Source organism: Scardinius erythrophthalmus (assembly GCF_964197995.2).
Source record: "Scardinius erythrophthalmus genome assembly, chromosome: 3".
Taxonomy (NCBI): Eukaryota; Metazoa; Chordata; class Actinopteri; order Cypriniformes; family Leuciscidae; genus Scardinius; species Scardinius erythrophthalmus.
Window position 1 is genome coordinate 57,932,919 of NC_138223.1, and position 72,089 is coordinate 58,005,007.

Consider the following 72,089-nt stretch of genomic DNA (forward strand, 5'->3'; position numbering starts at 1 on the left):
AAGCTGTTTACGTTTGTACAATTTCTTTAGTTCCATTATAATATACTAAAATGTTATTTTTCTAATACTTTTATATACTGTTCGATTTCTTATTTGTGCTTTGTTATGTGCATTTATTAAATTAATATTTTCGCTTGGCATACCAGCGTGATTACATCACCGCACACTAAGTGGGTGGTGCGCGCCCGTGATGCACTTCATTCTGAGTAAATATAACAACAAAGAAGCACTGCTGCGCTCTCTTTTATTTCATTTTTCTTTAATCCTTACTCCTTTTCAGGAGTGCTGCACTTACTTATACAGGGGAAGACGGCAGTTCAATTGAACTTTACAGAGACTTTCAAGCAGTAAAGCTATCTGAACTCTGGATATAAATAATTAAATTGATCTTTTTTGAGATGCATGAGAATTTTAATATGCACACTGGTAATTGGTGTTAAACAATATTACTTGGCTCATGATGTCAATGCTAAGGCTGCTGTAAGTAAAACATCCTGCAGTTATGAAACGCTACAATTCGTTGCAAAAACTAAGTTAAAAACGGCCATTGTCTGAAGACTTTAGGACTTTGACCTGTCACCGCTACGCATTGCCTACCTTTTTTTATTAACCTCGCCAAATTTGACAAGATTATTAAAAATGATTGTGTTACAGAGAAGATGAAACCAGTTGAATTTAATACAGTGATTTATTACAAACTTATTGTGTTTACTTACATAGCTACATAATTGCATATTACTTTAGGATTAATGTTTTAAGTATAGCTTAAAATTTGAATACAGCAATATCTCCATCAGCGATAGGTAACGTTTCTAGAGTGCCGCTGTCCTGCAGAGTTTAGCGTCAACTCCGATTAAAAACCTCACCTGTCTTAAATATCCTAAAGACGATGATTAGCTGGTTCAGGTGTGTTTGATTAGGGTTGGAGGAGCTAAACTCTGCACCCAGGACCGACATTACCCACCCTTGTTATTGATTAAATATGAAAGTAAAACGGCCAGTAGGTGGTGGCAAGTTACTGTTTGGAGAAGATCGACGCTCGCGGTGCCAGGTCCAGTGCATTGAAGGTGAATGATGGATCATCAGACAGGCATAACTGTAACAGGTCGTCGTTAGGATGACGAATTTAACAATACCATATTGCCAGGTATACGTATATACCGGCAACAGGTTGAGTTGCAGGCACACATGCAGTTTAAAGGTGTCCTGCCACGGAAAAAAAATTGCCAACTGAGTGATGGTCGTCTTCCCCTGTATAAGCATCAGTAGCCACAAGTCGCATTGGTGTGACGTCAACTCCCCTCTTCGATTGATTGGCTAGAGGAGTAGCTGTCAATCTAGAACTAGTGGACCAATGGTGAAGCTTAAGCCTGCCCTAATTTACATGAAACTCGAACTGCAACATTTGGGAAAGCAAGCGCAGAACATAGAAAGAAGAGCGAAGAGAAAAACAGCACAAGAGTACAAAAGAGTAAAATATGAGCAGAAAATGCAAGAAAGCACAAAGTACACAGTAATAAAACCAAGGAAAACATACTTTTTAAGAAAGCATGACCATAAGTTTAAGTTTTGTGCAAAATCACTTTTAATGTGTTTAAAGTTTTTATTCATGCTTGTTATTTCTTGATTCACGCTTATTATATTGTGATCCGTGACCACGTTGTTTGCTATTCTGATCATTTTGCATTATTTTTTTCAGTTTGTGCAATATATTTTTACATGTGTTTTTAAATTTTTGATTCACGCTTATTATTTTTTGATACGTGACCGCTATATATTTGGCGGGAATTTGATCCCATAAAAATCTCTTGTTTTCACAAGGAACACACTGTAGTGTTAAGGGGTTTTATATGACACATGATGTGACATTGCCCCCGTGTGGTTAGGCAGGGGAGTGTGAAAAACAGGAACTGTAACAAAGTCATGCTTTTAGAGCACTCGTTGGAAATCTCTCTCCGTGTTTATTTGTTAAGTTAGAACCACTTAACTCAACATGGTGTCAGAAGACTTCAGTTACCAAGTCGGGTAAACATGAGATGCTATTTTACCGAATTAACTGGAGAGAACTCACGTATATTTTTGTCAGTTAGTAAGTCTGAAGTTTAGCTAGCTTGTAAAGCTAACGTGACTCGTAACGTTCGCGGCAGACGAGAAGGAAAGAAAATGGAGCGATTTCAGATTCCCCCACCACCCAAGTTTGACTTCACAAAGCCAGAGGAGTGGCCCAAGTGGATTCGAAGGTTTGAGAGATTCCGGATTGCATCGGGTCTAGAATTACAGCCAGATGAAAACCAGGTGAACACTTTAATATATACTATGGGGGACGAGGCGGAAGATATTGTGACTTCACTTCGTATGACGGGAGGAGGAGGAAAGCGTGTACAACACCGTCAAAGAGAAGCTAGAGGGACATTTTGTAGTGAGGAGAAATGTTATTTTTGAGCGTGCCAAATTCAACCAGAGACAGCAGGAACAAGGAGAGACAGTAGACAGTTTTATTACTGCACTCCACTGCTTGTCAGAGCACTGCGGCTATGGACATTTGCACGACGAAATGGTCCGGGACAGACTTGTTGTAGGCTTGCGCGATAAAAAACTGTCGGAGCAACTGCAGCTGGACTCGGAGCTAACGCTGGAGAGAGCGGTTATGCGTGCGCGTCAGAGCGAAAGTGTGAAAAAACAACAGGACCTGTTGAAGAGTAACTTCAAGGCAGAGGCTACAGACGTGGACAGCATTCAAACAAAACACAAGTTTGACAAAGACAAAGGAAGACAGCAGAAAATGCAGGCTAGAATAAATGATAAAAGCAGCTATCAGACACAGCCAGGTAATCAGACACGGGCATGCATGTGGTGTGGTAGAACTCCAGCACACAGCAAAAACCAGTGCCCAGCTAGAGAAGTAGCATGTAACCGGTGTCAGAAAAAAGGTCACTATGCAAAAGTGTGCAGGTCAGGGGCTCTCAACGAAGTTAACACAGCAGTGTCAGATGAGGAGGGAATAGCTTTCCTAGGCACAGTCAGTTCAGATGGTGAACCCTGGCTAATCAACCTTAAAGTGAATGAGCACACAGCTGTCTTCAAAATAGATACAGGGGCAGATGTAACAGTGCTATCTGAAGATGTATTTCAGAAGTGGGAGTTTCCAGAGCTAGAGAGAGCAAAGAAAGTGCTGCAGGGTCCAGGTCTGACGCCCATCACGGTGAAGGGGAAGTTCACAGCTACCATAGAATCGGACAGTAAAAGTACCACACAGGAAGTGTATGTAGTCCCGGGTCTGAAGTTTAGCTTACTGGGACGTCCAGCTATCCAGGCATTGGGGCTAGTGGCTAGAGTAGACACAGTGGCACTAGACTCAGTCGAGAGAGTCAAGGAGCGGTTCCCCGCACTGTTCAAAGGGCTAGGCAAGATGGAGGGTGAATACAAGATAGAGCTTAAAGCAGACGCCAAACCATTCTCCATATCAACCCCACGACGAATCCCGCTGCCTCTCATGTCTAAAGTAAAAAAAGAACTCACACGCATGGAAGAGATGAGGGTGATCTCAAGGGTTGAACAACCCACAGACTGTTGCGCCGGAATGGTCACTGTACCAAAGCCAGGAAAAGATGAGGTGCGCATCTGCGTGGATCTGACCAAATTGAACGAGTCAGTTAAGAGGGAGAGACACATGCTCCCGTCAGTCGAACACACACTTGGACAGCTAGAAGGCGCCAAACTATTCTCAAAAATCGATGCAAACTCTGGGTTTTGGCAAATTCCCCTTGCCAAGGAGTCCGCCCTCCTCACAACGTTCCTCACTCCCTTTGGGAGGTTTTGCTTTAACCGCCTCTGCTTCGGCATATCCTCGGCACCTGAACACTATCAGAAGAGAATGTCCCAGATACTGGAGGGGCTCAACGGTGTCCTGTGCCAAATGGACGACGTGCTTGCAGTGCTGGGGAGGCTACAGGAGGCAGGCGTCACGCTGAGAGGTGAGAAATGTGAATTTTCAAAAAGCCATATCAAATTTCTCGGACAGATCATAGATGCAGCTGGCGTGAGAGCAGATCCAAACAAAGTGAGGGCAGTGACAGACATGGAGGAGCCTGAGGACACGAGCGGAGTGAGACGATTCCTCGGAATGGTGAATCACCTGGGAAAGTACTTACCTCATCTGGCAGAAAAAACACAGCCACTCCGGGACCTGTTAAAGAAGCAAAACATGTTTCAGTGGGGGCATGATCAACAAAGAGCCTTCAACAGCATCAAAGAGGAGCTGAGCACGCCACCAGGGCTGGCGCTCTACAACACAAAAGCAGAGACGGTTGTCTCAGCTGACGCGTCATCATTTGGACTGGGAGCTGTGCTGCTCCAGAGACAGGAGGATGGCCACCTCAAACCAGTCGCATATAGCTCCAGAGCACTCACAGACACTGAGAAAAGGTACGCACAGATTGAGAAAGAGGCTTTGGCAATCACATGGGCGTGCGAGCGCTTCTCAGACTTCCTGGTGGGCATCACGTTCCACGTTGAAACGGACCACAAGCCTCTGGTTCCGTTACTAGGCTCCAAGAGCCTGGATGAGCTCCCGCCACGCATTCAGAGACTCAGAATGAGACTGATGGCTTTCAGCTTCTCCATCTCCCATGTGGCCGGCAAGAAGTTGGCCACGGCAGACGTGCTGTCATGGGCACCGTTGAGAGACAGAGGGCAGCCGGAACAGGAAGAGGAAGTCAGCCTGTACGTAAATATGATTATGTCAACCCTCCCAGCTACAGAAAAGAGGCTACAAGAAATAAGGGAACACCAGGAGCGTGATGAAATACTGAGCCAAGTGAAAAAGTACTGTACTGAGGGCTGGCCGGACAGATCCACAATAGACAGAGCTTACCTACCGTACGCACATGTGGAGGAAGAGCTATCAGTGGAGAATGACTTATTACTGAAAGGATGTAGGCTTGTAATTCCCAAGCTGCTACAGACAGACATCCTTCAGAAATTGCACGCAGGACACCAAGGTATAGCAAAATGTCGTGAAAGAGCCAAACAGTCTGTCTGGTGGCCGGGACTGTGTACACAGCTTCAGAAAGTGGTCGAGGGCTGTGACATATGTGCAAAAGAAAGAATCAACCCCAAAGAGCCTCTGCTGCCTACAGAATTCCCTGATAGACCATGGGCAAAGGTGGGTGCCGACTTGTTTCAGTGGAACGATAACCAGTATCTATTGGTGGTAGACTACTTTTCCCGTTTTATTGAGGTAGCTAAACTCACATCAACAACCTCATTAGCAGTAGTGGAACATTGCAAGTCTATCTTCGCCAGGCATGGCATACCGTCCGAGGTCATGACAGATAATGGACCCCAGTTCTCGTCTGAAAGCTTCGCTCAGTTTGCAACACAGTGGGGGTTCACACACACAACATCCAGCCCCAGATATGCTCAGAGTAATGGAGAGGCAGAGCGTGCCGTGCGGACAGTTAAAGGCCTCCTCCAGAAAGAAAAAGACCCGTATTTGGCACTCATGGCTTACAGAGCCACACCACTCGCCAACGGGTACAGTCCAGCACAGCTGTCAATGGGCCGGCAGCTCAGAACAACAGTTCCGGTCACTCTGTCATCTCTCAATCCAGGTTGGACTGACATAACCAAACTCAAGGAGGAGGAACAGAAGAAGAGAGAGAGATTGAGCTTGAACTTCAACAATAGACACAGAGCTCAACATCTCAAAAGACTGATGCCAGGCGACCATGTCTGGGTAAAGGACATAAAGGAGAAGGGGACAGTGATAAAACAGGCGGAAGCACCAAGGTCATATGTCATTGACACTCCCAGAGGGAATTTGCGCCGCAACCGAAACCACCTTGTCTCTACACCAGTGGCGCCAGCAGCGCAGACCATCCTACCAGACCACCCTACCAGACCATTCCACCAGACCATTTTACCAGAGCCAGAGCAACTTTCTGGTCAGCCAGTGAGGCCAGATCATGCAGAGCCGGGCCCAGTTCAACCACCCAGTCCTGAGCCTCCGGCACGCTACCCTGCAAGAGAGAGACGACCTCCAGGGTACCTGAAGGACTTTGTGGCTAAATAGCAGGTTACCCTGGTGAGACTGAGTGATTTCTACGGGGCAGAATAAACCCCCACACTCAGTAGAAGGATTGGGCAGTCTACCCCACCTTCTTAGTTCAGATTTTCAGTTAATGTTCATATGCTTATGTTTCATAAGATACAGTTTGATTTATAACTCTACAGTTAACTTTTGATATAGTCTGTTAGTACAGAGGGGTTAGTTTAATCTTGAGTTATATATCAGTACAACTGATCTCAGAAAGGGGGATGTAGTGTTAAGGGGTTTTATATGACACATGATGTGACATTGCCCCCGTGTGGTTAGGCAGGGGAGTGTGAAAAACAGGAACTGTAACAAAGTCATGCTTTTAGAGCACTCGTTGGAAATCTCTCTCCGTGTTTATTTGTTAAGTTAGAACCACTTAACTCAACACACACTGCCATTCAAATGCGTACACTGACTCATCTCATGGGCAAACACCCGTCACACAGTTTTACAATTAGCAATCAGAGCTTTAGCATAAAAGGGCAATAGGTGAGCTCTTCAATGGAGCAATGGATGCCAACATTTGATTTTTTTCTTTTTTTTTTACTGTAACTGTATACAGTCAATTATTCTGTTGTTTTGTATGTAGACCACTGTATGAACAACTTTGTGTTGGTTGGGATGTACACTGTGTATTGTTTTGTGGGAAAAATAAAAATATATTTGTTACCGTGTATTTGTGTGTTCTGAGTATAAAAACAATATTCTCAAATATTTTACAACACATGTATGTACTGTTTGTAGTAAGTGCAACACTGAACCAAAAAAAGGCCTAAGTCATTATGGTGAATGGAGAAGAAGTGTTTTCCAGTCATCATAGTGTTTTACATTGAGCACATCAGTGTTCAACTGGTTCTTATAAATGTCTATTCATATGATGGTTTGTGTGTGTCATTTACAAAATACCATTTTGAGAAGAAATAACATTGTTTTGAATGTAAAGTTTCATTTTGCAGGAGAATTGAGGGGTTTTGCCCATTGTGTGTGTGTGTTTTTGGATTTGTGTGTAAAGTTCTGAGAATATGAGGCATGCTTTCAGAAAATGTGTGTAAACAATCGAGAAAAACTGTAATAATAGAATTCACTGCAGATACTAATACATGTTTATCATTTTAATGAGAAGTGCTGTATGTGTATAAATTAACATTAACTTAAATAAATGCTGTAAACAAAATTTGTTTATTGTAGGTTCATCTCCATAAATGCTAACTGAGATAGTTCCATTCTAAATGCATGTTATAAGCTTTTTAATATTTTATTTTCAGAAAATGCACTGACAGATGATGGAAGAAAAGAATGGCACTACTGTTAAAATAAAATTCCCAATAATTGCAAAAACGAATTGCAGGACTCTAAACCTCAAAGTGGTCCAGAGTAAATCCTCTGTCACAATTCTTGACTTTGAAATGGGAAATCAAAACCCTCACAAGAGCCTCCAGATTTGATTACAGTTTTTCTCGATTGCTTAAACACATTTCTTGAAACTATGCCTCGTATTCTCAAAACTGTAAACACAAATCCAACACAAATCCATAACGACACACCCAATTCCCCAAACATCCTATTTTCAGGTCAAAATGAAGCTCTACACTCAAAACCATTCACTCTTGCTGAAAAACCAAACTTTGCCCTCAGACAGGACACACAAACCCTGAAAATCACACACACTACAACATAGTCTAACACACTGGACAATGTTTTTTATTCAGTGATATAGTTTTGTTTGCCACCACACCTCCCTGAAGGTTCTCGAGGCGACGGTGGAGCGACTCAAATTTGGCCTTACTCGTAACCCAGCCTCTCTCATAGTCATACCATTGATAAAGACATGGGAAACTAGAGTGGCTTGAATTTTTGATCTGAGACGGCTTGTCTTCTTGCCCTTGCTCTTCGTCCTCCTCCTCCTCCTTATCCCTCCTCGATCTCTTCCTTCATGTTTTTCTGGATCCATTGTTCCAAAACTCAATAAACTGATTTGGGCCCTTTTATCTCTTTTGAAGATCTGATTGATGTGTGTTCAATTTTGACTCTTAGTGTTTCCACCTGGGTAATTGTGTGCTAACTGAGCTGAAGCTGTTCTGACTTGAGTGAACAATATTGAATGCTAGTGCTTTATGCATGACAACATGGTGTAGGCAATGAGAAATGAAGGGATTAGTGTGTAGAGTTTTGCAGTAACAGTTCAACAAATCTGACTCGTGTGTCAAAACAGGGAATAGTGTTTATAGTTTAGGGAAATGGGTGTGCTTTATGATAAATGGCATTATGGTTTGGAAATTTTAGTTCAAAAGCCTGGTTATAGTGTTTAAGCAATCGAAAAAACTGTAATAACTCTTATTTAGGTAGTTCATTGGAAACCATCCAACTTTGTGAGTAGCTGAGCATGTAAACTACCACCAAAGAATGTTTTAGCCCTGAAAAAGCATTCCTTTGTGAAACTAAAACAAATCTTGTATGTAAATGTATGTATGTAAATAAATTCAAAGAAAATTCATAGAAAAAGTCTTAGATCTTTGAGTTCAGCTCATGAAAAATGGTGGCAAAAACAAAAGTGTTGCATTTATAATTTTGTTCAGTATAAATCAGTGTTTTAAAGGTGAAAAAACAAAACATTAAATGACTCAGTTTACAGAAAGTGTGCTAATTTGTTTTGTAAAATTGCAAGTATCAAAACGATGATATCATATTATCTTGGATGTTTTTTTTGTTGTGAAGAGAATATTGAAGTATTAGTCAGACTCACCCGGTTGTGTGTGTATCACTGATGTTTCTCTCAGGACTCTGTTTAATGTCCCTCAGAGACACTGTAGAGAAATAATCAGTATTAAATCCAGCAAAGAGTGAATGTGTTCTTGAGTGTGTGTAAGTGTGAGATTGTGTGCGTGTGTGTGTGAGTGAGGGTGTTTGAGTGTTTGTGAGTGTGAGAATGAGTGTGTGAGTGCGTTTGTGTGTGAGTGTGTTTGAGTTTGTGTGTGAGTGTGTGTGTTTGTGAGTGTTAGTGTGTATGTGATTGTTAGTGTTAGTGTGTATGTGAGTGTTAGTGTGTATGTGAGTGTTAGTGTGTATGTGAGTGAGAGAGAGAGAGTGTGTAAGTGTGTGAGTGTGTCACCGGCACAGGTCGGGGCAGACACCAGATGACCGGCCACGCCCCTCACCTGCGCACCACCGTGAGGAGCCGACACCGCAAGGACAAAACAGGCAGACAGACAAAATGGGATTTAATAAGAACAAATACTTTATTGATTTAAAAGGTCTATTAAAAAGCAGTCTTTGCTCCATTGGCAACTGGACTCAAGAGGTGAGTGTAAGGATGACTCTTCTTCCCGGGACTCAGTTAGAGCCCAGACGAGGGTCAGGATTTCACCAACGTAGCTGGATACTCGCGAAGTTAAGACGTGAAAGAAGGTAAGTATGGACTCTGGCGGAGAGGAAGGATAAGCATCTCACCAGCGTGGCTGTACACTCACAGGGCTCCGACAGAGAAGAGGATAAGTATCTCACCAGCGTGGCTATACACTCACAGGACTCAGACGGAGAAGAGGATAAGTATCTCACCAGCGTGGCTGTACACTCACAGGACTCAGACGGAGAGAAGAGGATAAGTATCTCACCAGCGTGGCTGTACACTCACAGGACTCAGACGGAGAGAAGAGGATAAGTATCTCACTAGCGTGGCTGTACACTCACAGGACTCAGACGGAGAGAAGAGGATAAGTATCTCACCAGCGTGGCTGTACACTCACAGGACTCAGACGGAGAGAAGAGGATAAGTATCTCACCAGCGTGGCTGTACACTCACAGGACTCAGACGGAGAGAAGAGGATAAGTATCTCACCAGCGTGGCTGTACACTCACAGGACTCAGACGGAGAGAAGAGGATAAGTATCTCACCAGCGTGGCTGTACACTCACAGGACTCAGACGGAGAGAAGAGGATAAGTATCTCACCAGCGTGGCTGTACACTCACAGGACTCAGACGGAGAGAAGAGGATAAGTATCTCACCAGCGTGGCTGTACACTCACAGGACTCAGACGGAGAGAAGAGGATAAGTATCTCACTAGCGTGGCTGTACACTCACAGGGCTCCGACAGAGAAGAGGATAAGTATCTCACCAGCGTGGCTGTACACTCACAGGACTCAGACGGAGAGAAGAGGATAAGTATCTCACCAGCGTGGCTGTACACTCACAGGACTCAGACGGAGAGAAGAGGATAAGTATCTCACCAGCGTGGCTGTACACTCACAGGACTCAGACGGAGAGAAGAGGATAAGTATCTCACCAGCGTGGCTGTACACTCACAGGACTCAGACGGAGAGAAGAGGATAAGTATCTCACCAGCGTGGCTGTACACTCACAGGACTCAGACGGAGAGAAGAGGATAAGTATCTCACTAGCGTGGCTGTACACTCACAGGGCTCCGACAGAGAAGAGGATAAGTATCTCACCAGCGTGGCTGTACACTCACAGGACTCAGACGGAGAGAAGAGGATAAGTATCTCACCAGCGTGGCTATACATTCACAGGACTCAGGCGGAGAGAAGAGGATAAGTATCTCACCAGCGTGGCTGTACACTCACAGGGCTCAGACGGAGAGAAGAGGATAAGTATCTCACCAGCGTGGCTGTACACTCACAGGACTCAGGCGGAGAGGATGATTGTATTTCACCAGCGTAGCTGCACACTCACAGGACTCAGGCAGAGAAGATGATAAGTATGTCACCAGCGTAGCTGTACACTCACAGGACTCAGGTGCAGAAAATGATAAGTAAGTATCACAGAGGGATTGATTTCCCACTCCAATGTTCTCATCAATGAGTCAAAGGAAGAGATAGGAAGAACAATCGATACTTCACCACAGAGAAATTTCTCTTCATTGATGATACCAGAGGGAATCGACGTGTTGGTGATCCAGACCCACCACTGCCTCGGCAAACACCCCCACACTCGTGTTCTGTTACAATCATCACAAGCAATCACACGTGAACAGGGACATGAAAAGCACTGCAAATCACTGCACTCACAGAATTGAGGCTCTGTCGTGGGGCTCCATCCACCACTCACGCTGGAAACTCGGTGGAAATCAATGGTGAAGCATCAAACACATTCTAGAATAGCAAGCTCATCCAAGACATCCATTTAAATGTCCTTCCCTTCCAGACGTTCACTACAAGCATAAATTACGCTATAATCCAGTTCCCAATGTCACTTATCTTTCTCTGCCGCCGACTTTCTCTCCACTCTCAAACTCCAGCCTGCTAAGCGTACACTTTGCCCGGCTTCCGGTCACTCGTCACGTCTGCTTCATAGATCCCACTATGCCCCAACACAACGCAACAGGACTCAACCCGTCCAAAAGACTCGACCGGACTTCAACGCGCCACTGGGGCGATGTATTGCCTTTTTATCCTCCCTTCCATCAGGGCATGTTCCAATCACAACGCCCCACGTTCTTATCCCGCACCGGTTTCTATTAACTGTTCCACCTCATCTCTCTCTGTCTGAGTTGGCAGATGGCGCCGATGTGTATGGCACGCCGTCTATTGCTCCGTCTGTTCTTTGTTTGCTTATATGTTTTAACTTGTGCTACCGTGCAGAAATGCTGCGCATCACTACTGATTTATAATCGAGAAACTCTTTTAAATCTAAATGTGGAAATCTCATCAAATGTGCAGCCATACCAATTACAGGATGGCTATCACTCTATACCACCACCGGTTTTATCATCTATACCTGGATACCTGCGCCACTGGCCTGGCTCTCTTCCGACTCAGAGGCGGAAGAGGTGGGGGTGACGCCGGGGAAAACGAGCTGGCATCGCGGTTAAGCTGAGGCTGGAGTTGCTGAGGCATGGAGAGCTTCCCCTCACCTGGCATCGAGCTGTTCGGAGACGCTCTTTGGATCCGCTTTAACAATTGATAATTCCCCTGGCTCTTTACCTGGTGTTGCCACTTGTTTTTGTCCTCTTGAAAATAAATTTGTAAGCTTGGCACATTTTGAAGCATCCTCCTCCAATGCCTTTCTTTTTTTTTTTCAACCTGGCCTTTTCAGCCCCTCCTGGCCTCTTCCTCCCATCCATCCTCCCTGACGCGTACCGTTATGGTAGGGCCGGCCCAGCTATTGGTAGGGCGCCGGCGGTGCTGCGATATCATAGCCTACCTGAGAAAACATTTTGGAAAAGACCAGGGGGGCAGCATTTCATATTATTTTGAAGTTTCCCCGGGTGCCGCCATTGGCTAGTGTACCATCACCTGCTGTTAGCATCCCATTGACTCCCATTCATTTTGGCGTCACTTTGACAGAGAATAACTTTACATCTGAGGCGTTTAAAGACTCCATTTGTCCATTATTATATCTTACGTTATGGCCCCATAGAAGCCGTTTTTGTAAAAATAGGCTAACGATTGCGTCATAACCACGCGACTCTCTGTCGCACAGTAGAGAGATTACCGTATGGACAGGAGGATAAGCTTGCGCACAATCGGGGGGACGTGGAGGCAAAATGACAAAATAATTAATCAGAATACCTACTAAAAGTTGCTCCTGCTCCTAGCTCATGGACAGCTCCTACTCACACTCCCCGTCTCTGCAAGATTCTGAAGGGATGGTTCAGATTTCTCTTGGCACAGCTACTAGAAGACAGACGGGTTGCTCACATCACATCTATGTCGTCAAGCTCAGTTTGAGTCTGCGCAGTACGCTCGACCATCAGGAAGTGAGAGCTTCTAATGGACTTCACTTGTCTCCGTTGAATCCAATGGGGTCGCTGTGTCCAGTTTACTGTCTATGGAAAAGACGAGCTATGGACCCAACCAACTCTATGGGAGGGAAGGGGAGAACTCCCTCTCATGGTACAACCCATGCAGAGGCTGCGCGCTGCGGTGTTAGAATGCGCAACATGTGTAGCCTAATGTAACTACGTGACAAATGTGAAGGAAAAAAAAAAATATATATTTTTCCTCGATCGGCCCAAAAGTGAAGCGGCCCACCGGGAATTCTCCCGATTACCCACGTGGGCCTGGAAGTAAGCTATTTTCTTTGAATGTGAAAGACTTTCGATTCATTAATAAAAAAAAAATAGTATTCTACAAACCAGTGTGTTTATGACATGGAATGGTCTCTGATCTCTTGTCAGGTGTTCTCCAAAACTCATCAGGCATTATAGGAGAAAACTCAGAGCTGTTATCTTGGAAAAAAGAGGTTGCAAAAAGTATTTAATAAAAGAGGGAAAACAATTGTTCCCAACGTGTTTTGGAGAAAAACATTTATTTCATAATGTGATTCCCCCCCCCCCACACACACTTTCAATTATTTTACTTCAATGAAAGGTTAGATTTTTGAAATAAAATAAAATATCAAAAGGATTAAAAATGCAGATTTATTTTTTACAGCCATATTTGATCATATTTACCAAGGGGGCAAACACTTTTTCACCCCATTGTATATGAGAACCCATAACAAACATGTGGCAAACAAACAAATATCAATGAAGCACCTTGTTTTGTTCGGTAAATTATGTGGGCTTTTAAGTTCAAAAAGTGCAACATTAAATGTCATAAACGGTTAAACGCCAAAAGTAACAAAATACCTGACTTGAGGGCGTAGTTGCTTCACGTGGATATGCACTCTAGTTCATTTATATAGAAAACCTGAATCGGAAAAATGGAGTTTTACTACATAGTGAAGCAATTAAATAAACAATCGTAGAAGGAAACTCAGGTTGGTGGAAAATTCCCGCTTGTTTTATAACAGGAGATGGCATTATGGGGAGAGGAGGGAAAACTACAGGGTGGGCCATTTATATGGATACACCGTAATAACATGGGAATGGTTGGTGATATTAAAGTCCTGTTTGTGGCACATTAGTATATGTGAGGGGGAAAACTCCTCAAGATGGGTGGTGACCATGGTGGCCATTTAGAAGTCGGCCATCTTGGATACAACTTTTGTTTTTTCAATAGGAAGAGGGCCATGTGACACATCAAACTTATTGGTAATGTCACAAGAAAAACTATGGTGTGCTTGGTTTCAACGTAACTTTATTCGTTCATGAGTTATTTACAAGTTTCTGACCACTTATAAAATGTGTTCAATGTGCTGCCCATTGTGTTGGATTGTCAATACAACCCTGTTCTCCCACTCTTCACACACTGATAGCAACACCGCAGGAGAAATGCCAGCACAGGCATCCAGTATCTGTAGCTTCAGGTGCTTCTGACAGAGTATATATATATATATATATATATATATATATATATATATATATATATATTAGTGGTGGGCCGTTATCGGCGTTAACGCGCTGCGTTAACGCGAGACTCTTATCGCGCGATAAAAAAAATATCGCCGTTAATCTATTCTCCAAGTTGGGTTCGGAGCTGGCTCAAGCTACACAAGCTATGATGACGCAATCTACCCGCGGCCGCGAGGAACACCCGGCTGCAACGCATCATATTCGTCGTCATCTTAAGTAAACACTGTAACACAGCTGAAAGTAAAAACTGGTGAAAAAGATCGGTGCAACGAGCAGCAGCAAACTATATAGACAGAGTGTGTGAGGTAACAGTTCGGTAAGTTAAAACGTGACTTATCCGTTCTACCACCTCAAATTCAAAACGAAACATATCACTGAATACCAGCGCGCGCGTATTATTCCCAATATATCTGAGTGGTGTAGAACATAATCTCTGTCTGCGCCCGATTTTAAGAATCGTTGTTGTGTTTCTTTTTAACTGAGTTAGACAATATTCTAATTTTAAATTTGGGGTTTCATAAGCTCCAAGCCATAATAAACATTAGACCTACTTAAGTCTCTGCAGCTAGTGTACTTACATTTTATTTATCTGCAAAATTATGTTGTATACTTACAGTTTTGCACAATATATGTTCTCAAAACTACATACACCCTTTAAAAAAAAATACATTTAGCAGTTGTTTAGCAGGGTCTGTGTAACCTGTTCTGAAATGGTTTTATTATAATATCGTTATCGCAAGAGGCTGCAATGTATATCACAATATGGATTTTAGGCAACATCGCTAGTAGTTGATAATAACATAGGCCTACCTAATGTTGCCTACGGACGGTAACAGTACAGTAGTAACCTTTTACAGTGAGTAGAACAGCTTTCTCAAGCAGTTTGGGATGCATTTTGGAAACAGGAGATGAGCCCCTGGTCTAATGCGCCACCTGACTTGAGAAACCCGTTCTCAAAGACTTACTTTTATAGTCATTATTTGGGTAGCACACATATTCTGAATGCCTTCGGCAGAATTCAAATGAGCCATTTTAATCTAGATTAATCTAGATTAATTTCAAAATTAATCTAGATTAATCTAGATTAAAAAATTAATCTATGCCCACCTCTAATATATATATATATATATATATATATATATATATATATATATATATATATATATATATATAATTAAACACACCTGAATTAAACACACCTGAACCAGCTAATCAAGGTCTCATTAGGCATACTAGAAACTTTCAAACAGGTGTGTTGGAGCTGGTTGGAGCTAAACTCTGCAGGACAGCGGCCCTCCAGGACCGAGATTGGTGAACCCTGGTGTAGTGGAAAAGCGTCATAAATAGCACTAGTCTTAATAACAGCAAAGTAGTTCTTGGTATGCCACAAACCAGTTTTAAACTTTTCACATTTTGTGCCTTCTCTGGCCAAATACGACACCTCTCCTGACTTATTGAATGTCCGGCACACGGTAAGCATTATTTTAGAACAGATCACCTTAAATGCGGTGACGCGAAACCCCTCGTGGAAGAACGCTGTCATGTTTACAACTGTGACAAGGAGCGCTCATCAGGATCAGCTGAAGGCTGGATTTGAAAAGTAGGCCCTATGTGAGGTTTGCGACTCTATTCTTGCAGTAAGCTTGCACAACGTTCTTGAATGAATAATTTATTAGATGTAAGCCGGTCTGTTATTGTATGGACATCAACTTTACATTTTCACACTAAACATGACAAATGGGCTGTTACACTAGTAAAGATTTATGAGTTCTCTGGATTAAAAAATTGATGATCTTTGGGATAATCTAAGTACACAAGTCAACCAAATATAACATTGTTCTAGTGGGGTTTTTTTTGGTCAAGAAACTATTTACCAATCATCAAAGACCAGAACTATTTACCTAACCACATTGTATGCTCTATATTGTTGTGTAATATGCATAAGACTACAATTACCTTGCCTCATAGTTTGACATATCTGGCAAATAAACATTTACAAATGTTCAAAGTTTTAACTGCTTTTTGCTTCATAAAAAATCTAATTGAGTAAATATAAAGCTCTGTTTATTTCTTAAATGGTGTAAAAAAAAAATTTTACAGGAAAATTTACATTTGTGAACATGGAATTTTGCCATTAAAAGAATTTAAAAAAATGTATATAGACCTGATTGTGATTGTCTCTATAGTTCTCCAAAAGACCAAATAATAAATGATAAAAAATAATCATCATCACATTCTCGACACACTATACATGTCATTTCTTGAGATTGAAACAGTCGTGAATTTTCATAATAAAATCAGCATACAGACATAATGCTTTCAATGATGGAATTTATTGAAGATTTACAAAGTCATTAGGTTAGTAAAAAAAACATTTATCAGATTTCTTTATAATGTTAGTGTGAATTAATATTTTGGGAGATAGTAAAAGCTGCTATGCAGGGCCGGACTGGGACACAATTTCAGGCCGGGAAATCCTACACCCATCCAGGCCATCCTATTAGGGGTGGGCGATATCTCGATATTTACGATATATCGAGATATTTTTTAAACTCGATATGGATTTTGACATATCGTATATATCGATATATTGTTTATATTTAATTCTGATTTCGCCACTTTGCTTGTTTGCCTTCTCTGTGCTGTGCTCGCCCCCGCCCTCCTCCGCCTCCTTGCTTTTGTTCCCCCTCCCCTCGCGTGTTGTCTCATTCAACCAAGTCACATCAATCTTTCCCCGCCCAGCGAGTGCTTGAAGTGCGTCCGAAACAGCGCGCGCGCGCGCGATCAGTTGTTGTTGGTAATTTGTTGTGTAGCGTCGCCTCTCGCCGCATTGCTTTTGTTTGAGGGCGCTTAAGGGGCCGATCACACCTGACGCGTTTTTCAGGTTCGAAAACGCGAGGTGCACAGTACTTTACATTACACAGAACGAGCAGTGCGCTGCGTTTTTTATGTTGCTAGGCAACCAATGAAACAGCTGTCCTGTCAGTCAAGTAAACGTCAAATCAGACTTTTATTACCTTTATTTACTTTCTGTTAACATTGTGGTAGTTACGGTTCGTGAAGTCGTTAAGCTCCTAGTAACCCGCGAGAGCACCACAAGTTTATCCTCTATCATCGCACTCTCCTGGCGTTCAAGCAACTGTAGCTTTCATCACTTAAACGGAAGGCCCGCCTCTCACTTCATTCGATTGGACAGTGGGAAAAAACGCGATGACGTCGGGCGCTTTTTCCGCTCGGAGTTGCTTTTTTTTCAACTTCAAAAACGCGAGGCGCAGCGGGCGGTAAAACGCGAGGCGCAGCAGGCACATAAACAGCGCGCAGAACGCTCGCTGCCATAGGAAACCAATTGAAAATAGGCGCCTCTCTACGGTGGCCGAGAGGTGCAAAACAAATCACAATTACAAAAACAAAATAACAATTCAGAAAACACAACGACATTTTAGAAAACACAACGACAATTCAGAAAACAAAATAACAATTCAGAAAACACAACGACAATTCAGAAAAAACGGAAAAGGTAGGTATATTTTGAGAATGACGTACTTATCGCTGAATGGACGAGACACCTGTCAATCAAGCCAGAACCGGAATCAAGCGATATTGTCTGGAAGTACCGGTAGAAACAAATCGTACCCATCAACGTGCCATGGAGCAAAGTTCGGTCCCATGGAGTGATAGGTACGCCTAACGAATCTACGACGTGTCCTTGTTCTGTCCCTGGTGGATCGAGTTCTTGCAGCGACCGCATATGTCATCACGTTGAACACGCAACTTCTGCAGAAGTAGGCTACTAACCACATTGTCCGGTAGCCGAACAATTGTCCTGGTCGACGCAGCTTTTAATGTCGTGGTATGTCAAAAAATGAAATAAAAGAGAGCATTGCAGTGATGGCTTCTTTGTTGGTGTATTTACTCAGAAAATGCATAACAAAAGCTCAAAACATACATTCTCAACATGTATATCACTTTTTTACAGTAATGACCGTTGTAGACATAAGTGACTTTAAACATTCCATCACACTAGAAGGAAAAATATGATCAACAAGCTATTTAACACTCTCTCTGTGCAGTTCTCATGCTCTAGTTCTAGCTAGCCCCAAAATGACTTGTGGCAGCTGGTAGTAACACTCTAATCTCATGCTTTTTATAAACAAAATAAGACTGAAACAACATCATGTACTCTCATACACTCAAATAACATCGACATAATGACCAGTTATAATGAATAGCGGACTATCGCGCTAATCGCGGAACACTCGCTAACCATGTGCTCAGGCATACTAAACTCATGACACACTATTAATATAGTAAATATTATGTGGTATGACGCCAGCATGTCCACAATCACGACACATGAATGTCCTTCCTCAAAGTAAAGTTTAATGTGTTCTATTTTCGCATAGCAAAACAAAGTTGATCACAAATTTCTTGATTGACAGGTGTCTCGTCCATTCAGTGATAAGTACGTCATTCTCGAAATATACCTACCTTTTCCGTTTTTTTGAATTGTCGTTGTGTTTTCTGAATTGTCGTTGTGTTTTCTGAATTGTCGTTGTGTTTTCTGAATTGTCGTTGTGTTTTCTGAATTGTCGTTGTGTTTTCTGAATTGTCGTTGTGTTTTCTGAATTGTCGTTGTGTTTTCTGAAATGTCGTTGCGTTTTCTGAAATGTCGTTGTGTTTCCTGAATTGTTATTGTGTTTTCTGAATTGTTATTTTGTTTTCTAAATTGTCGTTGTGTTTTCTGAATTGTTATTTTGTTTTCTAAATTGTCGTTGTGTTTTCTGAATTGTTATTTTGTTTTCTGAATTGTTATTTTGTTTTTGTAATTGTGATTTGTTTTGCACCTCTCGGCCACCGTACCTCTCACTGCAAAAAACACGTCAGGTGTGATCGGCCCCTAACACACTCACACTTACATGCTCCCCTGTAGAAACGGGCCTGGCAGCTCGCGCCAGGTCTAGACACGGCGAAAGTTTCCTGATTGTGACGGATGGCCGAATTTACATGATGACACATTATAAATTAGCATTAGCCTACCTATTCTGCTATAGATACAGTGCCAAAAAGAAGAGAAGAGGATAAAGACAGAGGTAAAGTGATGTAATGAATGAACAGTTTATCTAATTGCATAGTAGTAAGATACTGTAATTTAATGGCAGTTATTTTTACCGTAAACTTTATGCTAGCAGTTGTTCTGAGTTCTCCAGAGGCCTCAGACAGTGTGATTTTGTAACAATCATGTCAATTTTTAGACGCATTTTTATCACTTTTTTGTTCACTTTTTTTTTTAAATTAATGTTTTACTCTACAGTTGTGCAGTTTTTGGGGGATATATTAGTAATGATATTTATATACAGGTTTATTAAAAATAATGCAATATGTATTATTTCTTCCTTTATTTTACAGTTAAATTATTATTTTTGTATACAGGGATTTTTTTTTTTTTTTTTTAATGTGGCAGAAGCACTTTGTTCCTACATGAACAGCCTACCTATTTGCACGTCAATAAAAAAAAGACTTTGTAGTATTTGGCATATTTGTTTTTGCAGTAGTTTTTGGGGGGTTATTTTTCCTGTAAAGATATCGTGATATATATCGTATATAGATATAGCAAAATATATCGAGATATATTTTTTGCTCCATATTGCCCAGCCCTACATCCTATGCACCCAAATAAAATTTTGAAACACGGACAACCCTATTTTTTACTAAATTACATTTAGTTTGCCTAGAATCTAGGCTACATTATTGGAGTAAAAAATCAAAGTATTATATTTATGACAAAATATTGTTGTTTTTATCTTAAAATTACTTAAATGTCCAACATTTAGCAACACTATATTTCATACAATATGTAAAAAAAAAGAAAAATCTTATTTAGCTTCTACATGACATCTCACTCCCTGGCTGAATGTGTGATCATTGCACCACAGCTAGTGCTAGGTTGACTGTCTCCACCTTCATTTGCTAAAAATAAATAAATAAAAAAAAGGAAAGGAAAAAAGTTTTAAACCTCACAAATGGGCAGACATCATTTTCTAAATTGTCTAAAAAATGTTATTGCATTATTTTTATTTTTGTTCCTTTATTTATATAGTGCTTTTTTACAATACAGATTGTGTCAAAGCAGCTTCACAGTGATAACATGAAAATAATACAACAAAGTTTGTTTCTAGAAGAAAATTGCATCATCGTCCACCCATAATAAGGCAGATCAATAATATTGTTGAATATTAAATGTCCCCAACTAATCAAGCCAAAAGCCAAGGTGACAGTGGCAAGGAACCAAAACTCCATCAGGTGACAGAATGGAGAAAAAGCCTTGGGAGAACCCAAGCTCAGTCATTTTTTGACCAATTTTTTCACTCCTGTCTCCCTGCTCCCAGTAGCCTACATAAATGTTAATATTTGTCTGCTAAATTACTAATGTAACTTTACACTAAATAATATAAATCTCCTTTAGCATACAGTATTTTGAGTGACAATAGTAATAGGGGCGCTACCGCTACCGCCAGCCTCAACGCGTAATGTACTGTCTTTATAAAGTATCTTCTTATTAAACTGTCTGTACACTTACAAAGTTCTCAATGCTTCGGTTTGCATGTAGGGACCCTCATTATGATACCGTGCTAGTGTGAGGCTATAAAGAGCCTTGTTAGTGATATTAACTAGCGATTTACTTTGACTTACTCTATGCCCCATATACTAGCGTTACAAGCTAATCTGTTTTTAGAGATAAAACTCTTTATATTAGATTATCATGAAAACGCATCCCAGGGAATGATCGACTCGGTAACCATGTGTTAATTACCCCTAGGTTCATTTTTCACCGGAATTGTCCTTTAAAGCAATATGTTTCCTGAATCATCACTAGGAAAGTCTTCAGTTTATGTTCTGCAGATTTAAACACACGCACAGCTTGAGCTCACGGTGGGGAATCAGACCAATGATCTAAAGTGGTAAAGTTTCTCTTCCTGAAGAATCGAGATGAATTCAGCCTTCTCAGCATCACTGCGTTTGCGTATGAAGTCACAGATCTCTCTCATTTTCTCCTGACTGGTTGGACTCACTTTGATTCTTGAATATTCTTCATCATGTATTAGTTTCTGCTGACACAGTTTATCTGCAATTATCTGGGCATTAGTGACCCTCTGAATGAGATCTGCCCAATGGTTATCAAAATATCTTGCTTTATCTGCATCAGTATTCAGACGCGGCTCGTCTCTCTTAGGATGAATCAGATCAAATACATTTTTCTTAATTGTTGTAGTCCAGACCTTCTCCTGATCCTCTTCTCTGATAAGAGTCATTTGAAGATCTTTCTTCAGAATTGTGTTGACCTTGAAGAAGTTTGGGGGAGTTTCTCTTCTGAGTGTGATCCCTTCTTGAGGATCGATAGTGGAGGCACCAGGAACATCAAGAGTGTGTGGCGTTTTCATCCGAAATGGCCTGTCAGGTGTGGGATACAGTATTGGGTAACTTGACTTTTCTTTCTTCTCAACTTTTTCTTTTGCACGATCATCAAATGGAAAAAAGTAGAGATGTAGAATGAGAGGATCTTTAGAACACATGTAGAGAAGAAGATCGCAGTGTTCATCCACTCGCATTATCCAACTTATAATTAAAGTTATAATAGAGAAGGATGGTTGGACAATCTTAGCATGGAATCGGGTCAACTGTACAGGTTCTGTGGTTATTCCCTCGTCTTTTACGGTGAGGACTTTCACAGCATCTTTGAGAGAGGGGTCAGACTCTCCTAAACAGGCGTAATGGGGCAGATGAACTTCCTCCAGTTTCCCTGAGATCACCGTCACGTCAATCACTGGACCGATCCGGTTGCACTGCAGCCTCTCCAGCTCTGCGTTGAGGAAGAGTCCGTCTACGGTACGGTACTGAAGGGTGACGACACAGTCACAGACCCATCGCATTCTGGTCCTGACACACTCGTAACGGCCTGGGTCAGTGCTGACCCTGAACTTTGACCCTCCTTCATCTGTACAGGCCGACGGCTCAATCTGAAGCCACTGATCAGAATCAGCTATATGGACACAAGACTGACAGTTCAGCAGCGGGTGAATATCGAGCCCAGAAGGTTTGGGCTGAGAGAACCTGTGAAGAACCAGAAGAAGGCAGAAGCAAAGAGTCAGCTGCTTTTATTAATCTCAGTTAATGTTATTTTCAATGTTTATTAATACATTATTAACATCAAAAGTTGTATCTGTCAATATTATTTAATGGACCTGAACTAACATGAACTAACAATGAACAGTTGACTAACTAACGTTAACAAATACAGTTAATGCATTAACGAATGTTAACTAATGGGACCTTATTGTAAAGTATTACCAACAATTCAAAACCAGCAACATACAAACAGTTTACTATAAAAACTATTTGACAGGCAGTTTGACAGAGAGAAAATATAAAGCTAGTATATAATGCTGCGACTGACACCTGTGATGTCACTCACTAATAACAAACAATCTAATATAACACACACATATATACTATAATGAGAGTTTAATTCACACATAATTGTCCAGTTATGTTTATGTTTAACTAGCCAACATGAACTCTATATTCTCCATCAATAAGCTCAAGCTGAATAATGTGTCAAGTCTTCTATAAATCAGTGTTTTTAACTGTGGATATTTTCACAGAGGTGGACAGATAAAGACCATCAGCAGTCTGGGGTGGACAGAAATGTTCATTATCAAACATAATAAATGAGTTTGACTATAAAGAACTGGACTGTTTTACTGCTTACAACACAACTGTCTACAGTTAATTGTGCTTGATTGTAATTGAGGGAGTGCTGGAATAGATCAAGTAATACTGAGTGAATTTGACTATTTCTGTCTTATTCCTCGTCTGCAGGAATATTAATAGAAAAGAAGATCACATTACAGCTAGAAAATTACAGAAAATTAATAGCAAATTACAGTTTAGAGATCGTGTGATCAGGAGCTTTAGAGAAATACCAGTAAATCAGTCTTAAGCCCTATTCACAGAGACCTCACAACTCTGAAGCTGAAGGAGAAATAGATTTAGCTCTAAACTCACTAAAATGAAGAATAATGTGTTTATAGTCTCTGCACAGGAGAGACTCTGTGTTGTTTCAAAACAAAGGAAAATATGTATTTATTGGTTCTGGCCAAAACATGTTGTGAAATATCAGCATATGGAGTATCAGCACAAACCCAATATGGTGCATCTCTAGTGTTTAGTGATGTATGAAGAACAGAGGATTGAACTATTATTCAGTCTGGAGAAATCCTTCACAAAAGCCCTATTCGGACGGGACTAGTTTTCCAAACGACGTTTGAGTTACAATTCTTATCAACCTACGTCTGTGATTTCATGTATGGATTCGGACGGGACTAACATCTCCGTGTTTATTACCGAGGTAGGAGTGTCTGTTTTACATGTGGGCATTGCAGAAGATCACGTGTTCAGAATGCGTGGATTGCGTATGGTCATTTGAAATTAAGTACTTTTAAAATTAAGCACTTTGAAATATAAAGTAAAACGTCCTAACGTATTTAGTGTTTTGTAAACCTTTTATAAAAATTGTAGTATAAAAAAAAAACTAAACATAGATTTATCATCATGATTTTATAGAACTGGGTTCTTATAATAAACCCACTGGAATAAAAAGTTTTAACTTACACGTTAAATATAATTTACACGTTATGTAATTAAGTGCAGAAATGAAAGTAATCTTACCTGAAACTGATATTACAGTAGCCAGTCTTAACAGTTTACGTGATTTGGCTCTTCTTGTTGATTTCATTTTTTATTTAATTTTTTCTTCGCAGTGTAGGCTACCAAACACATTTACATCCATTATCGGTGCGCAAAAAGCAGAAACTTGAATACCGGCGCGATAGTGAGAGATTGTATGGCAGTTCACGTTGACCAAAACACATAAGAAAAAGCGTTTTGGAAAAAAAATGTCCGGTAATCACAGACATTCGCATTCGGACGGGATTAGATTTCTCTGAGGACCGCCGAGTTTGACGAAAAACAGTAGGTAATTTGCTCTGGAATTTTTACAGAGGTCGTGTGAGAAAAAGACAGACATGGCAGATTCGGACAGGATTAAAATCTCAAAGTACGTCTGTGAAACAGATATTTCTCTAACGTCCCCCTGTGAAACTAGTCCCGTCCGAATAGGGCTTAAGACACAGTATATTTCACTCACCCGGTTGTGTGTGTATCACTGGTGTTTCTCTCAGGACGCTGTTTAATGGCACACAGAGACACTGAGGAGTAAGAATAAAGCCTAAATCCAGCATAGAGGGGTTCAGTGAATGTGGAGTTGAATGTGTGTAAGTGTGTGAGTGTGTGTGTGTCAGAGACGCTGTAGAAGGACAGAGTGCCGGCCGACACGTCCACATACACTCCTACTCTCTTAGAGGATGAAGAGACGACAGGAATAACAGTGTAGTTCTTATTGTGCCAGACAGTGAATCCGTTATCAGAGCAGTCCAGACACCAGGATTTGTCATTCCATCCAAACACACAGTCACTCTCTCCTTTCCTGCTGATTCCTTTATATGTCACTGATATAACAGCACCTCCGCTCCATTCAGCCTCCCAGTAACAGCGTCCAGTCAGACTCTCTCCACACAGAACCTGAAGAACATCATCAAATCTCTCTGGATGATCAGGATACGGCTGACGCTCAGACACACACGTCACTGTCCTGTTCTCATCAGACAGAATGAGTCGAGTGTGTGCTGTGTTTGGATCCAGTGTGAGATCACAGGCATCTGAACACAAGAAGAGAAACATGTCACCAAATTAAAAGTGAAATTAAAATCTTGAAAGACATGTCATTTCTGTTTTAGAGCAGCTTATATATATATATATACATTCGCCTTGAGCTCATAGTTTAGAATCGTAAACATGTTCTACAATGTAAAGCTCCTCTTTCTGAACTATTGAGATTAATTTAGGTTTCACAGTGTGACTATACATGCGTATGTGTCATGATTCATGTCTGTGTTCTCCTGTCTTGTCCCATGTTTAGCAGTTCCCCGTTATGTTTAATGCCTATTAGTCTCCCCAGGTGTCTCTAGTTAACCACAGCCCCCTTGTTATCTTGTTTAGCTTGTTTGACTCTACTTAAACCCTGTGTCTTGTGTCAGTGTTTGTGGGTTCTTGACTTTGTATGTTGTTCTGTTCCTGAGTCTTGGTCCTGAGTCTATGTCTGCATCTGTGAAGTTTTGAGTTTATTTAATAAAGTATGCTGCATGTGGATCTGGATTCTGCCTCTGCTTCAACCTCAGCGTTACAATATGATATCACAGATCTTTCTCATGCTCTTCTGACTGGCTAAACTGTGTGATTTCTGAATATTGTTCCTCATGTATTAGTTTCTGCTGACAGAGTTTATCTGCAATGATCTGGACATTTGTAACCCCTGAATGAGATCTGGCCAATGCTTATCAAAAAACTGTGATTTACCTTCCTCACTATTCAGACGCGGCTCGTCTCTCTTAGGACGAATCTGATCAAGTTCATCTTTCTCAATCGTTGCAGTCCAGACCTCCTCCTTATCCTCTTCTCTGATAAGAGTCATTTGAAGATCATTCTCCAGATGAGTCTTGACCCTGAAGTAGTTTGGTGGAGCTTCTCTTGTGAATGTGATCCCTTCTTTGGGAGTGATAGTGGAGGCACCAGGAACATCAAGAATGTGTGGCGTTTTCATCCGAAATGGCCTGCCAGGTCTGGGATGCCTGATGATGCATGATGAAAATGATTTTTCAGTTTCCTCAACTTTTTTTTTTTCACAGGGATCAAATGGAAACAAGTAGAGATGTAGAATGAGAGGATCTTTAGAACACATGTAGAGAAGAAGATCGCAGTGTTCATACCATCCCATTATCCAACTTATAATTAATGTTGTAATAGAGAAGGATGGTTGGACAATCTTAGCATGGAATCGGGTCAACTGCACAGGTTCTGTGGTTATTCCCTCGTCTTTTACGGTGAGGACTTTCACAGCATCTTTGAGAGAGGGGTCAGACTCTCCTAAACAGGCGTAATGGGGCAGATGAACTTCCTCCAGTTTCCCTGAGATCACCGTCACGTCAATCACTGGACCGATCCGGTTGCACTGCAGCCTCTCCAGCTCTGCGTTGAGGAAGAGTCCGTCTACGGTACGGTACTGAAGGGTGACGACACAGTCACAGACCCATCGCATTCTGGTCCTGACACACTCGTAACGGCCTGGGTCAGTGCTGACCCTGAACTTTGACCCTCCTTCATCTGTACAGGCCGACGGCTCAATCTGAAGCCACTGATCAGAATCAGCTATATGGACACAAGACTGACAGTTCAGCAGCGGGTGAATATCCAGCCCAGAAGGTTTGGGCTGAGAGAACCTGTGAAGAACCAGAAGAAGGCAGAAGCAAAGAGTCAGCTGCTTTTATTAATCTCAGTTAATGTTATTTTCAATGTTTATTAATACATTATTAAAATCAGAAGTTGTATCTGTCAATATTATTTAATGGACCTGAACTAACATGAACTAACAATGAACAGTTGACTAACTAACGTTAACAAATACAGTTAATGCATTAACGAATGTTAACTAATGGGACCTTATTGTAAAGTATTACCAACAATTCAAAACCAACAACATACAAACAGTTTACTATAAAAACTATTTGACAGGCAGTTTGACAGAGAGAAAATATAAAGCTAGTATATAATGATGCGACTGACACCTGTGATGTCACTCACTAATAACAAACAATCTAATATAACAAACACATATATACTATAATGAGAGTTTAATTCACACATAATTGTCCAGTCATGTTTATGTTTAACTAGCCAACATGAACTCTATATTCTCCATCAATAAGCTCAAGCTGAATAATGTGTCCAGTCTTCTATAAATCAGTGTTTTTAACTGTGGATATTTTCACAGAGGTGGACAGATAAAGACCATCAGCAGTCTGGGGTGGACAGAAATGTGCATTATCAAACATAATAAATGAGTTTGACTATAAAGAACTGGACTGTTTTACTGCTTACAGCACAACTGTCTACAGTTAATTGTGCTTGATTGTAACTGAGGGAGTGCTGGAATAGATCAAGTAATACTGAGTGAATTTGACTATTCCTGTCTTATTCCTCGTCTGCAGGAATATTAATAGAAAAGAAGATCACACTACAGCTAGAAAATTACAGAGAATTAATAGCAAATTACAGTTTAGAGATCGTGTGTGATCAGGAGCTTTTGAGAAATACCAGTAAATCAGTCTTAAGCCCTATTCACAGAGACCTCACAACTCTGAAACTGAAGGAGAAATAGATTTAGCTCTAAACTCACTAAAATAAAGAATAATGTGTTTATAGTCTCTGCACAGGAGAGACTCTGTGTTGCTTCAAAACAAAGGAAAATATGTATTTATTGGTACTGGCCAAAACATGTTGTGCAATATTAGCATATGGAGTATCAGCACAAGCCCAATATGGTGCATCTCTAGTGTTTAGTGATGTATGAAGAACAGAGGATTGAACTATTATTCAGTCTGGAGAAATCCTTCACTAAGACACAGTATATTTCACTCACCCGGTTGTGTGTGTATCACTGGTGTTTCTCTCAGGATGCTGTTTAATGTCACACAGAGACACTGAGGAGAAATAATCAATATTAAATCCAGCAAAGAGTGAATGTGTTGTTGAGTGTGTGTAAGTGTGAGAGAGAGAGAGAGAGAGAGAGAGAGAGAGAGAGAGAGAGAGAGAGAGAGAGTGTGTGTGTGTGTGTGTGTGTGTGTGTGTGTGTGTCTGTTTGTGAGAATGAGAATGAGAGTGTGTGTGTGTGTGTGTGTGTGTGTGTGTGTGTGTGTGTGTGTGTGTGTGTGTGTGTGTGTGTGTCTGTGTGTGTGTGTGTGTGTGTGTGTGTGTGTGTGTGTGTGTGTGTGTGTGTGTGAGTGTGTTTGAGTTTGTGTGTGAGTGTTTGCGTTTGTGTGTGTGATTACCTTCCTTGTGTTTGTTCTCTAACTGTTCAGCCAGATTATTCTGGTTCATCTTCCTCAGGATGTTCACCGTGATCTTCACAGCTTCTTCTGGTCCTAAACATGCCACCATCTTGTCCACTGTGTCTAAGATATCTGCTTTCGCCATTACAGATTTCGGAATACGCTCATGACTCTTCAAGTGCCACTGAAACTTCTTCAGATCATCTTCTACTAGATCCCTCAGTGAGTTCACGAGCAGCTCAACAGACTCCATATTCCTTCGCTGATTCACTTCTGCAGGACAAAGAGAAAAAGACAAATTACACTCTAAACACATGGATCACGAAACTAAAGCAATGCTCAAATGGAGCTTTAAGCCGCGATCCCTTCAATTAAAAATGAATGAGGTTTTTACTTTCCAACAGGTTTCATTTACTGCCATCTTCTGGTCAAACAGCAGAAGCACATGTCCCATTACAGCAGCTCATCCTGTCCTGTATTATTCATCAAAGTATTTATAAACTAACCATGTAGATATAAGTGTCACACACACACAAGTGTCTCTCCTGGACTTCTAGTCTATTCACCTCCACTTGCAATCAGAAACACACAAATGAAGGGTCTCATTATATTTACTCGCGTCCCATATAGTATAAATCAAATCAAATCAAATCAAGTATATTTGTATAGCGCTTTTCACAATACAGATTGTATCAAAGCAGCTTCACAGTATTAAAATAAAATAATACAACAAAGTTTGTTTCTAGTGGAATTTATTGATTGATAGAAATAAATTAAATATCCCCAAAATATCCCCAACTGAGCAAGCCAAAGGCAACAGTGGCAAGGAACCGAAAAACTCCATCAGGTGACCTAATGGAGAAAAAAAAACCTTGGGAGAACCCAGGCTCAGTCGGGGGCCAGTTCTCCTCTGGCATTTATGAACTAGAGGCCGGATTGTAGTTTGAAACTGTGAGATTAACAATATTATATGAATGCCTGGCTGAAAAGATGCGTCTTTAATCTAGTTTTAAACTGGGAGAGTGAGTCCGAGTAACGAACAGTATCAGGAAGGCTATTCCAGAGTTTTGGAGCCAAATGCGAAAATGCTCTCCCTCCTTTGGTTGATCTGGATATCCTAGGTATGACCAAAAGCCTCGAATTTAGTGATCTTAAAGAGCGCGATGGATTATAGGGCGATAGAAGATCCGTTAAATAGACTGGAGCTAAGCCGTTTAGGGCTTTATAAGTCAGTAGCAATACCTTATAATTAATACGGAACTTTATAGGTAGCCAATGTAGTGATGATAAAATCGGTGTTATATGATCATATTTTCTTGATCTAGTAAGAACTCTAGCGGCTGCATTTTGGACTAACTGTAGCTTGTTTATTGAGGATGCAGGACAACCGGCTAATAAAGCATTACAGTAATCTAGTCTCGAGGTCATGAATGCATGAACTAACTTTTCTGCATCAGAAACTGATAGCATATTACGTAGCTTAGCAATGTTTCTAAGGTGGAAAAAGGCTGTTTTTGTAACATACGAAATATGATTTTCAAAAGACAGGTTACAATCGAGTATAACACCCAGGTCTTTTACTGTAGAGGATAAAGTAACAGGACATCCTACGATGTCAAACATCCTACGATGTCAAAAGACGGATAAATGGATGCATCAGGAAACTACAAACCATGTTGGCCTATTGTTTTCAACATTTTGTTTTAAACATGTTGTTTAATCTATAGAATAATCCAAGCACATAGACCTTCATATGGAGGATTGAATAAGATTGAATGCATGCATTAATATGTAATGTAACTTGTATCACTGACACTGTACCACAACTTTACGTTTCTTATAAGTGCCGAATAACAGACAGTAAAAAATGAAGAAAGATAAACAAACCAACGTTACGCTTAACCTCTTTAGGTTATAAACAAAACCTGCAGGGAACACTCTCTTGTGTGTGTTACAACAACAGGAAAGTACGGAAGCCCTGAAGCGCAAGGTCAAAAATAAATAAAAATAAAAAACTAAACAAAAAAAAAACGTATCTCGTTATTTCGTCATAATAAGGGGACATTCTAATATGCATTAAGCCACATTTAGCGTTCTTATAAAGGTTTTCTATGGGAGGAAAATGCTTAACGTGAAATTAAACGCGTTGCGTTCATATTCTGGACTTATCTGATTTTTGTAGTAGCCTATACTTTATTATGATTTTAGTATCATAATGATTAATAAATGCACGCACAATTATCCGTGAACTTGAAAAATGTTGCATATGTTGTAGGCTACTATCCACAAACAAATTGCTTTCAACTTATGTGTGCAAAATTCAGAATTCAACGAATGTGCAGCAACTTGTACAAATGATACTATTTTATTATGATACTAAAATCATAATAAAATATACTACAAAAAAATCAGATGAGTCCAGAATATGAACGCAACGCGTTTAATTTCACGTTAAGCATTTTCCTCCCATAGAAAACCTTTATAAGAACGCTAAATGTGGCTTAATGCATATTAGAATATCCCCTTATTATGGCGAAATAACGAGATGTTTATGGCGAAATAACGAGATATGTCGAAATAACGACTTAATATCTCGAAATAACAAGATAAGGGTTTTCTTGCAGTTCAGGGCTTAGCCTACGTAGAAAAGAACCAGAGAACATTCTTATTTGGTTCCCCCCAAAAAATAACCAAACGGGAACGTTCGTGTTTGCTGGGAAGATTTGAAAGAGTTGTATTGAAATTACCATTTAATATATTTTGACTAAGGATGTTTGTATGTCCCTTATGTCATAATTATGATTACCAACTCTCCACCTTATTACTTGGAAAGTGCAAGACTTTTGATTCACGATAGGTAGAAGAATAAAAATGAAGATGATAATGAAATTATTATAACATGTCTTAAAACGTTGCAATAAAGGAGCATATAGCATTTCTGCAGACCGTGTTTGTACAGGCTACAGTAACTGGAAGCGAGTGACACCGGAAGCCAAAACCATTAAAGTTGCAAATTATTTTGTTAAAGTCCGGTCTTTTGTTAAAATAGTAGATCAAATATATGTCGAAACATTAAGTTATGCAAGTTTAAAAAAAATACCAATACTGAACAGATAAATTACCACAGACCTTACCTTAAAAACTTTTGTCTGTATCGGTCAAATGGCGTCTTGTCATGAACAATAGAGCATTCTTAAAGGAGAAGTTCACTTTTAAAATGAAAATTCTGTCATCATATACTCACCCTCATGTTGTTTCAAACCTGTATGAATTTCTTTCTTCTGATGAACAGAAAAGAAGATATTTAGAAGATTATCAGCAGGGGCGGAGCTACGTGGTGGCCAGGGGGGGCGGCCACCACTGGTCAAGGCTCGGCCCCCCTGCCGGCCCCCCCAAACTCACGGCCCCACCCCCAGTCTGAGGAGGGGGAAATAAATTTAATTTAAAGAAAAAAACCCTCCTGAGTTTAAGTAAATACTCATAAATAAATACTCGACCCCCGCCGAGTGAACAGGAGGGCGCGAGGGGCGGATTCGCTTTCTGTACGTAAGAAAGCTCATCTGCCGCCAGAGCCGGGATTCGAACACGGGTCTCTGGCGCGAAAAAGCTTAGATTTCACCACTGTGCCACAGGGGAAGATACAGCATGCTAGAGTGAGTATAGAAGAGAGCGTCATATTTTGTGTCGGCGTTTGTTTGTAGGTGTGCATGCTTTGTTTATAACAGACTAAAACACTCTATTTCCACCTTTCGCCGATGAGTGACGCAGATTTGAAAACTCACTCAGCAAACAAACAAAAAGACAATTATGAAAAATAAATTGAATATAGCAGCTGATTTTTTTTAACTTAACTAAGTGTGTGAAAAGGTTAAATATAAATGAATGTTAGGTGGATTATTAAATTATGAAAAGTTCAAAACTGCTATTGTGGCTTCAATCTGGCAAGAAAAGTTTGGATCAGGAGGAGAATGTTTCAAATACAAGAACTGAAGAGAATGAGAGTGAACCAAGCACTAGTGCTGCTAACAAAACAACAGTGGCAACTTTGAAAGCGCTGGTGAAGGCAGCAGCAGCAAACGCTACAAAACAGTGAGAAATGATGATGACATTTTATACATTTTAATTTAATCATTAAAAAAAATTACCTGTGTAACAGTGCACACAGTGCAGTGTTGATGTTAAAACTGTGTTGTTACAATGTTTAAAGTGGCTGACAACAATACATATTCTTATTATAAATAAAACTGCCTGTTTTTTTTAGCTGTGCATAACTGTAGCTGAATAGTTAGGCCTACTATGCTCCTGTATTTTAATATTGATCATTATGGTGGTACATGGAGAGCCAAATATTTTCTGAGGTGGTAGCCTACTTGGTGTAAAAAGTTTGAGAACCACTGATCTAAGCACCCATCCCAATAACATGGATTATCAATAAGACATTATTAGTGTCCATAAGGAAGTTCAATCCATTGTTTATGGCCTGACGAGCCGCGGAAAACCGCTACTCTGAGTGAGTTTTAAAATAGTCGTTTTTGACAATCAAGTGCCACCCCAAATAAAAGACTGGCCCAAGCTGCCCCCCCCAGAAATAATGTCCTGGCTACGCCCCTGGACAGAAGCCTAACTTTACCTCAGAAAAAATGATTCGACATTCGTTCTTCACGTATATCGTGGACTAAGTTACACATGCTGCAAGTTGACCTGTATTTCACATCACATATTTTAGCGTGTTATGGACGCGTGCTGCAGGGTAAGTAAAAAAATACAGCTAGTCACTTTCACTTATAGCATCAGCTAAATGAATAGCTGTATTACACATAGTGAGGCTTGTGCTTGTACTTACATTAATGACAGATACATAACGTTACAAGTTAGACTTACAGCTACCGTTCTGTCTGTCACATACGAGCATAACGTTACATCTTTACGATTACTGTCACATACGAGCATACATCTTTACGATACTGTCACATACGAGCATAAATCTTTACGATTATATTTAACTAATGACAATTAGTACATTTTTTAAATACATAACTACTTATCAAAATATCTCTCATGATGCATAAACATAATTAACAGAAAAAACTTACTGTGTACTCGTCGGAACATTGTAGCAGCCTACGTTTCTGCTGAATTCAGCTTATCTGGCAACCTCGAGTCAGGGGGGAGGGGGAGGGACGTCACTACATACGGGCATTTGCCGACCCGGCGCCATTTCTGAGGGCAGAACACAACATTCTTACAATGCAGAACATGAGAAGAAGAAGCTGATGTACTACAGTATCCAGAAGAGGGTAGGAGGTATGAGAGAAAATAATAGGAACAAAAAGGAAGAGGACATTATTTCGAGAATGAGATTTGGGCATACTGGATTAAATAGTACGCTTAAAATAATAGGGAAACATGAAACTGGGATGTGTGAGGTCTGTAATATTAACGAAACAGTAGAACATGTAATTATGAATTGTCATAGGTATAAGGAGGAAAGGATGAGGCTGAAAGACTGGTTTAGGAAAGAAAAAATTAGATTTGAAATGAGGGAAATACTACAAATGAATTCAGGGCATGTAGGGTATAGAGCGATATTTGTGTTTTTGAATAAAACAGGGCTTAGTAGAAGGATATGAGTTTAGTTGTTTTAGAAAGTTGTATGTAATAATAATGATAATGTATGAATATTAATAATGTTATTAGATATTTATGAAGCTATTTATTGTTTTTATATATATGTATGTATTTATTTATTTATTTATTTAAAGGATAGTGAGAGAAGGCTATTGTGATTCACACTCCATATCAGAAGGTGGCGGTAATGCACACTGAAAAGTTGTTTGCCAACCGCCATTAAAAGAAAGAAGAAGAAGAAGAAGAAGCTGAAACGGAAATTTTGTGATTAAAAAGTGAAAATGGTCATCTCCTGCTGGGTCAATGGATGTTCCAATCGTGCCGGAGGTTTAGTTAAATTTAGTTTTTTAGCATTTGCCGACCCGGCGTCATTTCTGTGGGCAGAACAATAGAAGAAGCTGAAGCGAGTTAATTTCGTGATAAAAAGTGAAAATGGCGATCTCCTGCTGGGTCAATGGATGTTTAAATCGTGTCGGAGGTTCAGTTAAATTTGGATTTTACAGTATACCCGTCATTAGACTTCATGAATGTGAGAAGACTAACGTTAAGCTTTTGTCAGAACAACGACGGAGGTTATGGCTGGCGAGGATAAACAGGAAAGAAACTCCCTCAAAACACGCAAGAATTTGTTGTTTTTTATTGCGAGTGTACACAAATATAAGTTAACACTTTGCAGTTTGAATGATGTCCTGTATGAACAAAATGACGAGATATTAAAAACATACAAAAACAACATTGTTTCCACTGTTCGATCGCGCCCGCGACTCTCTCACACACACATTCCAGCACGGCAATCTCAGATTATGTCCCTAAAGAACCCGCGTATAAAGTATAGTTCCGCATTACATTAATTAATTTGCACGCGAGTTTTATTTATTTTCATACCGTGTATATTACCGTGTATATTCATATTCATGCACATATTTCCAGGCTCGGAATTGCTCACATGTATTAAAACTCCTAGCCAATACCAGATAATGATACACATGATAATACTGTATCTGCTGCATAATCAGTGCTCAGTGCTTCCTTTGTTAGCGCATACGGATCCACACCATTTATGACTGAAATTTTCGCATTGTAAATGCTCTCTGTCTTGTGTTAATAGAGTCTCTTTATAATCTCTGTCACTTTGTCTCTTCATGATTTTCGTAACATTATAAATGGAAAGAAATATTCGAAATTTGCTTGTAAAACTCACAGACAGTATGGTAAAACATTGTAAACACAGCAGCTTTTGCCCTCAAAGATGGCGTCTCCGGGGAGGTCACGTGACATTAATTGGCCTGTGGGAACTATGTATAGTATTTTTAAAGTGATTGCAGTACCAGTTTTGGCCACAATCCTACATACAGCTCCTTAAAAAAACTTCTCACGATCCGCTAATCTCGATAGCTGAAATAGTAAAAACGTATAATAGCTGTAATAGTAAATGTTTTTGAGAGAGATTCACATTTAATGCTAAATATTTCATATGCAAGCATGTCAGCCAATCACAGCAGAGGGCGTTTAAACTGAAGTCTCACAGCAGCCAATCACAGCAGTGGGCGTTTACACTGAAGTCTCACAGCAGCCAATCACAGCAGTGGGCGTTTACACTGAAGTCTCACACAGACACGCCCCTTCAAACAGAGCGTTCAGAGGCTAAAATCAGGCTAGGAAATATGCCTTTTATTTCTAAATTATAACAACTTTTGATCTAAAAAACATACTAACATTATAAGGGCACCCCAGGAAACATTCTAAAATAATAAAATAATCCATGCAATGGGACCTTTAACGAGTTTCTGTTGAGTTGTGTGGGTCACCATTGTGCTGAAGAGTAGAGCCTGAGCTTCAGTTCTGGATGAGCAGAGAAACACTGCTGATATATTGCATCATGTTGCTTTATTTAAAGGCAGTGGTTGTGAACTCGTTGATGCATTGATGATTTATTTGATAAGGTCTTCTACTCATTAATGTGTGCTGTTGTTAACTAACACTTATCTGCAAGAGGATTGAGTTAAATCTATGTTTTAACTCATTTAAATTAATTAAATTTTTTAGAAAAAAGTGATCAATTTAAGATAGAATCAGTTAAATCAGTTTACAACATCATGACATCTTGACATCAAATAAATGTTGAATTGACATCAAATACCAACAAACAAAGCATGACATCAAAATAACATCAAAATGACATCAGCAGAGGTCAAAATCTTGACATCAAACTGACATCGACACTTTGACGTCAATATGACTTTCATTTTTGACCTATTTCGTGACGTAATTTTGACATCAATGTTTGATGTCACATTGATGTTAAATTGACATCAAATGCCCACTGGGTTACCCATGATATAAAAAATAGCTCTGAATAAACAACAACTAAGCAGAAGCGCTTGTCGACCGCCGCGGAGAATACACGTCTGGTGTGAACAGGCAGGCGCCGGACCGCGCGTGATTTTCCGTTCCGCGCCGCGTCCGCGTCCGGTGTGAACCTAGCGTAACTCGTGTAGATTGAGGAAGCTTTCCTCTGGAAAATGTGCAGCACAGAGAGCAACATTTGGATTATAATTATGAGGGACCGAGTTAAAAATAAATTGTAACAGTCCTTAGGAAGACTGAACAAAGTGGACCTGCAATCTGGGTGAAAATAACAGCGTTTCGACGGCATAGCGGCAACGACACTCTACTACCACAACAACTCTTCTCCAAAGCAACATAAAATGGCCTCGCCCCTTTTATGTATTGTGTTCCCAGAGGAGGGGTTTATGTAAATATTGGACTTAGTGATGTCAGCAAGCCCGCAGGAATGTCGTGTAGTCCCTATCAGCCGTTTCTGTAGTTCTTAGAAATTATGCTCAAACAGCAACATTACACACTAACTAAAGTTAGAAAAGTGAAATCGTGTTTTACCACCCCTTTAAAATGGGATGATAACATAACCAACATTACCAAAAAAGCCCATCAGAGGCTTTTTTTCCTTCGCCAGCTGAGGAAATTTGGGGTAGCCTGTAAGGGTATGTTGCAGTTCTACCGAGCTGCCATCGAGAGTGTCCTAACTTTTTCTCTTACTGTCTGGTATGGCAACTCTACTGTCCAGCAGAGGTCGCAGACAGGATAGTCAATACAGCCTCAAAAATCATTGGCTGCAAACTCTCCCCCATCTGTGAGATCTACGAGGCCCGTATTCACCGGAAAGGCCTGAAGATCCTACAAGATGATACTCACCCTGCCAACTCCCTTTTCTCCATACTCCCATCAGGGAGAAAGATGAGAGCTAATAAGACAAAAACCTCTCGCTTCCTCAACAGCACACACTGCAGACCCATTAAATCTCTAAACAGCTCTCAACCCCTGAACCAGTTCCTCATGAAAAAAGGTTCTCTTAACGAGTCTGCATAATTTACACATTTCTTCATAATGATTTTATTTTACCTTTTTATGTGTTTTATGCTAACCGTACTAGTGTTATTTTATCTATTTATAGTAAAGTTGTGGATTTGCGCTCTGCATCCCTATGCAAATTGTCACTTCTACCTGACATCAGCCACTATAGCCTCCTGGACTGTCATCCAGGTACGTGGTGAGCGTTGTGTTTACTTTTATCTGCCTGTGTCAAGTGTCATCCCGTGCGGGATAGCGTTTGTGTATATGTTGCTCTATGTCTTTGGTTGTATCTTGTTGATGTCCTGTTATGAGCACACTGAAGCAAATCCCTAACAACTTGCACCGAGTTGTATGGCAATAAAGTATTGAATCCTGAATCCTTACATAACAAAATCACAATAAAACCTAAGCCACCTAACCCAAATACAATAATCTAAAACTAAATAACTCTACAGTACTAATAACAGCAAGAACAAAGTAGTTCTTGGTAGCCTATGCTACAAACCAGCTTTAAATTTTAGAAATTCTTTTCCCATTTTTTGCCTCCTCTGGCCAAATACGACACCTCTCCTGTCTTACTGAATGTCCCGCACGAGCGTTATTTTAGATCGGATCACTGTAAATGCCGTGAAACCCCTCGTAGAAGAAGAATGCTGTCATGGGTACCACTGTGATAATGAGCACTCATCAGGATCAGCTGAAGGCTGGGTTTGAAAAGTACGTGAGGTTCGCGGCTCTATTCTTGCAGTAAACTTGCACAACGTTCTTGAAATAATAATTTAGTAGATGTACGCCAGTCTGTTATTGTATGGACATCGACTTTACATGTTCACACTGAACATGACGAATGGACTTTTACACTAGTTAAAATTGCTTATTTCTCTGGATTTAAATATTATATATAATATTTAATTATATATATATATGTATTTAATACTATATATAAGTATTTAATAATCTAAGTACACAAGTCAACAAAATATAACATTGTTCTAGTGTTTTTTGTCAAGAAACTTTTGAGCAATCATCAATGACCAGAACTATTTACCTAACCACATTTTATGCTGTATATTGTTGTGTAATATGCATAAGACTACAATTACCTTGCCTTATTGTTTGACATATCTGGCTAATAAATTAAAAACAAAATGTAACTGAATTGCACACTAGGGGGATTGATGGAGATCTGCATAAATACATTGAAACATTTACAAATGTTCAAAGTTTTAACTGCTTTTTGCTTTATAGAAAATCTAATTGAGTCAATATAAACTCCATTTATTTCTTAAATGGTGTAAAAAGTTTTTTTTTACAGGAAAATTTACATTTGTGAACATGGAATTTTGCCATTAAAATAATTAAAACAATTATATAGACCTGATTGTTTGTCTTTATAGTACTCCAAATGACCATTAATGTTTCCAAGATGTCAGTGTTTATTGAACATCTCCCTCTAGTGGCGCACGTCATCATCACATTCTCGAGTAACAGGGACAGGGACTTTAACGTGTTAAAGGGACAGTTCACCTAAAATTAACATTATCTCATCATTTACTCCCCTCATGGTGTTTCAAACCTGTATGACTTTCTTTCTTCTGTGGAATATAAAATAAAAAGATATTTTGCCATCTTTGATATCAACTGTCACTATGGGCGTGTATTTTCATAATAAAATCAGCATACAGACATAATGCTTTCAATTATGGAATTTATTGAAGATATACAAAGTCATTAGCTTAGTAAAAAAATATATATATATAAGATTTCTTTGTAATGTTAGTATGAATGAATATTTTGTAAGATAGTAAAAGCTGCTATGTATATTTAGTTAAAGCAATATTTTTCCTGAATCATCACTAGAAAAGTCTTCAGTTTATGTTCAGCAGTTTTACACACACACACACACACACACACACACACACACAGCTTGAGCTCACGGTGGAGAATCAGACCAATGATCTAAAAGTGGTAAAGCTTCTCTTCCTGAAGAATCGAGATGAATTCAGCTTTCACAGGATCTCTGTGTTTGCGTATAATGTCACAGATCTTCCTCATGCTCTTCTCACTGGTTAAACTTTCTTGTGTGATTTCTGAATATTGTTCCTCATGAATTAGTTCTTGCTGACGCAGTTTATCTGCAATGATCCCAACATTTGTAACCCCCTGAATGAGATCTGGCCAATGCTCATCAAAATATCTTGCTTTAGCTGCCTCACTATTCAGACGCGGCTCGTCTCTCTTAGGACGAATCTGATCGAGTTCATTTTTCTTAATTGTTGTAGTCCAGACCTTCTCCTGATCCTCTTTTCTGATAAGAGTCATTTGAAGATCTTTCTTCAGAATTGTGTTGATCTTGAAGAAGTTTGGGGGAGTTTCTCTTCTGAGTGTGATCCCTTCTTTAGGAATGATAGTGGAGGCACGTCCAGGAACATCAAGAGTGTGTGGCGTTTTCATCCGAAATGGCCCGTCAGGTGTGGGATACAGTATTGGGTAACTTGACTTTTCTTTCTTCTCAACTTTTTCTTTTGCACGATCATCAAATGGAAAAAAGTAGAGATGTAGAATGAGAGGATCTTTAGAACGCATGTAGAGAAGAAGATCGCAGTGTTCATACCATCCCATTATCCAACTTATAATTAATGTTTTCAGAGAGAAGGATGGTTGGACAATCTTAGCATGGAATCGGGTCAACTGCACAGGTTCTGTGGTTATTCCCTCGTCTTTTACGGTGAGGACTTTCACAGCATCTTTGAGAGAGGGGTCAGACTCTCCTAAACAGGCGTAATGGGGCAGATGAACTTCCTCCAGTTTCCCTGAGATCACAGTCACGTCAATCACTGGACCGATCCGGTTGCACTGCAGCCTCTCCAGCTCTGCGTTGAGGAAGAGTCCGTCTACGGTACGGTACTGAAGGGTGACGACACAGTCACAGACCCATCGCATTCTGGTCCTGACACACTCGTAACGGCCTGGGTCAGTGCTGACCCTGAACTTTGACCCTCCTTCATCTGTACAGGCCGACGGCTCAATCTGAAGCCACTGATCAGAATCAGCTATATGGACACAAGACTGACAGTTCAGCAGCGGGTGAATATCGAGCCCAGAAGGTTTGGGCTGAGAGAACCTGTGAAGAACCAGAAGAAGGCAGAAGCAAAGAGTCAGCTGCTTTTATTAATCTCAGTTAATGTTATTTTCAATGTTCATTAATACATTATTAAAATCAAAAGTTGTATCTGTCAATATTATTTAATGGACCTGAACTAACAATGAACAGTTGACTAACTAATGTTAACAAATACAGTTAATGCATTAACGAATGTTAACTAATGGGACCTTATTGTAAAGTATTACCAACAATTCAACACCAACAACATACAAACAGTTTACTATAAAAACTATTTGACAGGCAGTTTGACAGAGAGAAAATATAAAGCTAGTATATAATGCTGCGACTGACACCTGTGATGTCACTCACTAATAACAAACAATCTAATATAACAAACACATATATACTATAATGAGAGTTTAATTCACACATAATTGTCCAGTTATGTTTATGTTTAACTAGCCAACATGAACTCTATATTCTCCATCAATAAGCTCAAGCTGAATAATGTGTCCAGTCTTCTATAAATCAGTGTTTTTAACTGTGGATATTTTCACAGAGGTGGACAGATAAAGACCATCAGCAGTCTGGGGTGGACAGAAATGTGCATTATCAAACATAATAAATGAGTTTGACTATAAAGAACTGGACTGTTTTACTGCTTACAACACAACTGTCTACAGTTAATTGTGCTTGATTGTAATTGAGGGAGTGCTGGAATAGATCAAGTAATACTGAGTGAATTTGACTATTTCTGTCTTATTCCTCGTCTGCAGGAATATTAATAGAAAAGAAGATCACACTACAGCTAGAAAATTACAGAGAAGAACAGAGGATTGAACTATTATTCAGTCTGGAGAAATCCTTCACTAAGACACAGTATATTTCACTCACCCGGTTGTGTGTGTATCACTGTTGTTTCTCTCAGGACACTGTTTAATGTCACACAGAGACACTGAGGAGTTAGAAACCCCAAATCCAGCATAGAGGGGTTCAGTGAATGTGGTTTTGAGTGTGTGTAAGTGTGTGAGTGTGTGTGTGTCAGAGACGCTGTAGAAGGACAGAGTGCCGGCCGACACGTCCACATACACTCCTACTCTCTTAGAGGATGAAGAGACGACAGGAATAACAGTGACTTTATTATTGTGCCAGACAGAGAATCCGTTATCAGAGCAGTCCAGACTCCAGGATTTGTCATTACATCCAAACGCACAGTCTTTACTCCGTCCTTTCCTGCCGATTCCTTTATATGTCACTGATATAACAGCACCTCCGCTCCATTCAGCCTCCCAGTAACAGCGTCCAGTCAGACTCTCTCCACACAGAACCTGTTCAACATCATCAAATCTCTCTGGATGATCAGGATACGGCTGAAGCTCAGACACACACGTCACTGTCCTGTTCTCATCAGACAGAATGAGTCGAGTGTGTGCTGTGTTTGGATCCAGTGTGAGATCACAGACCCCTGAACACAAGAAGAGAAACATTTCACTAAATGACACAAATCAACAATAAATCACTGAATGATTGTGTGTGTAGACCTACATTTGTGTAATCCTGCTGTCATGCTGAACTCTCCACAATGATCCACACTATAAAACACACACATGATTCATATTCATTCCTAAAGAAAACATAAGAAACACACACACACACACACAATCTGTTCTGTGACTAGAGTTGCCATCCGTCCCGTAAAACACTAGATCGTCTCATATATTTACAGGTAAAATGAAGCGTCCCGTATCAAATCAATAAGGGTTTGTTGGATTTGTCCTGTATTTTACATTACGCTCACACAGTTGAATAAACACATTAGGATTCTGCAGAGTAGAGCAGTGTTCTAAAGGAGACACTAAGACACAGTATATTTCACTCACCCGGTTGTGTGTGTATCACTGGTGTTTCTCTCAGGACGCTGTTTAATGTCACAAAGAGACACTGGGGAGAAACAATCAATATTAAATCCAGCATAGAGTGAATGTGTTGTTGAGTGTGTGTAAGTGTGAGAGTGAGTGACTGTGTGTTTGAGTTTGAGTGTGTGTGTGTGTGTGTGTGATTACCTTCCTTGAGTTTGTTCTCTAGCTGACGCAGCTCGTCACTCTTAGGATGAATCTGATCAAGTTCATTTTTCTTAATTGTTGCAGTCCAGACAGTCTCCTGATCCTTAAAAGAATCCTGAAAGTGGTAAAGCTTCTCTTTCTGAAGAACTGAGATGAATTCGGCTTTCACAGGATCTCTGTGTTTGCGTATAATGTCACAGATCTTTCTCATGCTCTCCTGTCTGGTTAAACTCTGTGTGATTTCTGAATATTGTCCCTCATGAATTAGTTCTTGCTGACAGAGTTTATCTGCAATGATCTGGACATTTGTAACCCCCTGAATGAGATCTGGCCAATGCTTATCAAAATATCTTGCTTTATCTGCCTCACTATTCAGACGCAGCTCGTCTCTCTTAGGACGAATCAGATCAAATTCATTTTTCTCAATTGTTGCAGTCCAGACAATCTTCTGATCCTCTTCTCTGATAAGAGTCATTTGAAGATCATTCTCCAGACTTGTGTTGACCCTGAAGAAGTTTAGGGGAGTTTCTCTTCTGAGTGTGATCCCTTCTTCAGGAATGATAGTGGAGGCACCAGGAACATGAAGAATGTGTGGCGTTTTCATCTGAAATGGGCTGCCAGGTCTGGGAAGCGGTATTGGGTCACTTGACTTTTCTATCTTCTCAACCTTTTCTTTTGCACGATCATCAACTGGAAAAAAGTAGAGATGTAGAATGAGAGGATCTTTAGAACGCATGTAGAGAAGAAGATCGCAGAGTTCTTCCACTCGCTTTTTCCAGGTCAGCAGCCTGTAAATACCAGAAGGTTTGGGCTGAGAGAACCTGTGAAAAACCAGAAGGCAGAAGCAAAGAGTCAGCTGGTTTTGATGCACAAACAGGGTACAAAATTAATTGTTGAATAAACTAATAAATAAACTAATAAATAAAACTCGCCAGTGACTTTAACTACACTGTTTTTTACAGTGAAATACTGGCAACAATTTACTGTTAATTGTGCAGTTCTTTACTGTAATCTACAGTGTGTTACTGTAAAAATGCACTAAATTAAAACTCGAGGTAACTAATTTCACTTGCAGAAACTGACTGCCTTAAATTGACCAACTGTCATTTAAATGTATTAACTAAAACTTATAATGCACAAATAATGATCACAAAAAAAATATTGTAAATAAAAAGATTTCCACTGGACCAGCAACTACACAGTCACCGCCTGTTAAATAAAGCAACATGCAGCAAATCATCAATGTCTCTAGATCTTCTCCTGGACTGAAGCTCAAGCTCTACTCTTCAGCAACAGTGTTGACAGTATAAACCTGTTTTATAACTTACAGTTTATTTCATTTCATTTATTATACAGGAAAATTTAAAAGCAACAATTAAGTTACAATAAACGGGCCTGACTCAGTTTAAAAACTGGTTTACAGCAGGTTCCTGTTCTGCAGCAACATAAAACAATGATCACAATGTCAGCACATTTATACAGGACATTATTATTGACTAAACAGATACAAACAAATAAAACATTAAATACAGAAAAACAAAACTAAAAACAATACATGAGCAATCAGTGCGTGCATGTATGACTATAAGAAGAAACAGTTTATATGACTTTTTGAAATATGTGATGGATGATAATGTTCGAATGTGATAGGGAATGTCATTCAAAATTTTTGTATAAATATAGAAAAAGGATTTCTGACCATAGTTATTTTTGTATGGGGAAACTGGAATGAGAGCCTGTGAGACTGACCTAGTGAAGCGTAGTGGTCTCACATTGTGTGTCGGAAGAAGAACTGTAAGTGCTGGTGAAGAGCTATTTTGGATCTGGAAATAAAATGCAATAGCATGACTGTTTACGTAGTTCTGGTAAGTCAAAGCATTTGTGCGTGTGAGCGCACTTCAATGATGAGACCACCTTGGAAGGTTACTGTGGATCTTAAGTGCTCGGTAGTATAGTCGTGCTATTAGGGCTGAAACGATTAGTCGACATTGTCGACAACGTCGACAATAAAAAATTGTCGACAAAATATCTTGTTGTCAAGTAGTCGTTTGATCTCACGTGACCTAATGTAAGGGCCTGCAATATCGCGATTTGACCGCTACGGCGCTGTAGCGCTAGAGTGTAATGCAGCCGTTACAAATGCTATTGCGGTAGAAGAAAACACAGCGCAAACAGTGGAGCATTGTACTAATAGGCTGTTTCTCAATTCCAAGAACGCAGAGAACAGACTTGTGTTCTCGTGGAGACCGGTCTTGCCAAGCTTCCTTGGAAGAACGAACTCGGAACCGGCCGCAATGACTTCTGGGACACCAGGCGAGTACTAGCTCAAGTCTGCATTCGATGCATCCTCGGTATCAAGAACACATCCGGGTTCTTTCATGCGTCCTCTGTACTTGCGTTCTTGAGAATTGGGTCTGAACTTCGACGGTTAATGATGACGTAAAACGAGAACACAAGGACGCAAGATCGCTGAAGAACGCATATTGAGAAACACCAATAGAGTGCCGAAGTTATGACGTCATTTTGTAGGACAACCCGGAAGTTAGCGGCGCATGGGTTCCCTCGATCGAAAAGCAATGCATTTTCCCCATAGACTCTTGGAAAATCGCAAAAAATAAGATCTGTGTTCAACAAAGAGTTGTGACCCTAACACGTTTTGTCTATCAAGATAATCTTTACAAGTTAATCCAAAATTTATACATTTTGAAGCCTTAACTACCGGTAATGCTGTTTACAAATGCAATCATATTATTATAAGTGGGTAAAAGCCAAGTCCACAAATATCAGGGTGCAGGACCCACCATTTCTATAATTATATCCAAACAAGTTACAATAAAAGTCAATAAACCAGGTATTATTTTTGAATATTTTAATTAAACACATTTCTCAACGTAACGTTAGCCTTTAATAAAACTGCAGCGGATCTAATCTATTAAACAGTGGCAAAGTAAACAAGCTTTTCGATATTTTAGCTGTTGATTTGGTTATGAAAAACGTTTATTCTTACTACTGCTAGCCTTTTTTACTCCATCTGGCACGAACCCAGAGTCTCCGCTGGGTAACATCGGACGGAAAACGGTAAAACGAGATTTCATTTTCATTCGATGACTTGTGGTTGCATTTCGGGACAAAACAAAAATAACGTTATGTATATTAACTGAAAGGTAAACTTCTAAGAACGTGAAGCTGAACGTGAAGCTGAAACGCGGGCTAGTGAGAGATTTCATGTTTGTCATGATGACGTCTAAAGTCCCCGCCAAAGGATGTAGTCCCTTTTAGCAACTTGTTAGCAACCACCGTTTTTAAGACACAATAAAGTTTAAAAAAATCACAAGCAGGTTATAACTGGTGTGTTTTATGTCAAAGATCAAAACGTGAAAATATTTAGAGGCTTTGTTAACCACAGACCTTATTTCAGGCGATTTAGCAAAAACCCATTCAAAAAACCCATAGACTTTAGGGCGAGGGAACCGGTAGTGCTAAAATGCTAACTCACTTCCGCGTTTTAGCCTACAAAGTGACGTCATAACTTCGGCACTCTATTAAGTGTAATAAATATTCAGAGGAAAGAAGTAAGCTAAGAGAAGAACTGCAGATGGAAGGTAATCAGCAATTAACCTGTTAACCGTTGCCAGTGCGCGGGCGCACTGAAGCGTTTTTTTTTTATATATAGTTCAAAGTTACTATCAAATTTAATGTTATACCTTGACAAACTATACATCATTAAAAAGATATAAGACTCAAGTTTATGTATTTGACCACTATTGTATTCTGAAAAACTTATAGCGACAGTTATTTCTTAATTTGTGTCAGGAGTTATGAAATGAAAAAATGAGTCGATACCTTTGATATGAATTATGAGCGTCAGCCGCTTTCATTCATAAAAAACTCCTGTGCTGTCGTCATGACAGCGATTCACAAAACAACGTCCCTCAGGGCTTTAGCTCAAAAATGTGCAGATTTGGAGAAATATTGATATATTCTCATAGGTTTACATCAGATTTCTATAGACAGGAATAATATTTATTGAATTTATACCCAAATGCGTCGATGTAATCATTATGAGCGATTGGATACTCTGATACTGTGTTTTCAATTCATACCAATAGCCTGAGGGCGCTATATGCACAAAAATAGTCCATATATGGAACATGAAGAAGAGCCATGATCATGTGACATTCCAGGACGTCACTGATACACACAAAGCTACAGAGATCGCGCTGTAACATGCAGATCAGGGCTTAAAAACGAAAAAATATATCACACGGTTCACTCCGAGCAGAATCGATATTTTAACGTTCCGTTTTTGCGTTCCTCCTTAAATATCACCGTTCCGAAAACGTTTCGATTCGAAAAATTACCGGTTAATAACGTTATTTTAACCCCCTGAGGTCGGCTGTCGCGCCGGCGAAGTTAAGTGTGTATTTTTTTTGTGCATACTCATAATAAAAACAAAGTGTTGTGCTTTTCGCCAAATAAAGAAAAATAAACATGATGCGCGTTCTGCCGTCTCTCTCAATGTGAAACTCATTCTGAAACGCGACAGAAAATGACCTGTAACTCAGCGAATGTTTGTCACACAGACTTAAAACACATGTCTATACAACGCTTGGAGTCTCTATTTTTAAAATATGTAAATTATATAAAAAACAAATATTCTCTGTTTAAGTAATCCGTAAGAAAGCAGCGACATGTACAGTTTCTCAAACACATCCTAATTAACTATAATGTGACCACACCCACGCGCGCACGAGCGATTGACATGCAAATGATCCACGCGGCAGAACGCAGACCTGTAAACGCCCTCATCACCTCAAAACAAAGAATAAGAGACTTCGGTAACTTACTCCTCTCTGCTTTTCATCGAGTTTGAAGATGTGCTGTGCTGTGCTGTTTACCTTGTGCTGTGCTGTGCTATTTACCTTGGGATTTACCTCAGAAGAACGCGATTTTAAGATGAGAAGATTTTTAAGGTAAGACATGTTAAACTGGTCATGCCAGATTAAAATGTATGTTATGAAATGAGTTTGGAGTAAAAACATGAACTAAGCCTAATATCGTACATGTATATGCATCTATAAATAGACAGAAACATGTTAAAATGTGAACTAGACTGGTAGGCAACCTTTCAGTGCTAAATTTATATACTTCATATATATTTCACTCAGTTTTGATTAGCTTATGACACTGAAATAATGCTAAAATACTTCTTTATGCGTAATGTAGCTTGTTTGCGAATATCTGCTAATGTGATTTAGTGCAAATATGTTTCAGCCTCCGGTAAAATATGTGATATAGCCTACTGTCTACATTATATTTTTATATAAATGGAGGACATTCTATATCAGTCTATGAGCTTAAAGTCCGTAGGCTTTGTACGAAAAGACTGCGCAACACGTCCTTGCATCACATAGGCTAATCAAATTCAGTCTGCTAATAAATCTCAATTATTATATAACAATATAACTTTGTAAAACTAAAAAAACAAACAAAAAAAAAACATTTAATACAAACTAAGCATTAACAGTTATGAGCTTAACGTCCGTACTGCTTGTTTGTACGAAAAGACTGCGCAACACGTCCTTGCATCACATATAGGCTTATCAAATTCAGTCTGCTAATAAATCTCAATTATTATATAACAATGTAACATTGTAAAAAATTGAACAGTTATAAAAAACTGTTAAAACATTGACCTGCTGCTTTGGCTACCTGAAAGACTATTAAAAAAAAGTGCGATAGCCTAGGCCTAGGCTACTTAAACAAAATGGACAAACTATATCAGTCTATTTGAGCTTAAAGTCCGTACTGCGAACGAAGAGAATGTCCTCCAGTACCTGAGCATTTATTGAAGACCTCAGTGGGGAGAGAATGTACTTCAGGCATGAAAATGCACGCTCTACGCTGACTTGCGTTACCGGTAGTGCAATTACATGCATAGCAAGTTTGTGCAAATCTGGGTTAATGGGAGCAACACTCACTCCTCTTAAGGCTGCTTCTCTTGAATAAATATCCAAAACAGATGAGATGGAAACACAAGTTTGTTTTACTGTTGTGCTTTCTCTTTCTTTTGTCATCAACATCTGTTCTATCTCGTCGTCATCGTCGGATGATTGGGATGGAGTGTGCTGTCGCTGTGTAGTTGCTCTGCTGCCGGATAAAGTCTGAATGGCTTCCCAGGCACGACATAAATGCATTTTTGCGCGTTCAGATTGAAGTTCGCTGAGAAAAAGTCTGTATCTAGGATCGAGAAATAAAGCAGCCACAAAGGCGTCATTGTCAAAGAGAGCTGTTTGACGTGTTTTTAGACACTGAACTAGGCGTTTTGCAAAAGGATTGTCGATTCTGTCTGTGCACAGTACACACTGAAGCCAAACACCATAGAAGTCACCTGCTGTGAGCTGGTCCGACTGGAGGCTTTTCGTAGCAATTTTCGCTGGTTTCAGTGCACTCACCAAGTTGGATATTGTATCCAAATCACTCTCACTTAAATGTAGCTCTGTAATATTTGGCGACATGTCCTTGCAAAAATTCTGGAGCTCTAGAAGGCGCTCCAGCATATCATGTGTTGAATGCCAGCGCGTAGGACAGTCAACAATGGCCCTTTTGTGTCCCATTCTTTTTAGAATAGTGACAACGTTCTGGGTGCGCAACTTTTTTGCAACACGTCTTGCTTTAGAAATCAAATTGGATGACCGTTGGTCTTTTAATGCGTCGTCAACTGCCAACTGCAGGGTATGAGCCGAGCACCTGACACTGCGCAACACATGTCCTCCTGACATCACAGAGTCAAGTTCAATTACCACATCTGGTTCGCCTTGGGTTGTGGCTCATCCTCATCCATTCCTACGTCCAGTTGAATATGTAGGCCTGTTGTCTTTGGCTTTTTAACTATCATCGAATCCAGAGTTGTTTGTCCATCTGCTGTAGATGCTGGTCTTTTATTGCTGGTTGAATCCGCATACTCCGCTGGATGTTTACGTTGAATATGCCTCTGCAAGTTACCTCCGTGATTACCCGTTACTTCTGCCCCGCATCCTTCAATATTGCAGATAGACTTGTTTGACGACTTGTCATATGAGAAATAATGACGAAAAGGATTTTCTTGGTGGCGACCCATCTAAAAAAAGTAAATGACAGTGGTATAAGCTAGGCTAATATACGCCAGGATTTTTACATTCTATTAGCTCACTCACATTTATTACAGAAGAGAAACAAAACAAAACAATAGTTTGCATTACTTTGTATGGCTAATCTTCACGTTTCTAAGCATGTTTTAAACAAACCTCTGATCATTGGTTTGGTATGGGTAGCCTGCTTTGGGGTTATTTAAGACAAATATTTTCGTGCCGGAGAGATTGTCTGATGGCTGCTGCGCGGGCATTAACTGAAATTCACTCACGCATGATGCGTCAATGTCACATGCTGAACTACTCAATTCATGATTGGTCACTGCCAAATATAAAAAAACGATAAAATAACGTTATTAACCAGTTAATGGTCATTTCAAATAAACGTTTTTGTTCAGAACGATTAAAATAGATTTTGTTTTCGTTTTCGTTTTTGTTCCTGTCAAAATTTCGCTCGTTTCCGGTTTTCGTTTTCGTTCCTTGAACCGGTTCAAAGCCCTGATGCAGATACAGATGTTTTGAAGACAATAAACATGATTGCAATGATATTTGAGTTACCTGTGTTTTTCAAGCCATGCCAGGTATTTTCATAATAATAGATTATGTAGCGCCCCCTACCTGTCTTCCTTGTAACTAAGTAGGACAGCGCTCCAGATTCATGAACTAAATGCCTACAGGTGTTGAAGTTAGGCCCCTCGGAAGTCACAATGTATACTTTTCTTTTGGAAAGTTACGCAGAATTAAATCTATACGCACCCACTCTAACTCTGCGGCCAACCGCGGACCCACCGGTGGGTCCAAAATTGCATCATCATAATCATTTTAAAAAATCTCTAAGTTGTGCATCACAAACATAAATATATATGGTATTGTTTGAAAGCTTAGAACCTCAGCTTTCAGGAAAGCCCCATCACTTTTGCATTTATGTTACATAGAAGAAGATAATAAGGTCTAAATTCGACCCCCCCCCGCAACGACCCCCCCTTGAAAAAATGGTATGAGCGATATTAAATTTAATATTTCTATCACATAAACTCACCAAAAATAGACAAGTCATATATCAAATGAAAGCTCTCACTCTCAAGAATATCACTGTGTAGTTTATTTCATCGATCCAACAATTTACAGTAACATTATTATCAAAAGATTCACAAAAACTGAATCGATTCTTTTGAACAAGTAAACACATGAGTCATTTTCCTGCTCGGATCACTTACTCCGTGTGGAGTTACTAGCCACAAACGCTATATCAGCTCGTTCCTTAGGTTGTTTTCTTCAAAATGAGAGTATTTTCACATGTCTGTGAGCATGCATGGCCAACTGACACTGTAATATGTCACCGATGTCCAGATCAAAACATGCGATGCAGATAAATCCTTTTAGTGGATCGTCTCTATCAGGCGCGATGTCTGATGACGTCATCACGTATTGCGTCATAAGTCAAAAAAGGTGAGCTTTTTAGTGACCGATAGACATGTCGATCATGATTGTAGACCAATCAGAGCCCGAGATCTCCCTTTGCAAAGTTTAGGAGGCGGGTCGTCTTTATGAATTTCCAGCGGCTGACAGCAATCAGAGCAGATGAGTTTGGCGTGGTTAGTGACAGGTTGGATATTGGTTTTTCGAGTTATTGCGTGCTTTTTAGGACTGATTGGAGTGTTTGTTTTTGAACAATGGCTTCAAGAAAGTTTTTTGTCGATGTGGAGGCTGTTTTGGCAGAGCTTGATGGAGAGAGTGATACTGAAACTTGCAGTGATGGAAGTTTTGACTCCATTAGACAAGCAGCCTACAATGCGGGCGAAGATCCTGAATTTGAGTAAGTACCCATTTCGAACTTATAAACGTTGTATTTGTGTATTTCATGAACAAATGCATGCAACCATACAAAATATGCATGCAACAGTATAAAATATGTATGCAACAGACATCGAGAAATATTATAACCCATGCACGCGATGATTCAGAATCGCATGGGTGGTTTAGTTAGCAAGCACATGCAGATTTTTTTTAGTGTGTCGCGTGTTTGTGCATGAGTATTTGAGAATTTTTCACCTAAAAACATATGCATGCATTGCGTAAGTACCCATTTCGAACTTCTAAACATTGTATTTGTGTATTTCATGAACAAATGCATGCAACAATACAAAATATGCATGCAAAAGATATCGAGAAATATTATAACCCATGCACGCGCTAATTCAGAATAGCATGGGTGGTTTTGCTAACTAAGCACGTGCGGATTTTTTTGTGTGTGTCGCATACATGTTTGTGCATGAGTATTTGAGCATTTTTTTCATCTAAAAACATATGCATGCAATGATAAAATAAGCTTGGGAGCTTTTGCAAGCATTTTGTGCTTTTTTGCAGTTGCACCCACATGTGCTAAAATAATTTGACATGCATATTTTTAGTTTTGCACGCGTTTGTTCATCACTTGCATTGATGCATGTGTGTATGTCAAAAGCAAATACTCCCAAGCTTATTTGAACTATGGCATGCATATGTGCAGCTTTTTTTATTTACATTTTTTTTGTAATCTATACATAAAATGCGTTCTACATGTTTCTGTTGCATTCATATTTGAATGCACATTTATTTGTGTATCTTATGTGGATATGCAAGTTATATTCTTGTATCTGTCATGTGCATATGTGAATTATTTTTGTGCATGTAATATCAGCATGCATTTCTAAATAGCAATGCGGATTTATAAATGTGTTTTGTTTTGCAGTCTGGACAGTGAGGAAGAGTGGCAGCCAGATTTGCCATGCACCAGCAGCAAGGAGGTTGTTTCCCGACCTCATACCTCCAAGACGCCCACATCCTCTGTTGGTGATTCTGTGAGGCCACAAAGAGCTGGAACTGCCAGCAAGCAAACCAGAGGGAGGTCTCATGTACAGGGGACAAAAAGGTCAGCAAGTGCGATGTCTGAGGATGATGGCACAGAGAGGTGGAATGACTGCAGTGTGGAGGATGAGGTTCCAGCGCTGCCAAATTTCCTCCCAAAAAGAAACCCAGGAGCGCAGCTTGTAATGGACAGGATCTATTCCCCTCTGCAGCTCTTTCAGCTCTTCTTTACAGGCTCTGTGGTGGAAACCATTGTGAAGAACACCAACACCTTTGCACAAATGCGGGCGGAGGCTGGAAAACGTTTCCTTTGGTTGCCTTTGAATGCACACGAACTGTATCAGTACATCGCACTTGTCATCTACATGGGGCTCCTCGGTGCAAAAAACATCGTTAATTACTGGTCTGGTAAAGAAATTTATCGCCTACCATTCCCAAAATCGGTCATGTCAAGGTCCAGATTTCAGGCCATTTCTTGGAACCTGCATCTTAGCAATCCTGAGGATGATCGAGACAACTCAAGAAAAGTGGGAACTGAAGCCTACGACAGACTTCACAAGATCAAGCCCCTGTACAATGACATCGTCTTGGCATGCAAAACCTATTTCCATCCAGACAGACAGCTAGCAGTGGATGAGAGGATGGTGGCTTCAAGGGCGCGAATCGGCATCAAGCAGTACATGAAAGACAAGCCGACCAAGTGGGGCTACAAACTCTTCGTGCTGGCTGATTCTGCCTGTGGTTACACATGGAACTTCTTCGTTTATGAAGGCAAATCTTCCCTGGCCACTGGAAAAGGGCTCAGTTATGATTCTGTAATGCAGCTTCTGGATCTGTCACTTCTCGGCAAAGGCTACCAGCTTTTTATGGACAATTTCTATACGAGCCCATGCCTTTTTACGGACTTGCTTGCCAAGAAGACTCTGGCGTGTGGCACTATACGGACCAACCGGCGGGGCTTCCCCAAAACCAAGGCGAATGACATCAGCCGCAGAGCCCAAAGGGGAACCATTCGATGGCTTCGAGACGGGAAGCTTCTCTTTGTAAAGTGGATGGACACAAGAGAGGTGACTATGTGTTCAACAATGCACAAGGCATATGATGGTGATGAGGTCCTCAGGCGTGTCAAGAGTCCCGAAGGTGTATGGGAAAGGCACAGTGTCCCGATTCCAGCAGCAGTGAAGGACTACAATAAACACATGGGAGGTGTGGATCTGTCGGATGCCCTCATCGGGTACTATAATGTCCTGCACAAAACGAAGAAATGGTACAAGACTTTTTTTTTCCATTTTGTCGACATTGCAGTAGTAAACTGTTTCATTCTGCACCAGCACCACTGCAAATCCCAGAACAAAAGTCCTCTCAGCCAGAAGGAATTTAGGGAGAGGCTTGTGTCTGAGCTGGCTACACAATCCAGCACCTCAGATGCCCCGGAGCCGTCCACATCGCATGCCCCGGAGCCGTCCACATCGCATGCCCCGGAGCCGTCCACATCTGCCGCAGCAGGTGAGCAATGTTGTCCGGAGTACTTTGGGTCAGATGCCGCAAGTGGGAGGAGAATTTGTGCTTTGTGCAAACTTTCAGGCCTCAAAGTAAAGACTCCATTGTACTGTACAAAGTGCAATGTACCATTGTGCTTGGTGCCATCTAGAAACTGTTTTAGAAAATGGCACACTGATGGACACTCGTCTGGATAATGTGCAGTTCCGTCAACTATTGCAATATTTCAACGTTTGCAAAAAACAAAAACTTGTGTCCTGTTGTCCTTTTTTCTTTTTCTTCTATAGTAACTTGTTGACTCTTTATAGTTACTATGTGCTGTATATAGTTATTTTATATCTTAGATTAGTATATTGTGTTTTTGCACTGTTTTTTGCACATTTTTCTCTAAAACATTTAATTTATTTTCTTGGAGTTTATTATCTTTATGTATAATAAAATACAAGAACTGCTACTTTCTGCTACTTTTCATTATTTTGTTAATATATTACATGACATGGGTTAAGTTAGGTGATAAAGTGTTTATTCTCTTGTCAAATGTAACATGGTAAAAATAGTATTTTACAGGTAATAAGCCTGTTTTTGCACTTTGAATAATTTGGGTTTATGGAGTAAACGTGGAGACTTCAGAGAAGACATTGCCTTTCTTCAATTAAAGCTAAATAACTTTTGTTAAGAAGATGATAGAAAGATTATTTTTTTTTGTCTATTCACTGCCACCTAGATGATTCAAAAGAAACCTTCCGCAGGGAAATACACCAAACGGGTCCTAAATTACAGACTCTCAAATAAAACCTTTTTTTTTTTAAATTAATCAATATCTGACTTTTCATCCTTGTTTATCATAGAATTGTGAATAAATACAATAACATATATGACATTATCCACCACTGGGTTAAAATTTAGAGTGTTTTCTGTAAAATGAGACCATTTTTATCCATTTACTCCAATGTATGTGGGTAGGACGCTCTTTTAAATTCAGGTATTCCCAATTCTTTTAACAATCAAAAATGGAGACTGTAAATGTAGACTTGGAGACGCTAGTGACTCCTTTCAGTTAAATCTCAATAACTTTTGTTAAGAAGGGGATAGAAAGATCATTCTTTTTTTGTCTATTCACTGCCACCTAGATGATTCAAAAGAAACCTTCCGCAGGGAAATACACCAATTGGGTCCTAAATTACAGACTCTCAAATAAAAACTTTTTTTAAAAAATTAATCAATATCTGACTTTTCATCCTTGTTTATCATAGAATTGTGAATAAATACAATAAAATATATGACATTGTCCACCACTGGGTTAAAATTTAGAGTGTTTTCTGTAAAATGAGACCATTTTTATCCATTTACTCCAATGTATGTGGGTAGGACGCTCTTTTAAATTCAGGTATTCACAATTCTTTTAGCAATCAAAAATGGAGACTGTAAATGTAGACTTGGAGACGCTAGTGACTCCTTTCAGTTAAATCTCAATAACTTTTGTTAAGAAGGGGATAGAAAGATCATTCTTTTTTTGTCTATTCACTGCCACCTAGATGATTCAAAAGAAACCTTCTGCAGGGAAATACACCAAACAGGTCCTAAATTACAGACTCAAATAAAAACTTTTTTTTTTAAATTAATCAAAATCTGACTTTTTATCCTTGTTTATCATAAAATTTTTAATAAATACAATAAATATATATGCAATATTCCACCACTGTGTTAAAATTTAGAGTGTTTCCTGTAAAATGAGACCATTTTTTTCCATTTACTCCAATGTATGTGGGTAGGACGCTCTTTTAAATTCAGGTATGCTCTTTTGTTTCAGAAATAAAAAATGTACACCGTAAAAGTAGACTTGGAGACACCAGTGACTCCTTTCAGATAAATCTCAATAACTTTTTTTTAGAAGGTGATATCAAGAAAAATCTTTTTTCCCCTGTTTACTGCCACCTAGTGGAATCAAAAGAAACTTTTTAAAGGGACATAGAAAAAAAAGGTCAAAATTTTTTTTTTATATATATAAAATATTAATTAAAAACAGTATCAAAAAATGACTTTTTATATGTGTTTATCATACAATTGTGAATTTATACAATATAATATATGCAATATTCCACCACTGTGTTAAAATTCAGAGTGTTTTCTGTAAAATGAGACCATTTTTATCTATTTACTCCAATGTATGTGGGAAGGACACTCTTTTAAATTCAGATATGCCAAATCCTCTAAAAAATTCAAAATATGCTGCAGAGTTTAAGTGGCAGAAACACTTTTGAAAGAATAAAACACTTGTAGAAGTACCATAAAAAATAAAGGATTTAATTGGAATAGAGTTATTAAATGTAAACTAGCTCAAAAAATGAATTTCAACATGTAAAGTATTCACACAATCACATTGCCATTAAATCTGACACAATTTAAACACCGAAGGGCAATATCTCAGGTGCCAGACCTACTGAAAGTAGTCTCTATGTCAAATACACTCAGTATAGGTTGACCCAATGACCTCAAAGGTATGAATACATACAATAACTCACACAGATTATACAAAATATACTCTGAATATTCACATCCTATTTTCAGTGCACTGAATAATACTAAATGAACCAATATTTAATGCTGTGGGCCCACACACACACACCAGTCATACAAACAAACCACCCCGTTGCAGGCCTGAATCGTGGTTTGTGTTCGTGGTGGCCGGGAAACTGAAAAATGGCCCCTTCACTCTCCTGAGCACAAAACAAATCAAACCAAGATACCTCAATTCCACGTGCAACCACACAGCAATTCCGGAATCCTGTAGCAGGCCTTGCGCAGCTCCTCGTCCTCTCTCTCCCTCGTCAGCCGACGAAACCGCACCTCCCGCGCCGCCAGAGGAACCCCAAATAACGCGGGTATTTGGGGCGCTATCTGGTCCTCAAGATCTCCCTCGTTGTGGAGGAAACAACTGCGTTAACAGTCTTTAGTCTTGTCGTTATGACTGTGGCTTTAACTTATCAGTTCAGATGCGCCGATATGCGCATTGATAATTAAACAGCCTGTATTCGCGCCTGAACGGCAGATTAACAACACTGACAGACCGTAAAACACTTGCGGCGATCTCAAAAAAATAAACACAAATGAATTATACGTGCTTCACTCCCGATCTCCATTACAGTTCAAGATTTTTAAACTTGTAAATCAATCAAATCACTCTCTTACCGCAAGTCCGTCTCTCACATTCCCCTTTCTCTAACTGAACTCCCGCCTTGTCAAAATCTTCTCCCCCTCTCTCGAACAACCACTCACGTTACACAAAACACCAGTGAGGGCGGGACTTATTCACATAAACCAATAAAAAAAGAAACACCTAACCTGATGGTTAATGCCACGTACACATCAATCAAACTCGTAATATGCACGAACGCTCTTAAAGGAACAAACACCTTATAAACACTATACTGAGATGTATATTTAATTCACATTTTAGCTCTGGATTAGAACTAAATAAAAACTAATAAATTGAGATAACCCGTTAAATGAATAATTATATTCTACTGGGTTACATGCTCCCCCTTCTAAACATCTCATGACCCCATGAGATTACTTCTCAGCACTTTAATGGTAACTTTAGGCTCAGTATAAGAGTTTACTTTAGCACAACGAGCACACTGTGCCATAGGGTGACACCACATAGTGTTACAGGGTTTCGTTTCTGACTCTTCCCCACCCTCTACATTTATGACCATCCCTCTATGAATCAGAGTTAAAGGTTGGTTAGTGGGCTGGCCCAGATTATCATAGCTCAACTTGACTACTGGTCTTATGTCTCTTTTTGGGCGGGAATGAACAGTCTCTACTACCTCTTTAGTAGCATTAACTATTTCAGGCTCTCCCCCTTCTAAACCAGGATCTCCCATTTCCTCTGAACTCTGATCTGAGAGCTCTCCAGGGCCTTCTTCCATGACCATCGGCTCTGCCAGTTCTGCCATGGGTCTATCCAATTCACCTCTACGGCGAACAGTTTCATCCTCCACTGTAGATTCCTCCCATGTAACACATTCTGGCCTGTGCAGTCTCTCCACCCCAGGTCATCCTTTTCACTTTCAGAGTGGTTCCTCAATTCACTTCCTGTCAGGGCCACATTCCTTTCTCCCAACCCTCTTCTCCGTTTTCTCTCCACAGGTCTTGTCCTGGTCTCCGCTGGAGCAGAAACTCTCGTAGGTTCTCCAGGATCTGCCAACCTCACATGGTCTCCAACTGGTAAGAGATGGTCTCGGTGTAACGTTCTTACACCTCCCATGCCGGATTCGGGTTTCAGGCGATACACCGGTAAGTTCTCTAGCTTTTCCACCACCAGGTAAGGAACAGAATTCCACTTGTCTCCAAGTTTGTTCTTTCCAGTCACAGCCAGATTTCTTATCAGCACACGATCTCCCACTGTCAGACTCTGGTGTTTCACTCGCTTGTCGTACAACCGTTTGTTCCTTCGTTGACTTTTCTGGGCAGTTTCGGTGGCTAACTGATATGCTCTCTGTAACTCTGATTTCATTTTTTCCACATACTGTCGATGGCTACCCGCTTCCTTTCCATCAGGCGAATTCCCGAAACACACATCCACTGGCAGACGAGCCTCTCTTCCAAACAGAAGATAATATGAGGAAAACCCAGTTGCTTCGTTCTTAGTACAGTTGTAAGCGTGTACTAATCTGTTAATGTGCTGACTCCATCTGTGTTTCTCTGCGGGATTCAGGGTACCAAGCATGGAAAGAAGTGTTCGGTTGAACCTTTCTGGCTGTGGGTCTCCTTGTGGATGATAGGGAGACGTTCTGGATTTTCGGATTCCCAGCATGCTTAGTAGCTCTTTTATGAGACCGCTCTCAAAATCTCGACCCTGATCTGAATGGATGCGAGAGGGTAAACCATAGTGAACGAAGAATTTGTCACACAGTATCTTAGCCACGGTCAGAGCTCTCTGGTCTTTGGTGGTGAAAGCTTGAGCGTAGCGTGTGAAGTGGTCTGTTACGATGAGAACATTACCAATACCTTTTGAGTCAGGCTCAATTGACAGGAAGTCAATGCACACTAAGTCGAATGGCCCACTGCTGGTTATGTGATTCAGTGGGGCAACCTTCTTGGGTAATGTCTTTCTCATTACACAACGGCCACAATCCTTGACATACTGCTCGATGTACGCAGACATTCTAGGCCAATAGAAGCGATCTTTCAGGAGTTCCGTAGTTTTCTCTACTCCCAAATGGCCAGAGTCGTCGTGCAAGGAGTGCAACACAGTAGACCAGTACTTCTCGGGTAAGACGAGTTGTGTCTTTTCTCTACCACAGGAACTTTTGGTGACTCGGTATAAAAGTTGGCTCTTTATCTTTAACTTGTCTCCCTGCCGCTGTAACAGAGCAATGGTAGCATCAGAACTCCTAGCAGCTGTAAGTATTCTTTCTGACTCCACTTCTTGCTTTACTACACCAACTACGGGGTCATCCTCTTGAGCTTTCCTCAACTCTGCATTAGTCAGCTGTTCCATTTGACCAAGACCCAAAGCTGTGGGACAAGAGAACGCATCGGGAATACTCTGAGGTAAAACACCTAAGTGATCTACCAGTCTGGATGATGAACCTCCACATTCAGCAACCACTGCTAACTGACAGATGGCTCTTACTCCTGACTTGGGTATTTCCTTCCATTCAGAGCAAGCAGTCGATTCACAGGGGTAGCGAGACAATACATCCGCGTCGATTTTGTGACTTCCTGGTTTGTATTGCAAGCTGAAGTTATAGGTAGCTAATGCAGCTAACCAACGATGACCTGTCGCACTCAGCTTGGCACTTGACAACACATAGGTAAGTGGATTGTTGTCGGTCTTCACCACAAACTGGGCTCCATATAGATAATCGTGAAACTTGTCCACAACCGCCCACTTGAGCGCCAAGAACTCTAGCTGATGAATGGGGTAACGCTGCTCGGAGGCACTTAGTTTCCGGCTTGCATAGGCTACGGGCCTCAGTCCTCTAGAATGCTCCTGATTCAAAACGGCACCCAGTCCACTCAGACTGGCGTCTACATGCAGTACATATGATTTGGCAGGATCAGCGAAAGCAAGAACTGGGGCATGTGTGAGACAGTAAATGATTTTATGGAAAGTTGTTGTACAGGTGTCGTCCCAACACTCTCCAAATTGCTCAGATACTCTGAAGTATTTCTTGCCATCGCTTGACTTTCTGTTTTGCCCAGATGTTGGTGGGTAACCTTTGGTGAGCTCCGTCAAAGGCCTTACAATGGCAGAGTAATCCTTTATGAATCGCCGGTAAAATCCACAAAACCCCAGGAACGACCTCAACGTCTTTAGGTCAGTGGGCCTTTTCCAGCGTGTTACGGCGTCAATCTTGGCTGGGTCTGGTGATACACCAGCAGCTGACACAATGTGCCCCACATACCGTACTTGAGGCTGGCAAAACTGGCACTTGTCAATTGACACTTTCAGGCCACACTCTCTCAGACGATCCAGGACTTTTAACAGCCTCTCTTCATGTTCTTCAAGTGTGCGCCCGAACACAATGATGTCGTCAAGGTACACTATAACTTGGAGGAGATGCATGTCACCTACAGCTTTCTCCATTAGCCCCTGGAATGTGGCTGGAGCTCCAGTAATTCCTTGAGGCATGCGTTCGAACTGGAAGAATCCCAGGGGACAGATGAACGCTGTCTTCTCTTTATCTTCCTCCGCCATGGCTATTTGATAGTATCCACTGCGGAGGTCCAGTACAGAAAACCATTTACTACCAGCCAAACTGTCCAGGGCATCGTCGATCCTGGGAGTGGTGTACTGATCAGGGATGGTACGAGCATTTAGCGTTCGATAATCGATGCACATTCTGATTGCCCCACTCTTCTTCCGCGCTACAACAATGGGCGATGCGTACGGACTCCTTGACTCCTTAATTATTCCCGCTGCTAACAGGTCTTTGATGTGACGTCTTACATCCTCGATATCTGGAGGAGCGATGCGTCTGGAGCGTTCTCTGAATGGTTTTAGGTCTTTCAGTCTGATGGGATGCTCAACCCCACGAGCTAATCCAACATCCCATTCCTCAACAGAAAACACATCACCTCTGGTTGCCAACTTTTGACGCAGTCTCTGTTCCCAGGCCTCAGGAATGGATGACTCACCAAAATTAAACAAGCTCGGGTCTATTGTTTGGGAGCTCTGTTCTTCAGAACTTGCGGTGAGTGTGTCAGTCGGATATACATTGGCAATTACTGTTCCTGCAGGAATGGAGATATTTTTGGATGTTTCATTATGGACCAGCACTTGGATGTTTTGTCCTTCTACTGCGGATGACGGGAGTACCACTGGGGTTATGAATGTTCCAGCTGGAAGACTAGCGTCCTCGGGCGTGTCTACCACAAAGATCTCTTTTCTTAAAGGCTTGTCAGTCTCCAGTTTACAGACAGCACACACTTCTCCCCTTGGTGGAACTATGCAATCACCAGGTCCTATCCATCGGACTTTTCCTTCAGGTGAATCAGGAAGAGTTTCAGTCTTTTGCTGCTGTGGCAGATGGATTGCAGGGTGTCGAGTCTGGATTCTCAAAGCACATGCAACATTGGATCCTTCTGTATCCTGGCTAAGAGCAGCAAGGCGTGTGAAGAAACTGGCATTGGTACCAATAATGACTGGCAGCTGGGAAGGACCTTGAGGTTCAGGACATACAAGAGCCAGGATGGACAGCGACTTCTCCACACCAGTGACAGAGGCGGGAAAGGTGACATCCACTATAATATAGCCCTTATAAGGATAACTGGAGGAACTGAGGCCCCATATGGATAATCCAGTCAAGGGGTGAATGGGCACATCACTTGGAATACCAGCTTTCAAACACAATCGTCACTTGTGTGCAACAGTGCTTGACATACACGGCCATTAAGCTTCACTTTTACAGTGGATGCCGGTCCTACTAGTCCTTTAGGAAGATGGCTGGATTCATGGATGGTGGTCTGGCTTTTTTTGGAGAAACAGGCTTGGTTTTGAGTAGTTCTATTGTCAGCTGTCTCATGCTTTCCACCCTTTGCCTGCCGCAAAGAACGAATCAGCTTCTGAATCACTTGATCCGAATTTGGTGGAGCTTGACACTTAGTGGCAATATGGCCATCTTCTCCACACTTGTAGCAGAAGTAGTCATCTCTTGTTCGGGCTGACTGATATCTTAACGCCGCGGGAACAGACTGGCATGGTTTTGGCCGCTGCTCTAGCACATGAGGTGAGTATTGAGTAGAACTGACACTCAGAACTGCCAACTGCTGCTGTAGGTGTTGGACCTGTTTCTTTAACTCTTGGACTTCTGAATCATCAGTTTTTTCAGTTGTTTTCTTGAGTGGTTTTTCTTTGGTTTTAATCACTAATGATGAAGTAGAAACATCTTGGCCCTCAACCCCGCTTATTTGGGTTCTCAATTCTTGAAGCTCGGCCTTGAGTTCCTGGATAACAGACACACTGGCTCTTTCATCTTTGTGGAATAGTATGGCCTTAGCTTTTGCGGACATTCTGTGGCGAGCGGCTTCACTCTCCTCTGCCTCACGTATTTCCTTCAGCAGACTCAGAAAAGAAGGTGGGTGATTTTTTCTTTCTCTCAGCCTCAGTTGGAGCAACATCATGTCAGAATTCACAGCCCCTCTAATCAGCTGTTCCACTCGTACTTTATCGACCATACTGAGGGTCAGTCCATCTCGTTCCACGACTTTGCTGAGGGTCTTCTCCATCCCTCTCAGGAATTCAGATAAAGCCTCCCCGGTGCCCTGGCGCATAAGACGAAACTTAAAGTATAAATCCTCACCAGACTCAGATGATCCAAAGGTGCTCTCCAACGCTTCTAGATACTGTGAGGCACTAGCTTCAGGATCAGAGAATCTGACAGCTCTTACAATATCCATTGCAGGTCCCTTGAGGCTTTCCACAATTCTGCGTCGTTTTTCTTTTTCGGAGCAGTCACACTCAGTTATCAGCAGCCTGGCTTGATCAATCCAATTTTCCATATTCTCCTCACCTATGGGGGTTGGAACTACGGCTGAAAATGTGCGCAGGCGTCGGTATGTGTTGCTGTCACTTGAGCGCTTTACTGTCTTTTCCAGGACCTCACCCATGGCGCGTATGATTGACTCAGGGGAACTGTCAGTGGTACTGTGTGGAGAAATCAAAGCTTGTACCTCGCTGAGAGACTTTCCTTCTTCCATCAGGAACTTTGCAAACTTTTCTGTAAACCCTGCAGAAGCTGTGTCGGATGCAGATTCTGTGGTCTGGATTACTATGACTGACCAGGGCTCTTCCTTTTCTCCCCTTGACACTTCAGGAGGTATGCACTTTGGGTCAGTGGCTTGTCTGCACTCACACAACACCAGCAAGTAATGTGAAGTGGGTCCTTCTCTTGTGTCCCTTACACAAACTCTTCCTAGAGCTTTTACTGCTTCCATCACCTCTTCAATTTCGGCCACTTCTGTGTGAACAGGTACGTTTAACAGCATTAAAGCATGAGTCTCATCAATGCTAGCATCTTTGCACCAGTTGGCCAACTCTGCTTGGAGACTGTGGTCTTTTGTTAGAGCCATAATAACACTTGATACACTTTTCAGTTACTTATAATGCAATTAATTCTTCTTTTTCTTCTTTCAGCAACTATACTGTGACTTGCCAGAGGGAGATCCCGGACGAGCCCCCACGTTATGTAGCGCCCCCTACCTGTCTTCCTTGTAACTAAGTAGGACAGCGCTCCAGATCCATGAACTAAATGCCTACAGGTGTTGAAGTTAGGCCCCTCGGAAGTCACAATGTATACTTTTTTTTTGGAAAGTTATGCAGAATTAAATCTATACGCACCTTAACTAACCAAGTCAACAGAAACACTTTTGAAAGAATAAAACACTTGTAGAAGTACCATAAAAAATAAAGGATTTAAGTGGAATAGAGTTATTAAATGTAAACTAGCTCAAAAAATGAATTTCAACATGTAAAGTATTCACACAATCACATTGCCATTAAATCTGACACAATTTAAACACCGAAGGGCAATATCTCAGGTGCCAGACCTACTGAAAGTAGTCTCTATGTCAAATACACTCAGTATAGGTTGACCCAATGACCTCAAAGGTATGAATACACCCTGCAGAAGCTGTGTCGGATGCAGATTCTGTGGTCTGGATTACTATGACTGACCAGGGCTCTTCCTTTTCTCCCCTTGACACTTCAGGAGGTATGCACTTTGGGTCAATGGCTTGTCTGCACTCACACAACACCAGCAAGTAATGTGAAGTGGGTCCTTCTCTTGTGTCCCTTACACAAACTCTTCCTAGAGCTTTTACTGCTTCCATCACCTCTTCAATTTCGGCCACTTCTGTGTGAACAGGTACGTTTAACAGCATTAAAGCATGAGTCTCATCAATGCTAGCATCTTTGCACCAGTTGGCCAACTCTGCTTGGAGACTGTGGTCTTTTGTTAGAGCCATAATAACACTTGATACACTTTTCAGTTACTTATAATGCAATTAATTCTTCTTTTTCTTCTTTCAGCAACTATACTGTGACTTGCCAGAGGGAGATCCCGGATGAGCCCCCACGTTATGTAGCGCCCCCTACCTGTCTTCCTTGTAACTAAGTAGGACAGCGCTCCAGATTCATGAACTAAATGCCTACAGGTGTTGAAGTTAGGCCCCTCGGAAGTCACAATGTATACTTTTTTTTTGGAAAGTTATGCAGAATTAAATCTATACGCACCTTAACTAACCAAGTCAACAGAAACACTTTTGAAAGAATAAAACACTTGCAGAAGTACCATAAAAATAAAGGATTTAAGTGGAATAGAGTTATTAAATGTAAACTAGCTCAAAAAATGAATTTCAACATGTAAAGTATTCACACAATCACATTGCCATTAAATCTGACACAATTTAAACACCGAAGGGCAATATCTCAGGTGCCAGACCTACTGAAAGTAGTCTCTATGTCAAATACACTCAGTATAGGTTGACCCAATGACCTCAAAGGTATGAATACATACAATAACTCACACAGATTATACAAAATATACTCTGAATATTCACATCCTTTTTTCAGTGCACTGAATAATACTAAATGAACCAATATTTAATGCTGTGGGCCCACACACACACACCAGTCATACACACAAACCACCCCGTTGCAGGCCTGAATCGTGGTTTGTGTTCGTGGTGGCCGGGAAACTGAAAAATGGCCCCTTCACTCTCCTGAGCACAAAACAAATCAAACCAAGATACCTCAATTCCACGTGCAACCACACAGCAATTCCGGAATCCTGTAGCAGGCCTTGCGCAGCTCCTCGTCCTCTCTCTCCCTCGTCAGCCGACGAAACCGCACCTCCCGCGCCGCCAGAGGAACCCCAAATAACGCGGGTATTTGGGGCGCTATCTGGTCCTCAAGATCTCCCTCGTTGTGGAGGAAACAACTGCTTTAACAGTCTTTAGTCTTGTCGTTATGACTGTGGCTTTAACTTATCAGTTCCGATGCGCCGATATGCGCATTGATAATTAAACAGCCTGTATTCGCGCCTGAACGGCAGATTAACAACACTGACAGACCGTAAAACACTTGCGGCGATCTCAAAAAAATAAACACAAATGAATTATACGTGCTTCACTCCCGATCTCCATTACAGTTCAAGATTTTTAAACTTGTAAATCAATCAAATCACTCTCTTACCGCAAGTCCGTCTCTCACATTCCCCTTTCTCTAACTGAACTCCCGCCTTGTCAAAATCTTCTCCCCCTCTCTCGAACAACCACTCACGTTACACAAAACACCAGTGAGGGCGGGACTTATTCACATAAACCAATAAAAAAAGAAACACCTAACCTGATGGTTAATGCCACGTACACATCAATCAAACTCGTAATATGCACGAACGCTCTTAAAGGAACAAACACCTTATACACACTATACTGAGATGTATATTCAATTCACATTTTAGCTCTGGATTAGAACTAAATAAAAACTAATAAATTGAGATAACCCGTTAAATGAATAATTATATTCTACTGGGTTACATCATTATGAGCGATTGGATACTCTGATACTGTGTTTTCAATTCATACCAATAGCCTGAGGGCGCTATATGCACAAAAATAGCACATATATGGAACATGAAGAAGAGCCATGATCATGTGACATTCCAGGACGTCACTGATACACACAAAGCTACAGAGATCGCGCTGTAACATGCAGATACAGATGTTTTGAAGACAATAAACATGATTGCAATGATATTTGAGTTACCTGTGTTTTTCAACCCATGCCAGGTATTTTCATAATAATAGATTATATTTATAATGTAATGCTAATCTATATTATAGACTCATTGTGCAGAATACCATACAATAGTATATTTTCTGTCTGATTGTTTTATCTGAAGCCAAATTAGATCACAGAAGATTATTTGAAAAACACTTATAAAGTGTTATAAAGTAAGTTTGGAGCACAAACATGGTTTTAATCTCATAAATTGTCGTGTATTGATGGTGTGCTAAGCTAACATGCTAGCTAGCTCTAGGTGCACCTGCAACCTAGAAGTTATACTTTTATCATTTTGTTTCTAAATAGGGAATGCTTGTTGAAATGCTTCTTTATTCCAGAAGGGCATTTGATACAGTTAGATACAGTGAGAACTTTGATAAAAGAATTTAGGGATTGAAACCCTATGAATAGCCTGTGAATAGCCAGTCGTTAGTAACTATAATGCAGACAAAAGAAATGCATATTTAGAGCCATAACCAGGCTGGAGAGGTGTGAATGTGTGCAGGAAGAGACTGAGACTGAATGGGGCTCGTCTGCACCACAAAACAATAAAGACAAAAGACTGAATAGATGACTTAGAAGATAACTATAATCATCAGCAGCATTTTAGAGTAAAATCAAAATAAAGTCATGACATGATCTTGAAAAACATTTAACTAAATACAGAGTTTTAGACTTATCATCTTCATATTGTACATATAACATGGTCAGACATGTGGCTTTAGCTGCAGTGCATTTCTAGATTGCTACAGTGCCAACTTCAATTTTATTTTCATGAAAATGTTTCATAAAAATAAATTTCTAATAACTTTACAAAATTTTGAAGCTATTTATAACTATCTTTTTCATTATGACAATAATTAATTCTACATTTACAATAAACTGCCAGGTGTCAGCTTTCAAATGAGATCATACTTGTGCTTTTAGTGCAAAGGGTTCATGAACTGTATCTGTTTCAGTTTGGGTGTGCCATTTCTGGGGATTTTCTTTTCAAAAGTGGGGGTGCAGCTTAACAGGATAACATTAAGGATAATTTTAAATTCAGTAGAAGGGGGTAGGTTAATAATAAAGTTTTTAAGAAGAACCAATTTGATCCACAGAATATAGAAGGGTTATAAATGTATACAATTTTATTTTATACCGTTAAAATTATTATACTACTATCATATTTTTTTTTTATTTTTTTTTATGTAACAGCATCCCTCTCTGGAATGAGATGGACTTTGGCCGTAGATGGAGGAGCTGAACACGCAGCAACATTGAAAGCACGAGTCCTGATTGTTCTGGTAGTGGTGATCTAGTAGTGTATCTTGTCTCTGATCTATTACCCACAGTAGATGGCGGTAATGCTCTTTTTAAGAATGCGAACCGCCAAATAAGCACAAAGAAGAAGAAGAAGAAGAAGAAAACACAGCGTGATTTATGCCAAGCGGGAAGGAAGTCGACCGGAAGTTGAAGCCGGCCGCGTGCCACCATCTTGTAGCAGAACTTCACCTGCTGTTAGCATCCCATTGACTCCCATTCATTTTGGCGTCACTTTGACAGTGAATAACTTTACATCTGAGGCGTTTGAAGACTCCATTTGTCCATTATTTATTTCTAAAGAAACACGACAATGTATAAAATGCTCCATTACCTTGTAGCTTATGTTATGGCCCCGTAGAAGCAGTTTTTGTAAAAGTAGGCTAACGATTGCGTCATAACCACGCGACTCTCTGTCGCACAGTAGAGAGATTACCGTATGGACGGGAGGAGAAGCTCGCGGGCAATCGGGGAGATGTGGAGGCGAAATGACAAAATAATTAATCATAATACCTAGCAAAAGTTGCTCCTGCTCCAAGATCATTGACAGCTCCTACTCACACTCTCCGTCTCTGCAAGATTCGGAAGGGAATGATTCAGATTTATCGTGCCACAGCCACTAGAAGACAGACGGGTTGCTCACGTGACATCTACGTCATCAAGCTCAGTTTGAGTCTGCGCGTCAGGAAAGGAAGTGCTAAGAAATCGCTAAAAATGGGCTTCACTTGTCTCAATTGAGATCCAATGATATGGCTCTGTCCACTTCTTATACTGTCTATGGAATTATGACGGAGTGCAAACGAATCCGAACTAGCAATGTGTGAAAGTTTCACAAAACTTTAAACCAAGAATGCTGTTGTGTGCAATACATGCAAGGCGGAACTTGCTTTTCACGGGAGCACAGCATGCATGTTAAAACACTCAAAGAGGAAACAAGAGGAGCCGGTGAGAGGTGAATGTTCTTCAGCTGGAGCTAAATAACTAGCAGTAAAATCTCTTTATTAGAGAATGCAATACTACTAATAATAGCAATAATATTAACAATAATAATATAATTGCAGTAATGTGATGATTTATTTTTGCATAGAATAAAGCTTGATCGAGCTTAGGAGTCAGGGCTGTTTTTATTATTGTAACTCTATTGTTCCATATTCATGAAGACTTACAAAAGGAGATGTTATGAAGAATATCATGTCAGTTACTTTTTCATACTGTAAATTAAAAGGTGAATGAGAATGTCTCTGTCAGCTCAATTGTCATGTAAATTTTTATTTTATTTTACTTATAATAATTGTTTGCAGATTAAGTTTGTCTGTAATGCAGCTGATTCATTTTTGTTCATTTTTTTCTATTGAAACAGAACAGAATATTTAACCAATGCTTAGAGAGCATTTGTGTGTGATTTGAGTTGGACAGAAATCTGAAAACTTAGAGAATGACCTGTTTAGTTGGCTCAAAGTTCATTAATTTTTTTTTTATATATATTATAGTTAGAATATGTAACTCAGTGTTGTAACTAACTGAAAAAGCTGAATAATCGTTCCAAACTTACTGATTAGTCGGCGAAATAATCGATGATTAGTCATTCTAATAATCGTTAGATTAATTGATTATCAAAATAATTGTTTGTTGCAGCCCTAAGTGCTATTGGTTGAGTAATGTCTTTAGTGGTTAGAGACCAGATTGGAAGACAATAGGACATTGTTGAGAACACAATGGCATGCAAGTAGGTTTCAGAAACCTAAAAGGAAAGATATGATCTAATCTTTTTATACACAGAGTTTCTGATTCAACTTTTTTGTTAATTTAGAAATGTGTTCCCGATATGTAAGGTGTGAATCAAGTAGCACACCAAGGTAGTTGTAGGTTTTTGTGACAACAAGATCTTGATTTGCAAAAGTAATAAAATCAGTAAAAGAAAAACTTTTTCTTGGTGAATGAAAATACACACATTCAGTTTTCATTACATTGATGGTCAGATGGTTCTTCTTCAACCAATCATGTAAGAGGTGAAGATCAGATGATAGTTTAGAATTTATGACATTAGGATTTGCATCAGAGAGAAAAAAAAAAAACAGTATCATCAGCATACAGTAAACATTTTGAGTGGTTACACACTCGAGGGAAATCATTGATGTATAAAAGAAAAAGTAAGCGTCCAAGAATGCTGCCTTGTGGAACACCCATGTCACAGACTAAAGTCTGAGATATGACATGATTAATTTTGACAGTCTGCAACCTGTTCGTAAAATAAGAAGAGAGCATTTCTATCACAGATGGAGACAGTTCAAATGAGTGAAGTTTGTTTAATAAGATCTGGTGGTTCACTGTGTCAAGGGCTTTATGGAAATCAATAAAAATAGCTCCAGTAATGTGACCTTTATTAAGAGCGTCACGTATTTGTTCAGTAAAGAGTAGTAACGCCGACATGGTAGATCTCTTAGCACGAAAACCGCGTTGACAGTCACTGAGCCAGTTATTAGTTTCAAGGTAAGAACTTAGCTGGTTATGCAAGACTTTTTCCAGCAACTTAGACATTGCTGGAAGTATTGCAATAGGTCTGTAATTTGAGACAAGGGTGTGATCATCAGATTTAAAAATTGGAGTAATTTGTGCTGTTTTCCAGTTAGTAGGAAAGATAGAAAGCCTGATACAAAGATTGGTTAAATGCAAAAAGAGAGGAATGAGGCTATCAGCATGAGTCTTTAAAAATAAGGTATTTTAAACCATAAATATCATGGGCATTTTTGAGCAGGTGTAATATTTGTATCACCTCGTTCTGTGAGATCTCAGAAAATGAGAACTGATCAGATGTTGAAGAAAGAACAGGTGAGGACAAAGAGGGAATGGCAAAATGCATAGCCAATTCTTTAACAGATGATACAAAATAATCATTAAAAGCACTTGCAATCTTTTCTGAATCTGAGATAAGAGTACCTTGTAGGGAAATTTGAATATTAACATTATTTTTCTTCTCATTTTCATTTTCACCGGTGATGACCTTAAGGGTCTGCCATAATGTCTTTGGGTTGTTAGCAGATTGGGTAATCTGCTGTCGGAAATAGAACGCCTTAGCCTTACGCAATTCCAAAGTACATTTATTTCTAATTTGTCTTTACTCTCAGATGTTCGACTTAACCTATACAATTTAAGAAGTTGAAGTATTTCAGAATTTATCCAAGGTAATTTACTTTTTCTTGGTCGAATCTTGCTGGCAGTGGTATATTTATTCTGTATTTTATGTAGTTTAGTATGAAATTGCGCTAAAATTTGTTCTGGATCTTCTAATGACAGTTCCTCACTCCAATTAGCACTAAAATCAGCATTGAATTGTGACAGTTGAATTGTACAGAGTGGGAGGCATGAGTTTTTTTAGATTTTAAGATTGTTCTAACTGCATAGATGAGCGAATGATCTGAAATAGCCACATTTATGACACCAGACATTGCATATTTTGAAGGCTGATTTGTGAGAAAAAGATCCAGAATGGAGCTGCGTGTTTTGTCAATTCTTTTTGGATCCTTAATTAATTGATACAGTCCAAGTTTCATTGCAATATTTTTTAAAGATTTTGATGAGCTATCTTTCCAGTCAAGATTGATATCGCCCAGAATTACAAGCTCCTTTGTTGTAACAGATTTAATTATGTCAGAAAGCTGGGATAGATAAGAACTTTCACTGACATTAGGGGGCTTGTAAGTGACAATAATGGTAATTGCATGTTGAGGTGTAAAATGTGCGATCAGTTTTAATGTTTCAGTTTCAAATTTTGATATTAAGTGTGCATATTTCCGATTCACATAGAAGGCCACTCCGCCGCCGGTCTTGCTAATGCGGTCTTTACGATACAATTCATAATTTTCAATTGAAAGAAAAGAATCTGGAATATTAGGAGTTAACCATGATTCAGAGTTTGCCATTACATGTGTTTTTGGATTGCGCAAGCAAGATTTTAAATTCGTCTAATTTGGGAACAAGGCTTCGGGTGTTTAAATGGCAGATTTTAAAGCCTCTGGTGCCATCGAGTTGACTTAAATTAGTTGGACTTTTTCTTGGATGAGGTCTTCTTCTTTGTACTTTAACTGTTTTGACCAAAGGACTAAAAGAAGATACTTCAGAAGGTAAAATCGGAAAAGATGGGGGAGTGAAGATAATCGGGGTTTGAAATCTGGAATGGGGAAAATATTCACGAGTTATCGGTAAAAACATACGCTGTGATTGCGGTACAGCAGTAAAAAATCTGGTATAGTTTGCATATGCATATAGTCCCCACGAATGCAATATGCCTAAAGTTGTCAAAAAAATATTTGAGTCAGGCCCGGGATTTAGCTCAACATTTCCAAAAAACAGGAGAATAGTTATTAAAAGTCTTGATGTCCTTAAAACGTATTTAGGCTTATTTTCATCTGAGTCATTTATTACTGTTAAAATACATTTTGTGGGTGTCTTTTTATCTTACACAGTTAACCCTTTCAACCCCACAGAGACATCCACAC

General features: G+C 40.1%; 1 protein-coding gene across 2 annotated transcripts; it reads right to left on the reverse strand.

Moving 5' to 3' along the window:
- Nucleotides 1–18,889: 18,889 nt before the first annotated feature.
- LOC308687464 (uncharacterized protein) lies at nucleotides 18,890–33,513 on the reverse strand. 2 transcript variants are annotated; one of them, XM_081360034.1, is made up of 6 exons: nucleotides 33,444–33,513; nucleotides 28,351–28,623; nucleotides 27,942–28,002; nucleotides 25,823–26,742; nucleotides 24,555–25,125; nucleotides 18,890–22,459 (listed from the first exon to the last, which is right to left on the reverse strand). In XM_081360034.1, the coding sequence occupies exons 1-6, from the start codon at nucleotides 33,460–33,462 to the stop codon at nucleotides 21,289–21,291; spliced, it is 3,015 nt and encodes a 1,004-aa protein (XP_081216160.1). In that variant the 5' UTR covers nucleotides 33,463–33,513; the 3' UTR covers nucleotides 18,890–21,288. The 2 variants fall into 2 exon arrangements, with proteins under 2 accessions (XP_081216160.1, XP_081216159.1); XM_081360033.1 differs by lacking the exon at nucleotides 33,444–33,513 and having other exon boundaries at nucleotides 28,351–28,843.
- Between the last annotated feature and the right edge of the window lie 38,576 nt (nucleotides 33,514–72,089).

Excerpts from the sequence above, each read along its gene's own strand:
- LOC308687464 (XM_081360033.1), bottom strand. The coding sequence starts at position 28,666 with ATGTGTTTAGAGTGTAATTTGTCTTTTTCTCTTTGTCCTGCAGAAGTG. Across the intron at positions 28,003-28,350 it reads AGAGAACAAACACAAGGAAG|TGTCTCTGTGTGACATTAAA; the intron begins GTAATCACACAC and ends ATTTCTCCTCAG. Across the intron at positions 25,126-25,822 it reads GCGTCTGAATAGTGAGGAAG|ATGCCTGTGATCTCACACTG; the intron begins GTAAATCACAGT and ends TCTTGTGTTCAG.